The 72,089-nt window shown below is 41.6% G+C and overlaps 2 protein-coding genes across 2 annotated transcripts; both read left to right on the forward strand.

Moving 5' to 3' along the window:
* Nucleotides 1–2,261: 2,261 nt before the first annotated feature.
* Nucleotides 2,262–26,601, forward strand: LOC306921209 (uncharacterized protein; the record flags this gene model as incomplete). The annotated part of the gene is made up of 5 exons (XM_079498320.1): nucleotides 2,262–2,307; nucleotides 4,266–4,364; nucleotides 6,141–6,269; nucleotides 18,698–18,796; nucleotides 26,540–26,601. 5 exons carry the CDS (start codon nucleotides 2,262–2,264, stop codon nucleotides 26,599–26,601), a joined length of 435 nt encoding a protein of 144 aa, XP_079354446.1.
* Nucleotides 26,602–33,452: 6,851 nt separating this feature from the next.
* On the forward strand, nucleotides 33,453–42,429 carry LOC306921211 (uncharacterized protein; the record flags this gene model as incomplete). Its single annotated transcript, XM_079498322.1, has 4 exons — nucleotides 33,453–33,553; nucleotides 36,159–36,257; nucleotides 38,834–39,041; nucleotides 42,402–42,429. Exons 1-4 carry the CDS (start codon nucleotides 33,508–33,510, stop codon nucleotides 42,427–42,429), a joined length of 381 nt encoding a protein of 126 aa, XP_079354448.1. The 5' UTR covers nucleotides 33,453–33,507.
* Between the last annotated feature and the right edge of the window lie 29,660 nt (nucleotides 42,430–72,089).

Consider the following 72,089-nt stretch of genomic DNA (forward strand, 5'->3'; position numbering starts at 1 on the left):
GAGCGTGCGTGCCGGTGTGACAATTTAACTTGTTTCCAAGTTGTCTGGATCCCGACTGGTTTTGCGCGTTCACGAGCCGTCTTTCACAGATGTTGTTTCAGGAAGGGGCGGAGCTATTGTAGCGCCGGCCGCAGCTAGAAGAATATGCAAACCAAACGATCCCCGAGCCTACACTATCTTCTCCTTTTCAATAAAATCATTAAATACCCATCCGATTGTTTGTGGAATCTCACTTGTATGAAACAGTGACAACATGCACTTATACACAACACAACAGTTAGAATGATGAAAATAAAAAATAAATGAAAAGTGTGTGTGAGATTCAAACCATCTTCGCAATGAACCAAAAAATACTTGGGGGGCTGTGCTCTACCCATCACGCTATGATACACTGACAACTCCCGTAGGAAATGGTGTATTTGATCTTATATATGTGTCTGTCCAGGTGTTAACGTGACTCGTGTTTTTTTAATATAAGCGCTCCGTTGAACTGATCAATGACTGGCTGTAGAAACAAGTCAATGATGTTGGTAGTCACACCATGAAACAAACTCTTCTGTGAAGTCTGACAAATGCACAATAGCATATTACCGCTTATATTATTTGTTTGAAAACAGCGGAACACAGACAGTCACAACTTGACATGTTGCACTGCCTGCTAGACAACAGCAGGTGGTGCTGTTTTATGCTCTGCACATTGTACTCGGTTATTTGCACGAGATTTACAAATTAAAAGATTAATACGCTATTCTGCATTTGTCAGTCTCCACAGAAGAGTTTGTTTTTCATGGTGTGACTATACCAACATCATTGACTTGTTTCTACAGCTATTCATTGATCAGTTCAACGGAGTGCTTATATTTGTTAAAAAAACCAGAGTCACAACTCAACATGGCATGTTGTGACTATACTGTTCCCGAGTTCACACCTGGACAGACACACATAAGATCAAATAGATAGTTCCTACAGCAGTTTTCAGCTTATCATAGCGCGATGGGTAGAGCACAGCACCCCCGGTATTTTTGGTTCATTGCAAAGACGGTTCGAATCCCACTTCCCACACTGATATTTTCATTAATTTTTTTATTTTCATCATTCTAACTGTGTTTTATAAGTGCATGTTGTCACTGTTTCATACAAGTGAGATTCCACAAACAATCGGATGGGTATTTAATGATTTTATTGAAAAGAACAGGAGAAGACAGTGTAGGCTCGGGGATCGTTTGGTTTGCATATTCTTCTAGCTGCGGCCGGCGCTACAATAGCTCCGCCCCTTCCTGAAACAACATCTGTGAAAGACGGCTCGTGAACGCGCAAAACCAGTCGGGATCCAGACAACTTGGAAACAAGTTAAATTGTCACACCGGCCCACCTAGCCATAGCGAGGCCCATCTAGAATCGCATTTCTGGCTGCGCCTCTGACTAGGCCTATAGTAGCCTGTCGTTTTTCATGATTTTCATCGTTTTTTTAATCATCGAAAATCATGAAAAAAAACATGATAATCATGAAAAACGACATACTATAGTCAGTATAGTCTATAGTGTATAATTTTTAATGGTTTTCGACAACATACTATAGTATATAGTTTTTCATGATTTTGAAGATATCCCCCAAGAAACAAAAGACAAAACGAAAACCAAACACAAACATCACTTACGAACATTACTAAACTAAAATTACAAATGACTAACAAAGACAATAAACAAAACAAACATAAAACAACAACAAAACAAAAATACTCTGCCGAAATCAAGCATCACTTAACTCTGTTCACAACACACTTTACGTTTATTTGTCACTACTACGTGCCTGATCTCCTCGGCTGTTAATGTATGTAAGTTGTAACTGCTCCTAAACAATGTTCATCTGGTGCAGAATAGACAACGCTCCAACTGGTAACTTTAAACACCAGAGTTGGTCGTGTCCGTGTGTGAAGCAGCTGTGTCCGTGTGTGAAGCAGCTGTCAAGCTGTGTCAGTCTTCATAGGATGCATGGCTATAACTGACATTGCAGTGCAGTGGGTCCTTCACTTCAGTGGTGAAGCCAGGGCAGGAAGTTATACTGAGGCTCTGTGTATGAGTCTGGGGGAAGGAAAGCTAGGAGCCCGGTTGGACCTGGTGTGGTGAAGCTGGTGTTGGTCCACCTGTATAGAATTAAGAAACCTTCATCTCATGGAGTGTCCGTCCAACTATATGAGAAGAAACACAGAAGACTCCTGCTAGCCTTCATCTCACGGACTGTTCGTTAAGAGGCAGCAGCAATGAAGAGTGACATGTTGGTCCCAGTCATCAAGTCACACAGACATGGTACGTGTTTGTTTTCATTCTTTCCTCTCTTATGTCTCCTCTTTTGGAGTATACAGTACATGTGTGGGTTTAAGACAAATGGACATTAGGAAGAAACAGCTGCTGCTGCCCTTCCTCTGTGATTGATGGGCCAGGCTGTTCAAGCATTCAATGGTGGATGGGGCATGAGCTCTGCATCAAACATGGAGAGAATTCAGACTGAAAGTAACAAAATACAAAGGTTGAAAGTAACAAAATACATGTGCTCAAGTACTGCAGTACAGTTTTGACTTGTATTGTTTTACTAAACTATACGTTTTTGAAAACTTTAGATAGTTACTTTTCAGACTTTGATTATTATTTTTTAAACGTACATTAACCTCTTCAGCCCTATTTGTACTTCAGCCATTGTGAGCTTGTAGATCGGCTATTTTCATAATTAGTATATTTAGATGTCAATACATTTGTACTTGTGCTACGTTGCGTTGTTGTTAGCCCTGGTCCAGTGCATTATTTTCAATTATATCTAATAGGATATCGTATCAATATCGCAATAACATTTAAAAATGTTATATACCATAACATTGTATACAATATCACAAATATCTGCAAGAGCTTCTACACATTATGGATGAATCGACATACGTACACAACTAACATTAAGCAATAATTATTGTCTCCACCAGGCCGAAGGCATGGGGAGAGTATGTTTTGCACTCCGTCCGTCCGTCCGTCTGTCTGTGTGTCCTTCTGTCCGTGTGTCCATCTGTGAACAGTTAATCATTGGCACCGTTGGCATGATCGCAGCCAAACTCTGTTATAAATTGCCTGTTATAGCGCCACCAGGAGGCCGATTTTTGCAAAACACATTTTTTGACAGTAAACCTAGACTTAGTCCAAACATCACGAGAATTGGTACACAGTCTCTACAGCCATTAAACAAAACAGGTCTTTCAGATTTTTCGTACTCCATGCTGGCTTCCAAAGTTTGCAAAAAGTGCTCCGTTTGAACAAAATGCTGCTAATCATGAACACATTTTGACACTCAGCACTGTGATAGTTTGGCACTATGACAGCATCCTAAGGTTAGCAAGGAATATCACCTCTAATACTAGCCATGTTTTACATGGAGAGTATAGGTTGCTGCCTTCAGGAAGGAGATATGGTGTTCCAGCATACAATAAGGTCAGACTGAAGAGGTATTTTGTCCATCAGTCGACTCTGAGGCTTAATCAGGATTTTGGCCAGGACTAGACTGAGCTGTGGACATTGCTCTCTGCCCTTATGTTTCTATGTATGTAACTGTATTTTCTTTTTTTGTCCTGTGTTATGTCAAATGTTTGTAGGCTATATGTGTTGCATACAAGGCCAGTGGTCGCAAAACAAATTTCAGTGCAAACTGACAATAAAGTACTATATCCTATCATATCATATTTCCAGCGAGTGACGTTTTGATTTAGAATTCACTTGATTTAGAATTAGAATCATTGAGTTTGTGCTTGAAATGTACTGTAATTCTGCAAACTGTTAATAAATATTTCAATCAATCAATCAATCAATCAAAGTCTGTGCGACCCTGCCTGCTCAAACATGTGGTTTATGGCCCCGACCGGAGCGGCTTGAAGCGGCAGGCCGCCCTCACTCCGAAGCCGCTCAGACCCATTTTAAAACCCGCTCCACGATCAATTCAAAATCCCGCCGCTCCACCCCCCACTCCGCGCTGGTCCGAGGAAGTGCACCTGAAAGTGCAGCCCTGTCCGAGTGGAATAGTAAGACACGCTTTGATCTCGCCGCAAAGCGGCTGCCTATGGGCTATAGTTCCAAACAATGGAACTATCCCATTGAGATAGAATGAGCACTTCCACATTCCATTGTTACAGTCAACACTAGTGTCGCCACTCTCTTACTAGATTACTCTGAGCCCTGTCACAGTGTCACATCCATGTCATTATTAACCGTATTGTACTCTTTCATTCCAGACCAGTGTGTGGAGTCCAGCCTGAAGGTGAAGATGAGTTCTCCAGCAGCAGTCAGGACTGCTTCGATTAAACAGGAACCTGAACACCACTTTGACCTCCGTGAGTGTGATGCTCTCATTTGTTTTCTTTTTTTTTACTAAAATAATTTTATTCCACGATTTGTGTAACCCAGCCCTTTTTCACCCGGACCTTCTAGCTGTGATGCGACAGTGCTACCGACTGTGCCACCGACGCCGTTCCCTCAGAAAAAAATATCTTTGCTTGTTTCTGTTCTCTCTGTCAACTTACCAACTTTTCAGTGATGTTGTTCAGAACATCCTGCATCGGAGATGCATTCAAATCCAAAAGAACTCATTCACCTCACTAACCATGTGTCCAATTGACTCATCATATCTTTTACCCTGAAAATGCTGCGCTCAAAACCAACATGTCACTTAAAAAAAGTTCATGATAATTAAAGTGGAAAACATCAATCATTCAATTATTTGATGAACAATTTTTGGGCAGACACAAGTTGATTATAAATAACTATATGTTTATTAATATCATATATACCAGCTCAGTGGCCTTGTGGTTAGAGTATATCCACCCTGAGATTGGGAGGCTGGGCTATAGATTTCCCAGGCCAGATCATACAAAATCATACAGAACATATACAAATGGAACCCAATGTTTCCCTGCTTGGCACTCAGCATCAAGGGTAAGGGTTGGATTGGGGGCAAATCCATGATGTCAAGGGGGTGTACTTGTACACCAACTGTTTTATGTTACAACAGGAGATAGAATCCTGCCCTATAAAGGTGGTATTATTATTATTATTATTATTATTATCTATAAAAGCAGCGAAAAATGTCAGTCAGTCACTCTGTCTGTCCTTCTGTCCTTCTAGTTATTATTAATTTAGAAACTGATACTGTCATCTAAAGTAGTCATCTTAGTAACTAACGGGTGTAATAATGTATCTGTTCTGCTGTATGCTAGCCTAACATCCAAGGCTATAGGCTGCTAGGCTATACAAGAACAATATATGAATACCATCATACATGTGGTTTGTAGCAGCAGCTTTTGTTTTCTTTCTGGTTTATTTACATTCAACTAAAAGATGCAGTTAGAGTAGACGGTTGAACCTTTCAAAACAATACAGAGCCCTGTTACAGGGTGAAAGAATAGGTCATTTGCATAAAGAGTCATGACACAGTATACATTTGGATATACATTTTGAAATAATTGGCTTTAGTCAATCTTATTTTGGCTAATTCCCGTTAGGGTTGGTGGGTTGGTTGGTTGGTTGGTTGGTTGGTTGGTTGGTTGGTTAGTTACCACAGCGGTGCTTTATTTAATTTACAATTTAGTCTGTGAATACCCTACAATGGAGCAGAAGATGATCTGCTTGGCAGTTACACTAAAGTTAGAAATAAAATAAAACTACAGTATAGTGCCTTGCTTACATCATCACAATATAATGCAGTGTATGCGTGACCCCTGTATCGTGATTCGTGATGCATATCATATTCAAGTCAAGTTCTTGGCAATACTAATAATAATATTCTGTTGAATATTTGGTGCTTAGCTTTTTGCTTATATATTCCTCTGGCTGTCACACATGTGTGGCGTCAGTTGTTGATTGAGTGCCTAATGCCATGTCCATGTTATTATGGCTGTATTAACCAATGGGCACTCACGTGCCTCTGACACTGCCAATTATGTCATTGCAAAGCTGTGTGTCCTGTTGCTATATAATGAGTATGTTTGATGTTGTCCTTCATTCTTGCCCTGATGAAGACCTGTTAGGTCGAAACATGTTGGCAGTTGCCTTTTAATTCAATAAAGGCATTCCTCATTTTTTAACCTAATAATATTGTATTCTTATTCTAGACTTCCTGCAGCTCCCTGTCTGTAAAGAGGAGGAACCAGAGCCTCCACAGATCAAAGATGAACAGGAGGAGCTACTTCAAATACCAGAGGAGTCTGATGGATCAACGTTGACTTTACTAGCAGTGAAAAGTGATGATGATGATGATGAAAACAAATTTGAACACATCAAAACACAATCTGATTTAGAAGTCTCAGGAACGTCACAACAAACTAGTGATGACCAGCTTGTTTCTTCACACTGTTCTGAATCTGATACTGAAGACAGTGATGAGTGGGAGGAGACCAGGGAAGATCAGTCAGCTTTAAACACAGTGAAATCACACAAAAGAAAGACACAAATTGTGGAAGGGAAAAGATTGTCTTTGAGCCACAACCGCAAATCATCAAAACAAACTCCAGCCATTGGGAATCACACAGGGGCCAAAAGCTTTATTTGTACAGAGTGTGGCAAAGGCTTTAGTCAAATTGGTAGTCTGGAAATACATATGAGGAGTCATACAGGGGAAAGGCCCTTCAGTTGTAAAACATGTAACAAAAGCTTTCAGTCAAAGGGTAGTGTGAAAAGACACATGAGGTTGCATACAGGGGAAAAACCATTTAGTTGTACAGAGTGTGGCAATAGCTTTACTTGTAATAGCAGTCTGAAAAATCACATGAGGATTCATGCAAGGGAAAAGCCATTTAGTTGTGCAGAGTGTGGAAAAACATTTACGTTTGAAAGTAGTATGAAAAGGCACACAGAGATTCATTCACAGGAAAAACCCTTAAATAGGCCTACCTTTAGTTGTACAGTCTGTAGCAAAGGCTTTGCTCACAAGAGTAATGTCAAAAAACACATGCTGACTCATACAGGGGAAAGGCCCTTTAGTTGTGCAGTTTGTAGCAAAAGCTTTAATAAGAATGAGCATGTTGAACGACACATGACTATTCATACAGGGAAGCCCTTTAGTAGTTGTACAGTTTGTAACAAAAGCTTTTCTAGTTACTACCTGAAACAACACATGATGACTCATACTGGGGAAACCCCATTTTGTTGTACAGTGTGTGGCAGAGGCTTTAGAGACATGAGTAATCTGAAAAGTCACATGACGATTCATACAGGAGAAAAACCCTTCTGTTGTACAGTGTGTGGCAGAGGCTTTAGCCAAATGGGTCATCTGAAAATTCACATGATGATTCATACAGGAGAAAAACCCTTCTGTTGTACAGAATGTGGTGAAGGCTTTAGACTAATGACTAGTCTCAAACTGCACAACATGATCCATACAGCGGAAAAACCCTTCTGCTGCACAGTGTGTGGCAGAGGCTTTAGACAAAAGGGTAATCTGAAAAGTCACATGATGATTCATACATGAGAAAAACCCTTCTCTTGTACAGAATGTGGTAAAGGCTTTAGACAGATGGGTACTCTGAAACTGCACGAGCAGACTCATACAGGAGAATAGCCTTGTAATTGTTTTGATGTTTTGTGGCAGAGGCCAACACTCTGTGAAGTAATAGGGGAAAATCCCTTTATTTGTACAGTGTATGGCAGAGACTTTGGGAAAATTAATGATCTAAGAAAAACACAGTGAGGACTCATAATCGAGCAAACTCATCTGGAACAACACAAGGACACAGAGTAAGGAAAAGTATAGGAAAACTAATTCATCAATGTTTTCTTACTTGGAATTTGTTCGTAGATAAGGACATAATCTAGAGCATACTTAGGCACATTTGAGTAATTGGTTCATAAATTGGTATTTTTTGAACGATTTAAAGTATTAACTCTTTGAGAGTTTCAAGGATTTCTATATAGTTTGTGGACTTCTCTATGGCAGAATGGCGTTTTTGAATGATTTATTGAAAATTCTCTGTTGTGAATGTGTGACAACGAAAGACCTTCAGAGAAAGCTTGGCTTGTCTGCTTCCAGGAAAAAAATGAACTGAGTTGATAAAATGTTTAGTTTTTGTGTTGGAAGCCATTTAAAAGAGCCTGCATTTACACTGGGTAGTGTTTCTAGGACAACAAAAAAAGTTATGCCCGGTTGAAGTTTTATTTTCTAAATAACTTTTTTTCTGCTGGGCGTACATAGCCATGCAATATCTCATTTTAAAGGGTGAGTTGTCTAGTTCAATTAAAATAAAATAAAAAGTTTCTCACATGTACCACTGTAGATATTTTGCCATCTATAAATAGCATGGTCAGTCATGATCAATCTGACCTATCCAGCTAAAAGTCCCCCTAGCTCTGAAATGGAACATCATATAAACTCAATTCTTTTTTGGGGTAAAATTAGACATTCTAACGCACATTTTGATATATACCATGTTTACATAGTCTTACCAGTACCTTGTCTATTCATGCATGTATCTCAAAAACCTGTTGTGAAGAAACAGTTTTGATAAAAAACACATCCAAGGACATTGTTTTGATATGACTTTGTGCCCATGATATGTATCAAAATATAGACTTGAATGTATACTGTATTATAACAAAAAATTGGGTTCTTACCATCTACCGTTACAGAGTAAATCACAGTTGAAACTCGCTTAGTCAAACCATAAACCTCAGAATAGTGAACAAAATAGCCATGACAGGTCTAACTCATTGTAAAAGCGTATTTTATTTTTTATGACTACTAACATAATACAATTATAATAAATATTACAGAAAATAAATAGGCCTACATAAAAAGCAGTTGTCCCCAAACTCCCCAGTGTCCCCAAACCACTGCATTCCAGTTGTTCTTGACGGTGTGTGTGTGTGTAGGCTAAATTAAAAAAAAACAACAACTGAAATGAATGAATGCATCCGGTTCAGTGTCGGAGAACTCCATCGCAGTCTTGACTCTTCGTCTTCATCATCATCATCATCATCCTCCTCCTCATCTGATGCCAGTTCTAAATATATAAAAATAAAGCCAGCACCTTTGGTGCTGGCTAATGGCTGGGGGCCATCGTGGTGAGTCATTCTGGCGTCATGATCTGACTAGTAGTAGTAATTATCCAAGCATCTATTTGTAGCGATCATCTTATGATTTCTGATCACTATAGAAGGGCATTTTCTACAATAAGATTACCTCAAAACATTCCGGGTTGATCGTCTTCTTCAATGGTTTCCCGGTATAGCTCATCGGACGACGATGGGGAGACAATGAAAAAAGGAGGGAGGGAGCAGCGAGTCTCGCTGTAAGCACTGGACCAGGGCTACTCCGCCTGGAGAAGGCGACTGGGACGCGTATGGATCAATACTACTACCACAAAACTCGCTCAAATAAATAGTACTGCTTTCAACTTTTTCTGCTAGAAAATCGCTCGGGCGAGACGGCAAAACAGGCAAAACAATGAAAACTATGAAGACTCCCTCTGCCCCCACTGTTTACAGGGGGTGGGACCAGCTTCCAATGGCAACACGTACACGTGTGTCACGTGACACGGGTTTTCTGGGTAATGTAGTTGGAATATAAGCTCAGGAATTTAAACAGCGCTTCGGAGCATATTAATATGTTTAGATTAATCAAAAAAGAGAAAGACGCCAATTGGCGTCATTGCTCATTTACGGAATTCTGATGAAGACGCCAATTGGCGTCTTTGCTCTTCTAAGGGTTAAAGGGAAAATAATATTTTATCTGTTAATTCTCATTTTCTGTATAGAAATACTGTTTTCTATTATGTGATGTGCCGATGAGCAGATTGTTTTATATTATACTGCTTAGACTGATGATAGGTTTTTAGTTTACTGTACCTATGATCCTAGATTGCTATTTCTATGCATTTGATATTTTACCTATATTTCAATTGCTCTTGATTAAGACCATCTGCTAAATGCCTAAATTGTAAATTGTACTTTGTTTTGAAACCTTTAGAACTGTCACATTATCATAGCACAAATTGGATTTAGATTCAAAAGCTTTTTTTCGTTTGTGTTTGTAGAGTTGGTTTTGTAAAGAGATGTCCCTTTGTACCTAAATAAAGGTTTCACTATTATTGCTACTTTATTTGTGCTATATATTTAAAGCCTTTTTGATTATATATTTCTATATATCAGTGAATCCACACACACACACACACACACACACACACACACACACACACACACACACACACACACACACACACACTCAAAAGACACGTTCAAAGATAGGGGACTGCCCTTAAGTGAAGTCAGACCTCCCGTTAGTCCGACCTGTGCTGCGGTTTTACAAGTAGTTCCGGCCAATTGGTGGGAGGTAGCCTATTGAGGGCCACTCATTACAAATAAATTCATCCACAAATAACGTAATTTGTATTGTTGACCCATTTTTACCATTTAGTGCAACTTTCGTTCAACTATGACCCCTCTGTCACATGGACCTATTTTTTGTGCTGCTGCTGGCGTGGTGATAGTGGACACAAACAATAGTTCCATGTGACAAAGTTGAACAAATGTTGCTCTATGTCGTTGAAATATGTTAACAATACAAATGACGCTATAGTTTTGTGGATTCATATATTTGTAATGAGTGGCCCCCAGACCTCCACCAAGTGACCAGAACTACTTAATATTCACCAAAACCAGACCAGAACTCCCACCCCAGTTCTCAGGCAATTAATTAATTCATTAATGCCTTTGCAACCACTATGGCAAGTATTTCCTACAGCATTAAAGCCTTGATTTCTGCACACCAAAGGTGTATCAAGGTTTTCTTCAGAATATATATAATGCTTATTTACAATAATAATGACAATATGGCATATTAGCACTCAAACTAGAAATAGTGGTTCTCAATTTTTATTTTATTTGCAAGGACCCCTGTAACTCTGAGTGTTCAAATCACCAAGTGGACCCTTATTGGTCAATTTGATTCAATTTGAACTCTGCAGAGTTACAGACCTGTTATGGTAATTCAGGGCTTGGTCTTACTGTTTCTGGTAATATTATTGTCTATTAATTTGTATGTTCATTCTAAAAATGTTGATTCCATGTGTGGCGATATAATAACCCCTGCTTGCCTGACATTTACTCTTATATTGCACTTTGCAAGCTAGTAGTTCTATAAGTCACTCTGGAGAGGGCCTGCTAATTGAGCTAAACTGCATACTGTTCACAAAGGAATGACATTGATTTGAAAATGTTGTACTTTTTGACAAAACATCGTTCAAAACATCATTAGGACTCTCCGACATCGGGATCAGACCCAGAAATCTGCCATCGGTCGGGCTCTCCGCGTCTGGCAACAAGCCGCAACATGATTCCCGCTAGTGGCTGTTCATTTCTATGGAAGATAATATAAACATAATTACGATGTCATCAACTTCAATTGACAACTATTAACCCTTGCATTGTGTTAGAAACCTGCTGACACTTTTGGTGTTAGCAGTCAAATTTGACCTGTGATTCTGATTTCTCCCCCATCTACCAGACATGTTGTTATGCATTCATATCCATGTAAACACTATTAAAAATATTATTTTGCCATACCACAGATATTAGGGGCATTCAAAACGTGTGTACTGTACATTGGGGATTAGTGGAATTGAAACATAAGCGCATCACCAGAAGAGGAGGGCTGTGGGAGGATCAAATAGGCCATGATCATTCTATTGGGCAGCAGAGGGCGCTGTTTTTTTATTTTTTTGATGATGGGTTCCCAGATTGGTACAGAAGTGGCATCATGATGCCACTTCTGTAGCATACCACTTCTGTGGCATACATACAGTATGCCACTGTAATAACAAACTGCCATGCTGCTCCAATTTAAGATCAAGTACGTGGGATTCATCATTCTGCATACAGTACGTGGTTGATGTTGGATGTTAACATTTACTGCCAAAGACTCTCCCGACTTTGGTCTCCACTGCCAAAGACGACTTTAACAACTTTATTTTAAATTTGTATTGATTCAGTGCGATCGCTGTCCAGGCCACCATCTAGCGTGTCCGTTGCTAGGCGATCGCTAAACAGCAAATGGCCCGTCCTCGAAAAAGTTCCCCTCTGTTCACTTCAATGTCATGAAAATTATTAAAAAACAATTATTTTATCAAACCGGTGATGCTCATAACTAAAGTGTCGCTGGTCGCGGTTACAATATTCATGTATAATAATAATAATAATAATAACTAGAAAGCAGTTCCTGTAGAAACTGCGTGGGCTCGCTAAAAACGCAATGTATAAAGTTATAGCTGTGTCTGTGGGACCACCCACCAAGTCTGAACACTGGAAAAAAGTACAAAAAGTTAAAAAGTATAAAATTTAAAAAATAATAATAATATAAGCATAAATAACTGCATAAAGCGGAACATGTTGAAGTTTGAACTACATTTCTAGCATAAAGTATGTGGAAGTAGTATGATGCCCAAAAAGTGGCAGAATAAAGTAAGTAAAGTTATAACTGTGTCTACTAATGATTTGTAATGTATGAATAATGCTTTACAATGTATTCTTGATTAATTAAGAAAGGGTAAAAAAAAATGGAGCATAAATATAAAAGCATTAATGAGCTTAACAGAAATTGTATTAAATAGCATACTTTTACATGTAATAAAGGGTCAAATGGCATATAGGCCTATCTATAAAAGCACAATGATTATTGATAACGGTCTAAGATTGTAGAGACACCGGATGTAGAAAATGAATGGAAAGAACAGATAAGTGCCATTCTCAAATAAAACAATGTCCAAACGAACACCGGATGTAGAAATTGACTATATCTCTTGTCCCTTCCTAACATTTGAGTCTAGTTTTATGGTTGATTTTTTTTCTTTTTTTTCCTGGGAGATTTTTTGATTGTCCTAGGGAGAAAGAGCACAATCCTCACATGTCCTCTGTTAGCTCAGTTAGCTAGTGTGCTGGTCCAGTGAGCCGATTGTCTGTGGTACGATTCCCACATTTTCCCAAAAGTATACAGAGTGAGTGGGCAAGTGGTTTTTTTTGGTCCCTCCCCCCTGGGCAACAATTTGGCTAGTCAAAAGTACCCTTTTTAATTGCTTATTGTAGCCCTTCGGGCATACATTATGTGAATCCTTGCGGTGTATTTTGTAGAAAAAAAAGGTTCTGACTGGGTGACACAGGCTGGGTGTGGAGAGGAGTGTCGCTTTGGCCTAGGCGAGCCTTTGTAAAAGTAGTTTTGGATTCTACAGATAAAACACCACAGACCGAATTATGATAGTTCGTACTGTTCGGCCATAATCGTCCAACCAAAGTTAGTAGGAGGGGCCTATTTTACAAACATTGCCGCAAATCACGAATGGAATGTCCAATCCATCCCAAATTTGAATCACAGGTTGCGTGTGGTTCAATCAACCCAGAGCCAAAATCAATTACATTTTCATCCATAGGGGGCGCCACAAAAGCAACAAAATGTAACCGTTTGTTGTAGAAAATGATTTTTGGGGGTGTGGCTACACAATGACCAAAGAACATGCGTCTAAAGTGAATATTTTGGCCGGGACGACAATTTGTTTGGTAAATTTCCAAGGAAAGAATTTCAGTTTCCACCCTCTAGTCTACAAGGCCCGGCACTCTAAGCGGGCACTAATTAGGCCAAACGGCCTGCGATTGAACTGCGACTTCGGAAAAAACCTGTAACGTATTCGAATACGGTTTGAACCACGAGAAAGTCCAAAGTCGTGTGAGCTTGCTAAAGTTTAAATCACGTTTCTACGACAAACTATGCCTGAGTAATGAGGCTGCAAAAGTGAGGTTGATTTGGGATAAAATCCCATGCATTGTCTATGGGAGACGAGAATTATAAATAAAGTTAAATATCTAAAAAGGTATAAACTTTTTCAAAACAACGTTTTCACCAATGAAAATTCAAAGATAGATGAACATTTTAAAGTTTGAATGGAGTTTCAAAGTGAAAGTATGACGGAGTAATTAGAGCACAAAAAAGTCAACTGAAAAATGGGACCTTTCTTCCATCGACTCTCATTATAAAGAATGTAAAAAGTTTAAAAGTTTAAAAGTTAAAAAAAAGTATAAACAATTGTAAAAATAAAAATGTAAGCCTAAATAACTGCAAAGAGCTGAACAGTTTGAAGTTTGAACTAAATTTCTAGCATAAAGTGTGTGAAAGTAGTAGCAATTCGAAGAATGAAATCTGTGGATAACAATAGTGTGCTCGCTGAGGCGAGCCCACAATAATAATAATAACAATAACAATAACAACAATAACAAGAAAAAGTGCCCTTCTGGGCACAGGTCTCCACCAGGAGGATAGGACTGTGTGAGATGTTTGGCAAAATGTTTAGGAGTAATATAAACATGTTTGTTTTTTGCAACAGTTTTCTTCATTTTGTTGAGGAACACAAATCAACCTGTTGGTGGCGCTATAACAGGCCAATGTGAAAAGGGTGGGATATATTCCTCAGCCTAGTAAGAAAATGTGTGAAAGATTTCACGTAAATTGCATGCTGCGTTCATGATTTGAGGCTTTTGTTCAAAACGGGGCAATCTTGCAAACTGTGAAAGCCAATTATAGCCAATTAGGATGAAATATGAAATATCGGACAGATCCGACTTGAGCACATGACCATAGAGATACTGTGTAACGATTTGTGAGATTTTTGGACAGAATCTGGAGGAGTAATATAAAAAAATGTGTTTTACAAAAGTCGGTGGCGCTATAAAAGGCAGATGCGGAAGGTTTGTCCTTGGCCTCTAGGGAGTGTGCATGCAACGTTTCACGCAGATCGGTGCAGTTTTAGGTAAAAAATGTGAAAAGCGCCCAGGCGGTGGCGTAACCGTCTGGGCACCCGACTGGTAATCCAGTCGCAGTGTGCCGCGGGTTCGACTCCCGAGCCCGACACGGCCTTTACTGCATGTCTTCCCCCATCTCTCTCCCGTTTCCTGTCAGCCTACTGTCTGTCCCTTCAAAAATCAATAAAAGGCGTAAGCCGCAAAAAAATATCTTAAAAAAAAAAAAAAATGTGAAAAGCTGCCTCATGGTGGCGCTATAACAGGCCGTTCTGGAAAATGTGGGGCAGAGGTTCATCGTTGGCATCCAGGGAGTGTGTGTGCAAAGTTTGGCATCGACTGGGTTAACGGTGCCGGAGATTAGCTGGTAACGGACGGACGGAAGGACGGACACACACACACACACACACACACACACACACACGGACGGAGTGCAAAACATACTCTCTCCCCATGCCTTCGGCCTGGTGGAGACAATAATAAGTTACAATATTCATGCCTCGGGTGACTTATAAAAATATTGCGGCTAAAATAGACTTTCAGTTCAGGGGTTGTGAATTTGTCTCCTTCAAAATAAGAGCTAGCTCTGATAAGAGTTGGCAGCAGAAGAACAGGGGGCAAAATACATTTGGTAGTAAATGTTAAGAACTGTTTGGATGTATCCAGAGTTGACTTATATTATTATTATTATCATCATTATTATTATTGTATTTATCTATTTTGATTGTGCAACCTACGATTCAAGAGTTTTATGTTTTGTAAAAAAGACATTGCGGTTTGGACATCACTTAGTTATCTGGGTAGGCGTTCTGTAATGGGTTTTTTTATGCCTCTGGGGGCATACATATAAAAACTTAGATGCCTCATTGGTCGCTGCAGTTCATTGGAGCGACCTGTATTGCACTGAATCGCTGCGTGTCTTTTCCGGGACTCATCAATTCAATCCAAAGGAGCTTTATTGGCATGATAAAACAAACGTTTATACGTTGCCTCTGATTGGCTTACCGAACGTCCCCCTTGGCAAGCTTCCACGTGCATCACAGAAGCTTGCCTCCTTTCTATGTCTATGTCTGGAGGCACCAACTCTTTTTTTGTGCAAATCAGGAACTCGGTTCGGCTCCTCCTCTTTCCACTTACATTATGTGTTTAAGGCTGACCCAGAATGAGAGGTTCATTATAGGACATCACAAACCTCATGCATCACATGTGGGGACCTGGCAGAACTCCCAGCGTGTCTCTGAATCAGTGGTATAGCACCATGGACTCTTCTCACCGTCTGGATTACGGCAGTAGTTGTTATCAAGGCCTCTAACAAAAGAATATGTATTGATCAACGTGTGTCTATATTGTCTCCCACACAGCATGAAATGTATTGAAATCCTATATCTAACGATAACTAAATATTCTTTAGTTTTGGGTCTGAGAGGCTAATTCTCATAAAATGGTGGTCTGTGGCTCAAATGTCGAATAAATAATGGTCCTTGACATGAAAAGGGTTGAAAACCACTGCTGATAGAAGGCATTTGGCCGGGATTTCTTACTTGCATGGGTAGTTGTTGGGCGTGTTGGTGTGTTTGTGAGGTGTCTGGAACACACTGCCAGATCAGATTGCTAAAGAAAAAAACTAAATCTAGTTTCAAAAGACAATTGAAGACCCATCTATAAACCTAGATTGTAAAGTACAAGCTGCAGACAGACGGATATGATAACACAGTAGAACACACATTTATTGTGCATTTAATGTTCATCTGGTGCAGAATAGACAACGCTCCAACTGGTAACTTTAAACACCAGAGTTGGTCGTGTCCGTGTGTGAAGCAGCTGTGTCCGTGTGTGAAGCAGCTGTCAAGCTTTGTCAGTCTTCATAGGATGGCTATAACTGACATTGCAGTGCAGTGGGTCCTTCACTTCAGTGGTGAAGCCAGGGCAGGAAGTTATACTCAGGCTCTGTGTATGAGTCTGGGGGAAGGAAAGCTAGGAGCCCGGTTGGACCTGGTGTGGTGAAGCTGGTGTTGGTCCACCTGTATAGAATTAAGAAAACTTCATCTCATGGAGTGTCCGTCCAACTATATGAGAAGAAACACAGAAGACTTCTGCTAGCCTTCATCTCACGGACTGTTCGTTAAGAGGCAGCAGCAATGAAGAGTGACATGTTGGTCCCAGTCATCAAGTCACACAGACATGGTACGTGTTTGTTTTCATTCTTTCCTCTCTTATGTCTCCTCTGTTGGAGTATACAGTACATGTGTGGGTTTAAGACAAATGGACATTAGGAAGAAACAGCTGCTGCTGCCCTTCCTCTGTGATTGATGGGCCAGGCTGTTCAAGCATTCAATGGTGGATGGGGCATGAGCTCTGCATCAAACATGGAGAGAATTCAGACTGAAAGTAACAAAATACAAAGGTTGAAAGTAACAAAATACATGTGCTCAAGTACTGCAGTACAGTTTTGACTTGTATTGTTTTACTAAACTATACGTTTTTGAAAACTTTAGATAGTTACTTTTCAGACTTTGATTATTATTTTTGAAACGTACATTAACCTCTTCAGCCCTATTTGTACTTCAGCCATTGTGAGCTTGTAGATCGGCTATTTTCAAACAATGTTTACACATTCTGCATAATTAGTATATTTAGATGTCAATACATTTGTACTTGTGCTACGTTGCGTTGTTGTTGAAAATAATGCCCTGGTCCAGTGCATTATTTTCAATTATATAGGATATCGTATCGATATCGCAATAACATTTAAAAACGTTATATACCATTACCATTGTATACAATATCAAAAATATCTGCAAGAGCTTCTACACATTATGGATGAATCGACATACGTACACAACTAACATTAAGCAATAATTATTGTCTCCACCAGGCCGATGGCATGGGGAGAGTATGTTTTGCACTCCGTCCGTCTGTCTGTGTGTCCTTCTGTCCGTGTGTCCATCTGTGAACAGTTAATCATTGGCACCGTTGGCATGATCACAGCCAAACTCTGTTATAAAGTGCCTGTTATAGCGCCACCAGGAGGCCGATTTTTGCAAAACACATTTTTTGACAGTAAACCTAGACTTAGTCCAAACATCACGAGAATTGTGATGAACAAGTTGTGACTGCAACTTGTTCCTGTTCGCAGATGACTCAGCACTGCTGGTCACGGACAGGAACAAACTGCAGGTTGAAAAGACGCTCAGCTCTGAACTCGGTAGAATCTGCACCTGGCTCGCTGATAACAAACTATCCTTACACCTGGGAAAAACTGAATCCATTCTCTTCGGATCAAATAGTAATCTCAGCAAGGCAGATGGCTTCTTGGTTAGAGTGGGTGACAATATTATCACACGAAGATTACCTACCTAGGTTCCATCCTGGAGGCTAATTTTTCCGGAATTTTTCGTGAATCCCTGGACTCCTTCAAAACCGCTCTCAAAGGGCACCTACGGACCTGCAATTCGAAACTGGCCCCCGTAAAATCTGAATCCCACCCCCCCCCCCTTTTTTCCCCTCACTGTATATGTTTCTTTTCCCTTTTTACCTCCTTTATGATGAATTCCTGTTCTGTTCTTATATAGAAGTGTCTATCTGTACGTCTCTAAATGTTTTGATGAATTGAACATGGTGGACCCTCTTGTAAACAAGTGTAATGCTTAATTGGGTCGTCCACTCACAGTTAACAGTCTTTGTATTGAGTTTGTGCTTGAAATGTACTGTAATTATGGGCTATAGTTGGACTATTGGACTATGGACTATCCCATTGAGATAGAATGAGCACTTCCACATTCCATTGTTACAATGGGAGTCAACACTAGTGTCGCCACTCTCTTACTAGATTACTCTGAGCCCTGTCACAGTGTCACATCCATGTCATTATTAACCGTATTGTACTCTTTCATTCCAGACCAGTGCGTGGAGTCCAGCCTGAAGGTGAAGATGAGTTCTCCAGCAGCAGTCAGGACTGCTTCGATTAAACAGGAACCTGAACACCACTTTGACCTCCGTGAGTGTGATGCTCTCATTCTTTTTTCTTTTTTTTTACTAAAATAATTTTATTCCACGATTTGTGTAACCCAGCCATTTTTCACCCGGACCTTCTAGCTGTGATGCGACAGTGCTACCGACTGTGCCACCGACACCGTTCCCTCAGAAAAAAATATCTTTGCTTGTTTCTGTTCTCTCTGGTCAACTTACCAACTTTTCAGTGATGTTGTTCAGAACATCCTGCATCGGAGATGCATTAAAATCCAAAAGGAACTCATTCACCTCACTAACCATGTGTCCAATTGACTCATCATATCTTTTACCCTGAAAATGCTACGCTCAAAACCAACATGTCACTTAAAAAAAGTTCATGATAATTAAAGTGGAAAACATCAATCATTAAATTATTTGATGAACAATTTTTGGTTAGAGTATATCCACCCTGAGATTGGGAGGTTGGGCTATAGATTTCCCAGGCCAGATCATACAAAATCATACAGAACATATACAAATGGAACCCAATGTTTCCCTGCTTGGCACTCAGCATCAAGGGTTGGATTGGGGGTAAATCCATGATGTCAAGGGGGTGTACTTGTACACCAACTGTTTTATGTTACAACAGGAGATAGAATCCTCCCCTATAAAGGTGGTATTATTATTATTATTATTATTATTATTATTATTATTATTATTATTATTATTATTATTATTATTATTATCTATAAAAGCACCGAAAAATGTCAGTCAGTCACTCTGTCTGTCCTTCTGTCTGTAGCCTACACTTCCTTATATTAACCTGACTCCGCCAGATGGGGCAGTAGAGAGTACTCTCTACTGCCCCATCTGGCCAACATCATTTGCTGTTCATATATTCATAACGGGTAAGGACTAGTTATTATTCATTTAGAAACTGATACTGTCATCTAAAGTAGTCATCTTAGTTACTAACGGGTGTAATAATGTATCTGTTCTCATGCTGTATGCTAGCCTAACATCCAAGGCTATAGGCTAGGCTATACAAGAACAATATATGAATACCATCATACATGTAGTTTGTAGCAGCAGCTTTTGTTTTCTTTCTGGTTTATTTACATTCAACTAAAAGATGCAGTTAGAGTAGACGGTTGAACCTTTCAAAACAATACAGAGCCCTGTTACAGTGTGAAAGAATAGGTAATTTGCATAAAGAGTCATGACACAGTATACATTTGGCTTGTAGATCTGTTCTTTTTTTTGTCCAGTGAATACATTTTGAAATAATTGGCTTTAGTCAATCTTATTTTGGCTAATTCCCGTTAGGGTTGGTTGGTGGGTTGGTTGGTTGGTTGGTTGGTTGGTTAGTTACCACAGCGGTGCTTTATTTAATTTACAATTTAGTCTGTGAATACCCTACAATGGAGCAGAAGATGATCTGCTTGGCAGTTACACTAAAGTTAGAAATAAAATAAAACTACAGTATAGTGCCTTGCTTACATCATCACAATATAATGCAGTGTATGCGTGACCCCTGTATCGTGATTCGTGATGCATATCATATTCAAGTCAAGTTCTTGGCAATACTAATAATAATATTCTGTTGAATATTTGGTGCTTAGCTTTTTGCTTATATATTCCTCTGGCTGTCACACACATGTGTAGCGTCAGTTGTTGATTGAGTGCCTATATGGCATGTCCATGTTATTATGGCTGTATTAACCAATGGGCACTCACGTGCCTCTGACACTGCCAATTATGTCATTGCAAAGCTGTGTGTCCTGTTGCTATATAATGAGTATGTTTGATGTTGTCCTTCATTCTTGCCCTGATGAAGACCTGTTAGGTCGAAACATGTTGGCAGTTGCCTTTTAATTCAATAAAGGCGTTCCTCATTTTTTAACCTTGTGTGCCCGGATCCTTCTCTTTTTATCGCTAATAATATTGTATTCTTATTCTAGACTTCCTGCAGCTCCCTGTCTGTAAAGAGGAGGAACCAGAGCCTCCACAGATCAAAGATGAACAGGAGGAGCTACTTCAAATACCAGAGGAGTCTGATGGATCAACGTTGACTTTACTAGCAGTGAAAAGTGATGATGATGATGATGATGAAAACAAATTTGAACACATCAAAACACAATCTGATTTAGAAGTCTCAGGAACGTCACAACAAACTAGTGATGACCAGCTTGTTTCTTCACACTGTTCTGAATCTGATACTGAAGACAGTGATGAGTGGGAGGAGACCAGGGAAGATCAGTCAGCTTTAAACACAGTGAAATCACACAAAAGAAAGACACAAATTGTGGAAGGGAAAAGATTGTCTTTGAGCCACAACCACAAATCATCAAAACAAACTCCAGCCATTGGGAATCACACAGGGGCCAAAAGCTTTATTTGTACAGAGTGTGGCAAAGGCTTTAGTCAAATTGGTAGTCTGGAAATACATATGAGGAGTCATACAGGGGAAAGGCCCTTCAGTTGTAAAAAATGTAACAAAAGCTTTCAGTCAAAGGGTAGTGTGAAAAGACACATGAGGTTGCATACAGGGGAAAAACCATTTAGTTGTACAGAGTGTGGCAATAGCTTTACTTGTAATAGCAGTCTGAAAAATCACATGAGGATTCATGCAAGGGAAAAGCCATTTAGTTGTGCAGAGTGTGGAAAAACATTTACGTTTGAAAGTAGTATGAAAAGGCACACAGAGATTCATTCACAGGAAAAACCCTTAAATAGGCCTACCTTTAGTTGTACAGTCTGTAGCAAAGGCTTTGCTCACAAGAGTAATGTCAAAAAACACATGCTGACTCATACAGGGGAAAGGCCCTTTAGTTGTGCAGTTTGTAGCAAAAGCTTTAATAAGAATGAGCATGTTGAACGACACATGACAATTCATACAGGGAAGCCCTTTAGTAGTTGTACAGTTTGTAACAAAAGCTTCTTTTCTAGTTACTACCTGAAACAACACATGATGACTCATACTGGGGAAACCCCATTTTGTTGTACAGTGTGTGGCAGAGGCTTTAGAGACATGAGTAATCTGAAAAGTCACATGACGATTCATACAGGAGAAAAACCCTTCTGTTGTACAGTGTGTGGCAGAGGCTTTAGCCAAATGGGTAATCTGAAAAAACACATGATGATTCATACAGGAGAAAAACCCTTCTGTTGTACAGAATGTGGTGAAGGCTTTAGACTAATGACTAGTCTCAAACTGCACAACATGATCCATACAGCGGAAAAACCCTTCTGCTGCACAGTGTGTGGCAGAGGCTTTAGACAAAAGGGTAATCTGAAAAGTCACATGATGATTCATACAGGAGAAAAACCCTTCTCTTGTACAGAATGTGGTAAAGGCTTTAGACAGATGGGTACTCTGAAACTGCACGAGCAGACTCATACAGGAGAATAGCCTTTTAATTGTTTTGATTGTGGCAGAGGCCAACACTCTGTGAAGTAATAGGGGAAAATCCCTTTATTTGTACAGTGTATGGCAGAGACTTTGGGAAAATTAATGATCTAAGAAAAACACAGTGAGGACTCATAATCGAGCAAACTCATCTGGAACAACACAAGGACACAGAGTAAGGAAAAGTATAGGAAAACTAATTCATCAATGTTTTCTTACTTGGAATTTGTTCGTAGATAAGGACATAATCTAGAGCATACTTAGGCACATTTGAGTAATTGGTTCATAAATTGGTATTTTTTGACAGATTTAAAGTATTAAAGGGAAAATAATATTGTATCTGTTAATTCTCATTTTCTGTATAGAAATACTGTTTTCTATTATGTGATGTGCCGATGAGCAGATTGTTTTATATTATACTGCTTAGACCATAAATAAATAAATTTACTTACTAGACTGATGATAGGTTTTTAGTTTACTGTACCTATGATCCTAGATTGCTATTTCTATGCATTTGATATTTTACCTATATTTCAATTGCTCTTGATTAAGACCATCTGCTAAATGCCTAAATTGTAAATTGTACTTTGTTTTGAAACCTTTAGAACTGTCACATTATCATAGCACAAATTGGATTTAGATTCAAAAGCTTTTTTTCGTGTGTGTTTGTAGAGTTGGTTTTGTAAAGAGATGTCCCTTTGTACCTAAATAAAGGTTTCACTATTATTGCTACTTTATTTGTGCTATATATTTAAAGCCTTTTTGATTATATATTTCTATATATCAGTGAATCCACACACACACACACACACACACACACACACACTCAAAAGACACGTTCAAAGATAGGGGACTGACCTTAAGTGAAGTCAGACCTCCGACCTGTGCTGCGGTTTTACAAGTAGTTCCGGCCAATTGGTGGGAGGTAGCCTACTGAGGGCCACTCATTAAAAATAAATTCATCCACAAATAACGTAATTTGTATTGTTGACCCATTTTTACCATTTAGTGCAACTTTCGTTCAACTATGACCCCTCTGTCACATGGACCTATTTTTTGTGCTGCTGCTGGCGTGGTGATAGTGGACACAAACAATAGTTCCATGTGACAAAGTTGAACGAATGTTGCTCTATGTCGTTGAAATATGTTAACAATACAAATGACGCTATAGTTTTGTGGATTCATATATTTGTAATGAGTGGCCCCCAGACCTCCACCAAGTGACCAGAACTACTTAATATTCACCAAAACCAGACCAGAACTCCCACCCCGGTTCTCAGGCAATTAATTCATTAATGCCTTTGCAACCACTATATTTATGGCAAGTATTTCCTACAGCATTAAAGCCTTGATTTCTGCACACCAACTATCAAGGTTTTCTTCAGAATATATATAATGCTTATTTACAATAATAATGACAATATGGCATATTAGCACTCAAACTAGAAATAGTGGTTCTCAATTTTCATTTTGTTTGCAAGGACCCCTGTAACTCTGAGTGTTCAAATCACCAAGTGGACCCTTATTGGTCAATTTGATTCAATTTGAACTCTGCAGAGTTACAGACCTGTTATGGTAATTCAGGGCTTGGTCTTACTGTTTCTGGTAATATTATTGTCAATTCATTTGTATGTTCATTCTAAAAATGTTGATTCCACAAGCCGGTGTGGCGATAATAACCCCTGCTTGCCTGACATTTACTCTTATATTGCACTTTGCAAGCTAGTAGTTCTATAAGTCACTCTGGAGAGGGCCTGCTAATTGAGATAAACTGCATACTGTTCACAAAGGAATGACATTGATTTGAAAATGTTGTACTTTTTGACAAAACATCGTTCAAAACATCATTAGGACTCTCCGACATCGGGATCAGACCCAGAAATCTGCCATCGGTCGGGCTCTCCGCGTCTGGCAACAAGCCGCAACATGATTCCCGCTAGTGGCTGTTCATTTCTATGGAAGATAATATAAACATAATTACGATGTCATCAACTTCAATTGACAACTATTAACCCTTGCATTGTGTTAGAAACCTGCTGACACGTTTGGTGTTAGCAGTCTTTAATTTGACCTGTGATTCTGATTTCTCCCCCATCTACCAGACATGTTGTTATGCATTCATATCCATGTAAACACTATTTAAAATATAATTTTGCCATACCACAGTTATTAGGGGCATTCAAAACGTGTGTACTGTACATTGGGGATTAGTGGAATTGAAACATAAGTGCATCACCAGAAGAGGAGGGCTGTGGGAGGATCAAATGGGCCATGATCATTCTATTGGGCAGCAGAGGGCGCTGTTTTTTATTTTTTTGATGATGGGTTCCCAGATTGGTACAGAAGTGGCATCATGATGCTACATACTTATACTATGGTTAACTGCAGATAAACACCAGCATAGTGTTTAGGGGGCGTTACCTACAGTATGCCACTGTAATAACAAACTGCCATGCTGCTCCAATTTAAGATCAAGTACGTGGGATTCATCATTCTGCATACAGTACGTGGTTGATGTTGGATGTTAACATTTACTGCCAAAGACTCTCCCGACTTTGGTCTCCACTGCGAAAGACGACTTTAACAACTTTATTTTAAATTTGTATTGATTCAGTGCGATCGCTGTCCAGGCCACCATCTATAGCAGCGTGTCCGTTGCTAGGCGATCGCTAAACAGCAAATGGCCCGTCGGTGAAAAAGTTCCCCTCTGTTAACTTCAATGTCATGAAAATTTTAAACAATTCTTTTATCAAACCGGTGATGCTCATAACTAAAGTGTCGCTGGTCGCGGTTACAATATTCATGTATAATAATAATAATAATAATAATAATAATAATAATAATAATAACAATAATAACAATAACAACAATAACTAGAAAAATTGCCCTTCTGGGCACAGGTCTCCACCAGGAGGATAGGACTGTGTGAGATGTTTGGCAAAATGTTTAGGAGTAATATAAACTCCTAAACGTTTTTTGCAACAGTTTTCTTCATTTTGTTGAGGAACACAAATCAACCTGTTGGTGGCGCTATAACAGGCCAATGTGAAAAGGGTGGGATATATTCCTCAGCCTAGTAAGAAAATGTGTGAAAGATTTCACGTAAATTGCATGCTGCGTTCATGATTTGAGGCTTTTGTTCAAAACGGGGCAATCTTGCAAACTGTGAAAGCCAATTATAGCCAATTAGGATGAAATATGAAATATCGGACAGATCCGACTTGAGCACATGACCATAGAGATACTGTGTAACGATTTGTGAGATTTTTGGACAGAATCTGGAGGAGTAATATAAAAAAATGTGTTTTCCTCCTGGTGGCGCTATAAAAGGCAGATGCGGAAAATGCAGGTCAAAGGTTTGTCCTTGGCCTCTAGGGAGTGTGCATGCAACGTTTCACGCAGATCGGTGCAGTTTTAGGTAAAAAATGTGAAAAACTGCCTCATGGTGAAGCTATAACAGGCCGTTCTGGAAAATGTGGGGCAGAGGTTCATCGTTGGCATCCAGGGAGTGTGTGTGCAAAGTTTGGCATCGACTGGGTTAACGGTGCCGGAGATTAGCTGGTAACGGACACACACACACACACACACACACACACACACACACACACACACACACACACACACACACACACACACACACACGGACGGAGTGCAAAACATACTCTCTCCCCATGCCTTCGGCCTGAACATACTCTCTCCCCATGCCTTCAGCCTGGTGGAGAAAATAATAAGTTACAATATTCATGCCTCGGGTGACTTATACAAATATTGCGGCTAAAATAGACTTCCGGTTCAGGGGTTGTGAATTTGTCTCCTTCAAAATAAGAGCAAGCTCTGATAAGAGTTGGCAGCAGAAGAACAGGGGGCAAAATACATTTGGTAGTAAATGTTAAGAACCCTTTGGATGTATCCAGAGTTGACTTATATTATTATTATTATCATCATCATTATTATTATTATTGTATTTATCTATTTTGATTGTGCAACCTACGATTCAAGAGTTTTGTAAAAAAGACATTGCGGTTTGGACATCACTTAGTTATCTGGGTAGGCGTTCTGTAATGGGTTTTTTTATTCCTCTGTGGGCATACATATAAAAACTTAGATGCCTCATTGGTCGCTGCAGTTCATTGGAGCGACCTGTATTGCACTGAATCGCTGCCACTCAAGTGATTACTGGCCAATCACAGCTTGTCTTTTCCGGGACTCATCAATTCAATCCAAAGGAGCTTTATTGGCATGATAAAACAAGCGTTTATACGTTGCCTCTGATTGGCTTACCGAACGTCCCCCTTGGCAAGCTTCCACGTGCATCACAGAAGCTTGCCTCCTTTCTATGTCTATGTCTGGAGGCACCAACTCTTTTTTTGTGCAAATCAGGAACTCGGTTTGGCTCCTCCTCTTTCCACTTCCATTATGTGTTTAAGGCTGACCCAGAATGAGAGGTTCATTATAGGACATCACAAACCTCATGCATCACATGTGGGGACCTGGCAGAACTCCCAGCGTGTCTCTGAATCAGTGGTATAGCACCATGGACTCTTCTCACCGTCTGGATTACGGCAGTAGTTGTTATCCAGGCCTCTAACAAAAAAATATGTATTGATCAACGTTTGTCTATTGTCTCCCCACACAGCATGAAATGTATTGAAATCCTATATCTAACGATAACTAAATATTCTTTAGTTTTGGGTCTGAGAGGCTAAGGGCAGTATTATGCGTGTCTTAAGTACCAGGTCTTATTACTTAACTTAACACTTAGGCTATCATTTATTGAAAAATTAGGATCTAATTCACGCCAGCATTTTTTTAATTTTAGCTCTTATTTTGAAAAGCCGCCATTTCCGGTCCATGAGCAGTATGTCTTAACCTAGGAAACTACATGGAGCGGACAGGCCTTGTTTACCATCTGAAGCCAGACCGGAGCTCTGCAGAGCTCCAGATCATCATATCTGTGCCGTCAAAGAAACGCTGTTTTGACCAAAATGCCATCTGGGACAAGGAATAGGAGATACAGGCGATTGAAAGAAATGGATAGAATGGATTATTATTGCGACGACGATTTCAGATGGGCGATCCAGTGCTGTGCTAACAACACAGCTAGCTAACCGGCTAACGTGAGTAGCATTATGGCTCGAGCAATCGAACACGCCATAAAAGCGCAATTGCCGTAGGCCGTCGCCAATGGCGTTAAGCGTCAGTATCAAAATTAGGCTTCAATTGACTTTAATCGTCGGCAATGGCGCGGAAACGGTTAAGACCTGGAGGCGTGATCAATGCCATTTGGCTATTCTGAGTGGCCAAACAGCATTGACCACGCCTCCAGGTCTTAAGTTAAGTCATAAGACCTGGTACTTAAGACACGCATAATACTGCCCTAATTCTCATAAAATGGTGGTCTGTGGCTCAAATGTCGAATAAATAATGGTCCTTGACATGAAAAAGGTTGAAAACCACTGCTGATAGAAGGCATTTGGCCGGGATTTCTTACTTGCATGGGTAGTTGTTGGGCGTGTGGGTGTGCTTGTGAGGTGTCTGGGCGGACAAGCTCTGGCAGGTTTTATCAGAGGTCGTACTTGCAACCGTCCCCCGATAGTTACTGCCGTCACCAGTGTAGCAAGGCAGCGCTGAGATGATGGTAGGTGGACAGGACAGGAAGAAGTAGATGGATGGAGAGAGTAAACACAAGGACCACTGAGAAAAAGAAGGTCCCTGGTCCATGCCCATTGCCAAAGTCAAAGTGTCCCCAAAGTGTCCCCAAGAAACCCTAAATGCTCCCTGGGTGCTGTATTAATAGCACAAGAGGTTGCTATCAAAGTCCCTAAACCCCAGAACAGGTTATATGAATTGCACAGTGCTGTATAGAGCAATGGTTGCATGGAACACACTGCCAGATCAGATTGCTAAAGAAAAAAACTAAATCTAGTTTCAAAAGACAATTGCAGACCCATCTATAAACCTAGATTGTAAAGTACAAGCTGCAGACAGACGGATATGATAACACAGTAGAACACACATTTATTGTGCATTTAAACATATGCAGGAACGCGGGTGCACACACACACACACACACACACACACACGCATGTGCGCACACACAATAATATGGTCTTTGTGGACCCCAGGAAGACTATAGCTGTTGTTATGCACAAGCTAATGATCCAAATCCTAATAAACTCAATAAATGTATGTGTTAGTTTCTTAAATTATTTCACAATAGAAAACGGGCTCATGTGTTTGACCATGCATTTGCAGATGTATCTTGTTTAGTGATGGGAGATTAATCGCCAAACACATCGGTATCGGCCGATTCTAGTTTTTAGATTAATCGGCATCGGTTCGATTAATCAATCAGACCGATTAATTAATCGATCCGATTAATCGGTCTATCTTTACAGATAAACAAGCCCAAAGTAACAGCTTGAACAGATCTACAAGCTCGCAATAATAAATATGAAGGTATTCAAATTCAATCTGATTTGCCTAAGCCTGCAGTGCAAAATTATTATAATTTTTTAATACAGAATGAGATCATATCGACATCGGTAATCGGCTGTAACACCAATTAATACTTTCAGAGTCCTTGCCGTTGATTAATGCCAATTGAAGCCTAATTTTGATACTAACGCTTAACGCCATTGCCGTTGATTAATGGCAATTGCGCTTTTATAGTGCATTCGATCGATCGAGCCATAATGCTACTTACGCTAGCCGGTTAGCTAGCTATGTTGTTAGCACAGCACTGGAGGGAGGCTTACTATGGTCCGACGGAGCATTGTTTCGACATGCGTCCGCACCTCGGACTAGCGCCTGCTCCCATGCTTGCGGTTATGGTTAGGTTAGGGTTTGAGGTGGGTTGTCGTTTTTCGGACCAATGACTAGTCGGACCAAACACATGCACCCAGCACTGGATCGTCCATCATAGATCGTCGTCGCCATAATAATCCAATCTATCCGTTTCTTTCAATTGCCTGTATCTCCCATTCCTTGTCCCAGATGGCATTTTGGTCAAAACAGAGTTTCTTTGACTGCACAGAGCCGACGATGTGGAGCTCTCCAGTGCCCCGGTTTGGATTCACATTGTAAACAAGGCCTGTCTCGGCTCCGTTGAGCGTCCTAGGATAAGCTACTTCCGGTAGACTGGAACTGTGGCTTTTCAAAATAAGAGCTTGACTAGAAAAAATGCTGGCGTGAATTAGATCCTAATTTTTCAATAAATGCTAGCGCTGAAAGGGTTAATTATATCGGATATCGATATCGGCCAAAATGTCTCATCGGCACATCCCTTTCTTGTTATTACTTGATCTCTTGGGCTGGGAAGTGGGGCTCATAATGCGTATTTGATAGTCTTCTGTCCTGTTTAACTTTTTTTTTTACAGGCTATTATTGTTAATTATTTTTCTGCCATCTACAAACATTATTAGAAATAATCTAATAATAGTAAATCTAGTAATCTAGAAATGTCAAATGTCACTGTGAAGAATGATGCTACTTGTACCACTATCTGTACTCTGTAGTGCTTCCACTTGCTATGTATTTTCTTCAAATGTGATATTATGATGTATTATTTTGATATTTCTGGGAAATTCACAATTATTGTTTATTAAGTTGTTTTTAATTTAAAAAACGAGGGTTTTGATGAGGAATTTCCTATCACCCATCCACTCAAATTCGGTCACCAAAAGGACATTTTAAATATACTGTCTTTCTACTCTTAAGCTCGCACCAATGGTGTGATAACAACAGGGCCTGTCCAAACACAATGCCTTCCTTTCACCTGTGACCCTCTCTATGTCCTGTCCCCCTTCCCCCTCTCAATTCAATTCAAAGGGCTTTATTGGCATGAGAAAACATACGTTTACATGCCAAAGCTCTCTCTCTCTTTGCCATCCTGTTTCTCTCTCTCTCTCTCTCTCTCTCTCTCTCTCTCTCTCTCTTCCTCTGACCAATATGGGTGGAATTTAAGCAAGCTATACTGTATATAAGCTCCATGCTCTGTTCTGATTTTTATGCTACTTTGATACGTGCTTGTTCATGTGCCAAACGAACATCCGTGTGCACGTTAAATAAACCTCATCAAGACAGTATTTTGCTCACCTCCTTATTCCTCACTCGTTTGTGTTCAGTATAAAATAGCCACATCACTTGTCAAACAACCTCAGCAATGGTATTCAGTATCAGTATATACCATGATCTATGTTATGATATTAGCCCATGCAAAGTACATCTTAGTCTATGTACTTAAACTTGAGATACAGTGTACTTGATATGTATTGTGTACTGCCTGTACTGTAGCATACTTTATAGATAGGCTACGAGAGACATCTCGGCGGCAGTAGGCACGTTCTTCTGTCTCATATCTTATTGTCACGTCATTATGATCCAGCACTATATATGTTTCCTGTTTGTGTAATAAACTTTGTGAACCTTAGCGTGATACTGTCTCGTGTCTCGTTAATTTGTTCTCCCGGGTACCCGCCGCCGCAGTCGTCGTACCAAAGGAATACTTCAACTGGATTGTCACACACCACCCAGCCTGCACACACTATACCTGTCTGTCAAAACCAGACGAGGGTCCAGTACTAAGAGATTACAACAATTGGTGTTCAGCAGTGAGATGCCAGCAAGATTATGTTTTATTCTTTCTAGAGAATAAGTGCCTCTCCTCTTGCCTGGTAATTTCCATGTTAGGTTTAATGCAAGGTTTATCTTAGTTAAACCATGTCTTTTTTGTTCCCACATTTTTTTACGCTTCCAAATTTCACTGATATAGACCCTGTTAGTGTTTGTTTTAAAGGGACTGATACAGTTTTAGTTGACTTGACAGAGTTTAGAGTTCAAGACTGCTTTGTGTTTCAAGCAGCGAATATGGTTAAAGTCCATATTTAAGCCTGACGATTGGTTCGTTAGCAGGACAGAATTATTATGTTGTATACATACACTGCTTCTTGGATAGCTGGCAGTGCCCTAGTGATGTCTCCCATGCTAGTTGAAAGCCGAACGAGAGCTTCCGTTCGCTCAACAGCTGGAGTCCTCCCTGTTGTTTTTATTGAGCCTGTGGATGGGTCTTTTTTTCCCACAGCATACTTTACTGTACCTTTTTGTCTCACTCTGGTCAAAGTCAAAGTCACTGCTAGATTTCGGTGCCCACTATGGTATCATTTTTCAAGGGCTGGTGTGTGAAGAGATACCGTTGAATATTCCTGCTGGTTGTCTGTTTTGTGTTTTGTGTTGTAAGTGCTTCATATTCCTTGAGTTGGAAATGGGCACTGGTGAAGTATTCCTTTGGTACGACGACTGCGGCGGCGGGTACCCGGGAGAACAAATTAACGAGACACGAGACAGTATCACGCTAAGGTTCACAAAGTTTATTACACAAACAGGAAACATATATAGTGCTGGATCATAATGACGTGACAATAAGATATGAGACAGAAGAACGTGCCTACTGCAGCAAGGCTGACCTTGCTGCCGCCGAGATGTCTCTCGTAGCCTATCTATAAAGTATGCTACAGTACAGGCAGTACACAATACATATCAAGTACACTGTATCTCAAGTTTAAGTACATAGACTAAGATGTACTGTGCATGGGCTAATATCATAACAAGCTACACCATTGGAAAGTAGAATGACATGATTTTATTATCGGCCTTGCTCTCTGCCCTTATGTTTCTATGTATGTAACTGTATTTTCTTTTTTTGTCCTGTGTTATGTCAAATGTGTGTAGGCTATATGTGTTGCATACAAGGCCAGCGGTCGCAAAACAATTTTCAGTGCAAACTGACAATAAAGTACTATATCATATCATATTTCCAGCGAGTGACGTTTTGATTTAGAATTCACTTGATTTAGAATTAGAATGTGAGTATGTGAGTGGAGTAAAGGGGGGAAAGCCGTTCCTCGCTCCAGAGCCTAGGCCTGTTGTCTCGCTCGCTCATTCGTTCATGTTGATTCCCCCCGCTCTGTCACTCATCTTCATTTGCACACCGGTCGTCTGCGTGCCGCTCAGACCTGTCCGCTCAGCAAAAATAACAAAAAAAAACATCAAAGTATTTTCTGCGCGTCCGAAACACGGAGCAAACACGCAGCATGTGTCTGTGTCTTCCCCCCTCCCAGTGAGCTGTGGCATTCCACAAGGAAGCATACTAGGGCCTTTAGCCTGGGTTTGATTCCCGATCGGGGAAAACGGGAAATGTGGTTCACTTAGTGTCAAAGAACCTCAGCAATGGAATGCAGTATATACCAAGAGATACAGCATGAATGAACACATCTTAGGACATGACAATGACATGATTTGTTTAACACTTCCTTCCTTCATGACTAGGTCCTCAAAGCCAACCCGAGAGAAAATAGGCCAGGCTTCACTTGGCAAAAACGACATACTATAGTTCATGGTTTTCGACGACATACAAATCATGAAAAATGATTGTCGTTTTGTCGTTTTTCATGATCATGAAAAACGACATACTATAGTATGTCGTCGAAAACCATCAGAAACAACATTGGCCTACTAGGCCTATAGTAGCCTGTTGTTTTTCATGATTTTCATCGTTTTTTTTAATCATCGAAAATCATGAAAAAAAACATGATAATCATGAAAAACGACATACTATAGTCAGTATAGTCTATAGTGTATCATTTTTAATGGTTTTCGACAACATACTATAGTATATAGTTTTTCATGATTTTGACGATATCCCCCAAGAAACAAAAGACAAAACGAAAACCAAACACAAACATCACTTACGAACATTACTAAACTAAAATTACAAATGACTAACAAAGACAATAAACAAAACAAACATAAAACAACAACAAAACAAAAATACTCTGCCGAAATCAAGCATCACTTAACTCTGTTCACAACACACTTTACGTTTATTTGTCACTACTACGTGCCTGATCTCCTCGGCTGTTAATGTATGTAAGTTGTAACTGCTCCTAAACAATGTTCATCTGGTGCAGAATAGACAACGCTCCAACTGGTAACTTTAAACACCAGAGTTGGTCGTGTCAGTGTGTGAAGCAGCTGTGTCCGTGTGTGAAGCAGCTGTCAAGCTGTGTCAGTCTTCATAGGATGGCTATAACTGACATTGCAGTGCAGTGGGTCCTTCACTTCAGTGGTGAAGCCAGGGCAGGAATTTATACTCAGGCTCTGTGTATGAGTCTGGGGGAAGGAAAGCTAGGAGCCTGGTTGGACCTGGTGTGGTGAAGCTGGTGTTGGTCCACCTGTATAGAATTAAGAAACCTTCATCTTATGGAGTGTCCGTCCAACTATATGAGAAGAAACACAGAAGACTCCTGCTAGCCTTCATCTCACGGACTGTTCGTTAAGAAGCAGCAGCAATGAAGAGTGCCATGTTGGTCCCAGTCATCAAGTCACACAGACATGGTACGTGTTTGTTTTCATTCTTTGATTTGATTACCAGATTGTGTTCTTATTGTGTTTCACAGTCCTCTCTTATGTCTCCTCTGTTGGAGTATACAGTACATGTGTGGGTTTAAGACAAATGGACATTAGGAAGAAACAGCTGCTGCTGCCCTTCCTCTGTGATTGATGGGCCAGGCTGTTCAAGCATTCAATGGTGGATGGGGCATGAGCTCTGCATCAAACATGGAGAGAGTTCAGACTGAAAGTAACAAAATACAAAGGTTGAAAGTAACAAAATACATGTGCTCAAGTACTGCAGTACAGTTTTGACATGTATTGTTTTACTAAACTATACGCCCTATTTGTACTTCAGCCATTGTGAGCTTGTAGATCGGCTATTTTCATAATTAGTATATTTAGATGTCAATACATTTGTACTTGTGCTACGTTGCGTTGTTGTTAGCCCTGGTCCAGTGCATTATTTTCAATTATATCTAATAGGATATCGTATCAATATCGCAATAACATTTAAAAATGTTATATACCATACCATTGTATACAATATCACAAATATCTGCAAGAGCTTCTACACATTATGGATGAATCGACATACGTACACAACTAACATTAAGCAATAATTATTGTCTCCACCAGGCCGAAGGCATGGGGAGAGTATGTTTTGCACTCCGTCCGTCTGTGTGTCCTTCTGTCCGTGTGTCCATCTGTGAACAGTTAATCATTGGCACCGTTGGCATGATTGCAGCCAAACTCTGTTATAAAGTGCCTGTTATAGCGCCACCAGGAGGCCGATTTTTGCAAAACACATTTTTTGACAGTAAACCTAGACTTAGTCCAAACATCACGAGAATTGGTACACAGTCTCTATAGCCATTAAACAAAACAGGTCTTTCAGATTTTTCGTACTCCATGCTGATTGGCTAAGATTGGCTTCCAAAGTTTGCAAAATGTGCTCCGTTTGAACAAAATGCTGCTAATCATGAACACATTTTTGACACTCAGCACTATGATAGTTTGGCACTATGACAGCATCCTAAGGTTAGCAAGGAATATCACCTCTAATAGTAGCCATGTTTTACATGGAGAGTATAGGTTGCTGCCTTCAGGAAGGAGATATGGATGTTCCAGCATACAATAAGGTCAGACTGAAGAGGTATTTTGTCCATCAGTCGACTCTGAGGCTTAATCAGGATTTTGGCCAGGACTATAGACTGAGCTGTGGACATTGCTCTCTGCCCTTATGTTTCTATGTATGTAACTGTATTTTCTTTTTTTGTCCTGTGTTATGTCAAATGTTTGTAGGCTATATGTGTTGCATACAAGGCCAGTGGTCGCAAAACAAATTTCAGTGCAAACTGACAAAGTACTATATCCTATCATATCATATTTCCAGCGAGTGACGTTTTGATTTAGAATTCACTTGATTTAGAATTAGAATGTGAGTATGTGAGTGGAGTAAAGGGGGGAAAGCCGTTCCTCGCTCCAGAGCCTAGGCCTGTTGTCTCGCTCGCTCATTCGTTCATGTTGATTCCCCCCGCTCCGTCACTCATCTTCATTTGCACACCGGTCGTCTGCGTGCCGCTCAGACCTGTCCGCTCAGCAAAAAGAACAAAAAAAACCATCAAAGTATTTTCACGCAGCATGTGTCTGTGTCTTCCCCCCTCCCAGTGAGCTGTGGCGTTCCACAAGGAAGCATAGGGCCTTTACTGTTCCTAATATATGTAAACGACATGACATCAGCTTGTGACTGCAACTTGTTCCTGTTCGCAGATGACTCAGCACTGCTGGTCTCGGACAGGAACAAACTGCAGGTTGAAAAGACCCTCAGCTCTGAACTCGGTAGAATCTACACCTGGCTCGCTGATAACAAACTATCCTAACACCTGGGAAAAACTGAATCCATTCTCTTCGGATCAAATAGTAATCTCAGCAAGGCAGATGGCTTCTTGGTTAGAGTGGGTGACAATATTATCACACTAGGTTCCATCCTGGAGGCTAATTTTTCGTGAATCCCTGGACTCCTTCAAAGCCGCTCTCAAAGGGCACCTACGGACGGCTGCAATTCGAAACTGGCCCCCGTAAAATCTGAATCCCCCCCCACCACCCCCCCCTTTTTTCCCCTCACTGTATATGTTTCTTTTCCCTTTTTACCTCCTTTATGATGAATTCCTGTTCTGTTCTTTGACTATATAAAAGTGTCTATCTGTACGTCTCTAAATGTTTTGATGAATTGAACACGGCTTGAAGCGGCAGGCCGCCCTCACTCCGAAGCCGCTCAGACCCATTTTAAAACCCGCTCCACGATCAATTCAAAATCTTGCCGTTCCACCCCCCACTCCGCACTGGTCCGAGTCTCCAGAGGAAGTGCACCTGAAAGTGCAGCCCTGTCCGAGTGGAATAGTAAGACACGCTTTGATCTCGCCGCAAAGCGGCTGCCTATGGGCTATAGTTCCAAACATTGGAACTATCCCATTGAGATAGAATGAGCACTTCCACATTCCATTGTTACAATGGGAGTCAACACTAGTGTCGCCACTCTCTTACTCTGAGCCCTGTCACAGTGTCACATCCATGTCATTATTAACCGTATTGTACTCTTTCATTCCAGACCAGTGCGTGGAGTCCAGCCTGAAGGTGAAGATGAGTTCTCCAGCAGCAGTCAGGACTGCTTCGATTAAACAGGAACCTGAACACCACTTTGACCTCCGTGAGTGTGATGCTCTCATTCTTTTTTTCTTTTGTTTTTACTAAAATAATTTTATTCCATGATTTGTGTAACCCAGCCATTTTTCACCCGGACCTTCTAGCTGTGAGGCGACAGTGCTACCGACTGTGCCACCGACGCCGTTCCCTCAGAAAAAAATATCTTTGCTTGTTTCTGTTCTCTCTGTCAACTTACCAACTTTTCAGTGATGTTGTTCAGAACATCCTGCATCGGAGATGCATTAAAATCCAAAAGGAACTCATTCACCTCACTAACCATGTGTCCAATTGACTCATCATATCTTTTACCCTGAAAATGCTACGCTCAAAACCAACATGTCACTTAAAAAAAGTTCATGATAATTAAAGTGGAAAACATCAATCATTCAATTATTTGATGAACAATTTTTGGGCAGACACAAGTTGATTATAAATAACTATATGTTTATTAATATCATATATACCAGCTCAGTGGCCTTGTGGTTAGAGTATATCCACCCTGAGATTGGGAGGCTGGGCTATAGATTTCCCAGGCCAGATCATACAAAATCATACAGAACATATACAAATGGAACCCAATGTTTCCCTGCTTGGCACTCAGCATCAAGGGTTGGATTGGGGGCAAATCCATGATGTCAAGGGGGTGTACTTGTACACCAACTGTTTTATGTTACAACAGGAGATAGAATCCTGCCCTATAAAGGTGGTATTATTATTATTATTATTATTATCTATAAAAGCACCGAAAAATGTCAGTCAGTCACTCTGTCTGTCCTTCTGTCTGTAGCCTACACTTCCTTATATTAACCTGACTCCGCCAGATGGGGCAGTAGAGAGTACTCTCTACTGCCCCATCTGGCCAACATAATTTGCTTTTCATATATTCAGAACGGGTAAGGACTAGTTATTATTAATTTAGAAACTGATACTGTCATCTAAAGTAGTCATCTTAGTAACTAACGGGTGTAATAATGTATCTGTTCTGCTGTATGCTAGCCTAACATCCAAGGCTATAGAGCGTCGCAGTCCCGCCTCCTACCCTGGACCAAGGACTGTCTAAGAAGGACGAGACGCGAAGACAACATGGCGTCGTACGGGCGACGCCATGTTGCTCCATGGAAGGAAAGAAACATGCGCAATGGGCTATATGCAGCCAACACTTCCGCGTTCAGCTTCCTTGGTCTCAACTGCGCATGTTTCTTTCCTTCCATGGAGCACCATAAGCAACATGGCGTCGCCCGTACGGTATTCGCGACTCATCCTCTTTAGACAGTCCTTGCCCTGGACCAGGAAATGAAACCCAATGCATTATTCTCATAGACATTTCTTAAAGTATTTATTTAAAGACGGTTACGCCGCGGACAAAGCCAACTCGAGTCGTGACAACTCATGACAACACAAACAATATTTTGGACCAAACAAATAATTACAAAGAAGAAAAACAACAAAAAACGTGTTGTAACCTGCCGTTTTTTTCTTCTTTCTAATTATTTGTTTGGTCCAAAATATTGTTTGTGTTGTCATGAGCTGTCACGACTCGAGTTGGCTTTGTCCGCGGCGTAACCGTCTTTAAATAAATACTTTAAGAAATGTCTATGAGAATAATGCATTGGGTTTCATTTCCTGGTCCAGGGTAGGAGGCGGGACTGCGACGCTCTATAGGCTGCTAGGCTATACAAGAACAATATATGAATACCATCATACATGTAGTTTGTAGCAGCAGCTTTTGTTTTCTTTCTGGTTTATTTACATTCAACTAAAAGATGCAGTTAGAGTAGACGGTTGAACCTTTCAAAACAATACAGAGCCCTGTTACAGGGTGAAAGAATAGGTCATTTGCATAAAGAGTCATGACACGGTATACATTTGGCTTGTAGATCTGTTCTTTTTTTTGTCCAGTGAATACATTTTGAAATAATTGGCTTTAGTCAATCTTATTTTGGCTAATTCCCGTTAGGGTTGGTGGGTTGGTTGGTTGGTTGGTTGGTTGGTTAGTTACCACAGCGGTGCTTTATTTAATTTAGTCTGTGAATACCCTACAATGGAGCAGAAGATGATCTGCTTGGCAGTTACACTAAAGTTAGAAATAAAATAAAACTACAGTATAGTGCCTTGCTTACATCATCACAATATAATGCAGTGTATGCGTGACCCCTGTATTGTGATTCGTGATGCATATCATATTCAAGTCAAGTTCTTGGCAATACTAATAATAATATTCTGTTGAATATTTGGTGCTTAGCTTTTTGCTTATATATTCCTCTGGCTGTCACACACATGTGTGGCGTCAGTTGTTGATTGAGTGCCTAATGGCATGTCCATGTTATTATGGCTGTATTAACCAATGGGCACTCACGTGCCTCTGACACTGCCAATTATGTCATTGCAAAGCTGTGTGTCCTGTTGCTATATAATGAGTATGTTTGATGTTGTCCTTCATTCTTGCCCTGATGAAGACCTGTTAGGTCGAAACATGTTGGCAGTTGCCTTTTAATTCAATAAAGGCGTTCCTAATTTGTTAACCTTGTGTGCCCGGATCCTTCTCTTTTTATCACTAATAATATTGTATTCTTATTCTAGACTTCCTGCAGCTCCCTGTCTGTAAAGAGGAGGAACCAGAGCCTCCACAGATCAAAGATGAACAGGAGGAGCTACTTCAAATACCAGAGGAGTCTGATGGATCAACGTTGACTTTACTAGCAGTGAAAAGTGATGATGATGATGATGATGATGATGAAAACAAATTTGAACACATCAAAACACAATCTGATTTAGAAGTCTCAGGAACGTCACAACAAACTAGTGATGACCAGCTTGTTACTTCACACTGTTCTGAATCTGATACTGAAGACAGTGATGAGTGGGAGGAGACCAGGGAAGATCAGTCAGCTTTAAACACAGTGAAATCACACAAAAGAAAGACACAAATTGTGGAAGGGAAAAGATTGTCTTTGAGCCACAACCGCAAATCATCAAAACAAACTCCAGCCATTGGGAATCACACAGGGGCCAAAAGCTTTATTTGTACAGAGTGTGGCAAAGGCTTTAGTCAAATTGGTAGGCTGGAAATACATATGAGGAGTCATACAGGGGAAAGGCCCTTCAGTTGTAAAACATGTAACAAAAGCTTTAAGTCAAAGAGTAGTGTGAAAAGACACATGGGGATGCATACAGGGGAAAAACCATTTAGTTGTACAGAGTGTGGCAATAGCTTTACTTGTAATAGCAGTCTGAAAAATCACATGAGGATTCATGCAAGGGAAACGCCATTTAGTTGTGCAGAGTGTGGAAAAACATTTACGTTTGAAAGTAGTATGAAAAGGCACACAGAGATTCATTCACAGGAAAAACCCTTAAATAGGCCTACCTTTAGTTGTACAGTCTGTAGCAAAGGCTTTGCTAACAAGAGTAATGTCAAAAAACACATGTTGACTCATACAGGGGAAAGGCCCTTTAGTTGTGCAGTTTGTAGCAAAAGCTTTAGTATGTACTACCAAGTTGAACGACACATGACAATTCATACAGGGAACCCCTTTAGTTGTACAGTTTGTAACAAAAGCTTGTCTAGGTACTACCTGAAACAACACATGATGACTCATACTGGGGAAACCCCATTTTGTTGCACAGTGTGTGGCAGAGGCTTTAGACAAAAGGGTAATCTGAAAAGTCACATGATGATTCATACAGGAGAAAAACCCTTCTCTTGTACAGAATGTGGTAAAGGCTTTAGACAGATGGGTACTCTGAAACTGCACGAGCAGACTCATACAGGAGAATAGCCTTGTAATTGTTTTGATTGTGGCAGAGGCCGACATTTGGTTCATAAATTGGTATTTTTTGACAGATTTAAAGTATTAAAGGGAAAATAATATGTTATCTGTTAATTCTCATTTTCTGTATAGAAATACTGTTTTCTATTATGTGATGTGCCGATGAGCAGATTGTTTTATATTATACTGCTTAGACTGATGATAGGTTTTTAGTTTACTGTACCTATGATCCTAGATTGCTATTTCTATGCATTTGATATTTTACCTATATTTCAATTGCTCTTGATTAAGACCATCTGCTAAATGCCTAAATTGTAAATTGTACTTTGTTTTGAAACCTTTAGAACTGTCACATTATCATAGCACAAATTGGATTTAGATTCAAAAGCTTTTTTTCGTGTGTGTTTGTAGAGTTGGTTTTGTAAAGAGATGTCCCTTTGTACCTAAATAAAGGTTTCACTATTATTGCTACTTTATTTGTGCTATATATTTAAAGCCTTTTTGATTATATATTTCTATATATCAGTGAATCCACACACACACACACACACACACACACACACACACACTCAAAAGACACGTTCAAAGATAGGGGACTGCCCTTAAGTGAAGTCAGACCTCCCGTTAGTCCGACCTGTGTTGCGGTTTTACAAGTAGTTCCGGCCAATTGGTGGGAGGTAGCCTATTGAGGGCCACTCATTACAAATAAATTCATCCACAAATAACGTAATTTGTATTGTTGACCCATTTTTACCATTTAGTGCAACTTTCGTTCAACTATGACCCCTCTGTCACATGGACCTATTTTTTGTGCTGCTGCTGGCGTGGTGATAGTGGACACAAACAATAGTTCCATGTGACAAAGTTGAACAAATGTTGCTCTATGTCGTTGAAATATGTTAACAATACAAATGACGCTATAGTTTTGTGGATTCATATATTTGTAATGAGTGGCCCCCAGACCTCCACCAAGTGACCAGAACTACTTAATATTCACCAAAACCAGACCAGAACTCCCACCCCAGTTCTCAGGCAATTAATTAATTCATTAATGCCTTTGCAACCACTATGGCAAGTATTTCCTGCAGCATTAAAGCCTTGATTTCTGCACACCAAAGGTGTATCAAGGTTTTCTTCAGAATATATATAATGCTTATTTACAATAATAATGACAATATGGCATATTAGCACTCAAACTAGAAATAGTGGTTCTCAATTTTTATTTTATTTGCAAGGACCCCTGTAACTCTGAGTGTTCAAATCACCAAGTGGACCCTTATTGGTCAATTTGATTCAATTTGAACTCTGCAGAGTTACAGACCTGTTATGGTAATTCAGGGCTTGGTCTTACTGTTTCTGGTAATATTATTGTCTATTAATTTGTATGTTCATTCTAAAAATGTTGATTCCATGTGTGGCGATATAATAACCCCTGCTTGCCTGACATTTACTCTTATATTGCACTTTGCAAGCTAGTAGTTCTATAAGTCACTCTGGAGAGGGCCTGCTAATTGAGCTAAACTGCATACTGTTCACAAAGGAATGACATTGATTTGAAAATGTTGTACTTTTTGACAAAACATCGTTCAAAACATCATTAGGACTCTCCGACATCGGGATCAGACCCAGAAATCTGCCATCGGTCGGGCTCTCCGCGTCTGGCAACAAGCCGCAACATGATTCCCGCTAGTGGCTGTTCATTTCTATGGAAGATAATATAAACATAATTACGATGTCATCAACTTCAATTGACAACTATTAACCCTTGCATTGTGTTAGAAACCTGCTGACACGTTTGGTGTTAGCAGTCTTTAATTTGACCTGTGATTCTGATTTCTCCCCCATCTACCAGACATGTTGTTATGCATTCATATCCATGTAAACACTATTTAAAATATTATTTTGCCATACCACAGTTATTAGGGGCATTCAAAACGTGTGTACTGTACATTGGGGATTAGTGGAATTGAAACATAAGTGCATCACCAGAAGAGGAGGGCTGTGGGAGGATCAAATGGGCCATGATCATTCTGTTATTCACATTCTATTGGGCAGCAGAGGGCGCTGTTTTTTATTTTTTTGATGATGGGTTCCCAGATTGGTACAGAAGTGGCATCATGATGCTACATACTTATACTATGGTTAACTGCAGATAAACACCAGCATAGTGTTTAGGGGGCGTTACCTACAGTATGCCACTGTAATAACAAACTGCCATGCTGCTCCAATTTAAGATCAAGTACGTGGGATTCATCATTCTGCATACAGTACGTGGTTGATGTTGGATGTTAACATTTACTGCCAAAGACTCTCCCGACTTTGGTCTCCACTGCCAAAGACGACTTTAACAACTTTATTTTAAATTTGTATTGATTCAGTGCGATCGCTGTCCAGGCCACCATCTAGCGTGTCCGTTGCTAGGCGATCGCTAAACAGCAAATGACCCGTCGGTGAAAAAGTTCCCCTCTGTTCACTTCAATGTCATGAACATTTAAAACATTTTTTTTATCAAAACGGTGATGCTCATAACTAAAGTGTCGCTGGCCGCGGTTACAATATTCATGTATAATAATAATAATAATAATAATAACAATAACAATAACAATAACAATAACAATAACAACAATATTAATAAGTTACAATATTCATGCCTCGGGTGACTTATAAAAAGATTGCGGCTAAAATAGACTTCCGGTTCAGGGGTTGTGAATTTGTCTCCTTCAAAATAAGAGCAAGCTCTGATAAGAGTTGGCAGCAGAAGAACAGGGGGCAAAATACATTTGGTAGTAAATGTTAAGAACTGTTTGGATGTATCCAGAGTTGACTTATATTATTATTATTATTATCATCATCATTATTATTATTGTATTTATCTATTTTGATTGTGCAACCTACGATTCAAGAGTTTTATGTTTTGTAAAAAAGACATTGCGGACATCACTTAGTTATCTGGGTAGGCGTTCTGTAATGGGTTTTTTATGCCTCTGGGGGCATACATATAAAAACTTAGATGCCTCATTGGTCGCTGCAGTTCATTGGAGCGACCTGTATTGCACTGAATCGCTGCCACTCAAGTGATTACTGGCCAATCACAGCATGTCTTTTCCGGGACTCATCAATTAAATCCAAAGGAGCTTTATTGGCATGCTAAAACAAACGTTTATACGTTGCCTCTGATTGGCTTACCGAACGTCCCCCTTGGCAAGCTTCCACGTGCATCACAGAAGCTTGCCTCCTTTCTATGTCTATGTCTGGAGGCACCAACTCTTTTTTTGTGCAAATCAGGAACTCGGTTTGGCTCCTCCTCTTTCCACTTCCATTATGTGTTTAAGGCTGACCCAGAATGAGAGGTTCATTATAGGACATCACAAACCTCATGCATCACATGTGGGGACCTGGCAGAACTCCCAGCGTGTCTCTGAATCAGTGGTATAGCACCATGGACTCTTCTCACCGTCTGGATTACGGCAGTAGTTGTTATCCAGGTCTCTAACAAAAGAATATGTATTGATCAACGTTTGTCTATTGTCTCCCACACAGCATGAAATGTATTGAAATCCTATATCTAACGATAACTAAATATTCTTTAGTTTTGGGTCTGAGAGGCTAATTCTCATAAAATGGTGGTCTGTGGCTCAAATGTCGAATAAATAATGGTCCTTGACATGAAAAAGGTTGAAAACCACTGCTGATAGAAGGCATTTGGCCGGGATTTCTTACTTGCATGGGTAGTTGTTGGGCGTGTTGGTGTGTTTGTGAGGTGTCTGGGTGGACCAGCTCTGGCAGGTTTTACCAGAGGTCGTACTTGCAACCGTCCCCCGATAGTTACTGCCGTCACCAGTGTAGCAAGGCAGGGCTGAGATGATGGTAGGTGGACAGGACAGGAAGAAGTAGATGGATGGAGAGAGTAAACACAAGGACCACTGAGAAAAAGAAGGTCCCTGGTCCATGCCCAAGTCAAAGTGTCCCACTTGTCCCCAAGAAACCCTAACTGCTCCCTTGGTGCTGTATTAATAGCACAAGAGGTTGCTATCAAAGTCCCTAAAGCCAGAACAGGTTATATGAATTGCACAGTGCTGTATAGAGCAATGGTTGCATGGAACACACTGCCAGATCAGATTGCTAAAGAAAAAAACTAAATCTAGTTTCAAAAGACAATTGAAGACCCATCTATAAACCTAGATTGTAAAGTACAAGCTGCAGACAGACGGATATGATAATAACACAGTAGAACACACATTTATTGTGCATTTAAACATATGCAGGAACGCGGTAAGTAATCAATAAAATCATTGACATGAACTTAAGTGGTCAAAGCTACCTGGACCGGGAGCAACTTCACATGTGGAGACCGGGCAGTACTCCCAGCGTGTCTCTGAGTCAGTGGTGTAGCACCATGGACTCTTCTCACCGTCTGGATTACGGCAGAAGTTGTTGTCCAGGTCTCTGACAAAAATTATGTATATATAGGTAGGTACAGACAGACAGACAGACAGACAGACAGACAGACAGACAGACAGACAGACAGATAAAAAGATAGATATAGATATTTGGGCATTCTTACTTGAGTGGGTGCTTTTCGGGGGTGTTGACATGGTTGTGAGGTGACTGGGCTGACCAAACCTGACAGGTTTTCCCAGATATCGTCCAGGCAACCTCCCCCCGGTAGTTTCTGCCGTCGACAGTGTAGCAGGTCACCTCTGGGACGATAGGTGGACAGGACAGGAATAAGTAGATGGATGGGGAGAGTAAACACAAGGACCACAGAGGAATAGAAGGTCCCTGGTCCATGTCAAAGTGTCCCCACTTATCCCCAAGAAACCCTAACTGCTCCCTGGGTGCTGTATATTAATAGCATTAATCCATCATTCAATATAGAGATGAGCAAGATGAAATCATCAAAATGTTGATGATTTCAGTATAGAGGGTATGCGCGTGACATCATCAGCAAAACCAGAAGTTATGCAGGAATGCCTACTGAGTGGCAAAAAACTACTTTCTGGCCTTGACAGCCCACACATCCAAACAGAAAAGTCCTATCTGATTGCATTAAACAACATTAAACAATGTTAAACTCACTTTGCCTGTTGCTTTGCCACTCGATTTGCCACTCGATGTGCCATTCACTTTAAGCATGCGCATACCCTCTATTGTGCCATAAAGGGCACTACTGCACATAAGAATGACATGGGACAAACTACTTCTGTGTGCAAGCCCAGCTCATTTAACCAGAAACATGTCATGAGGTAGAGCAACCATCATGATTTCTAGCATGTCATGAGGTCTTTAAGTGATCAAAGTTACCTGGCCCTGCAGGAGCTTCATCACATTTGGGGACCTGGCAATACTCCCAGCGTTTCTGTGAGTCAGTGGTGTAGCACCATGGCATCCTCTCATTGTCTGGATTACGGCAGTAGTTGCTGTCCAGGCCTCTGACAAAAATGTGCAGGTACAGTAGATAGGTACAGTAGGCGCGTAGTGGTTAGACCGACCGACAGACAGATGACTAGATAGATGAATACATGTTGTAGTGTGTAGATATATATTAGGCTGGTTGTTCTTACTTGAGTGGGTGGTTTCCGGGAGTACGAGTGTGTTTGTGAGGTGTCTGGGCGGACCAGCTCTGGCAGGTTTTCCCAGACATCGTCCTGGCAACCTCCCCCCGATAGTTTCTGCCACTGCAAGCATAGCAGGTCAGCTCTGAGACGATGGTAGGTGGACAGGACAGGAAGAAAGTAGATGGATGGGGAGAGTCAACACAAAGACCAGTTTTGGGGGGAGAAACAGAAGGAGAAACAGAAGGTCCCTGCTGGTCCGTACCATGTGTCAAAGTGTCCCTGAGCAAGAAACCCTGAACAATCCCTGGGAGCTGTATTAGCTTAATAGTGTTTACTGCTCCTAATAATTAGCATAGGTAAACACAGAGGACAAATTTAAAATAATTATATGCAAATATACAGTAACAAAAATACCCCAAAGGAATGGAGACCAAATTAGTGTGGGCTCACTAAGGCAACCCCACTAATGTTGCATTCTTTTTGAGATAATATGTAACTTATGTAGGCCTATGTAACTTTGAGATATGTAAATATTTGTTCTCACAAATCCGCTGAATGCTAAGATGTAATCATCTGAGCAATAAAATACTTTTTGAGTTAAGACCATTTGAACAGACCTATGGTCCTCCTCACTCTAAGGTCATGTTACGTTTCTGCCCGAAAGGAGAATACAATGAGGAAAAATACAAATAAAGCAATCAATAAATCATTGTCATGAACTTGAATAAGTGGTCAAAGCTACCTAGACCGGGAGCATCATTACATCTGGGGACTGGGCAGTACTCCCAACGTGAATCTGAGTCAGTGGTGTAGCACCATGGCATCCTCTCACCGTCTGGATTACGGCAGTAGTTGTTGTTGTCCAGGCCTCTGACAAAAATAAATAAGTAGGGACAGTATAGTACACAGACAGACAGACAGACAGACAGACAGACAGACAGATGGCTAGGTAGCCAGATGGATATACTATAGATAGATATTTGGCTGGGTGTTCTTACTTGAGCGGGTGGTTTTTGGGTGTACGGGTGTGTTTGTGAGGTGTCTGGGACGACCAGTTCTGACAGGTTTTGCCAGAGAAGGTCATGGCAACCGTGCCCCGAAAGTTTCTGCCGTCGCCAGTGTAGCAAGGCAGCTCTGGGATGAGGGTAGGTAGGTGGACAGGACAGGAAGAAGTAGATGGATGGATGGATGGATGGATGGATGGATGGATGGATGGATGGATGGATGGATGGAGAGATAGTGTAAACACAGGAACCAGTGTTTTTTGGTAGAGAGGCCCTCTAGGAAACAAATTGTCCCCGTTTTCCAGCCCTGTTTCAAAGTGTCCCTGAACAAGCATAGTTTGAATGGTAAAATGTCATTAGCTAGAGTTGAGCCAGATTGAATCATCAAACTGTTTATACATAATTATTCGTAAAGTCTCTACACCCATATCTTTACACTAAAAATATATTCTTCAATAGGTTCACACAAATCACAAATAAAACAAATGGATGATCCACTCTTTGTTCATTTGAACATACATTCCTCTCAAATGATATTTCTACTGAGCATTTTCTTTATATTTGCTTTCAGCAAGCCTGCATAGTTTCTGCAGGTTTTCTAGTTTATTACAATTGTCCATCATACAAATCTGTCTGTTTTATTTTATTTTCCCTTTTCTATTGTTTTATCTTAAGTAACCATGGGCAGACAGACATCATTACAAACCCACCGTAGATGTGTTGAATCCCCCGAATGTCATCTCTTGGCAGCTGGAAGTTTGCAGTGTCCTTCCACTGGTAGGAGGGAAACATGATGGACTTCAAGCTGCTGGAGTGATCCAGACCCAGGCTGTGGCCCAGTTCATGGACCGCTACCAGGAACAGATGAATGGAACCTGGATGGGTGGATGGATGGATGGGTGGATGGATGGATGGATGGGTGGATGGATGGATGGATGGATGGATGGATGGATGGATGGATGGGTGGATGGATGGATGGGTGGATGGATGGGTGGATGGATGGGTGGGTGGATGGGTGGATGGATGGATGGGTGGATGGATGGGTGGATGGATGGATGAAGAAAGACAAAGCGGACGTGGGACAAAAGAACATGGAGTGGAAAGATTTGAGGGATGGACAGAAAGATAAGTTACGTTACTCTAATGTTCTGCACCCAAAGCATACATCAGTCCGGTTGTCTTCATTTACTTCATTTGATAATGGGATTTTCGTTTCCACAGTGCTAAAAATGCTCAGATCGACTTAAGGGGGTACATTTTAGAGCCACTAGGAGGCACTGTTTGGTGTGAGGATCATGTGACGACAATGTGCAGAGACTTTTAATTATGATGTATTATTATGATGTAATAATAATAATACATTATGATACATTATGATGTCTGACTGGGCTGTGGCCAATAAGTTAGCCTTAAAATGAAGCCATGTTTGGGTCGGGAGGCAGTTTTAAATAAATTACCAGTATATGAATTAATGAATTATATCCACCCAGCGTCTGTAAAGCAATTGTAACTCTGTTCGGAAACGCGCTATACAAATAAATTCATCATCAGTGTCATTTAGCACAGTTGTGCTCACTGATATCATGCTATACTCTCAATTCATGTCGAGTTGAAAGTGCTTGTTAATTATTTAGTCATCTCTACAAAACTGCCTGTCCAGATGTCACCACCTTGCAGGTCCTGGTTGATGATGGTCCATGACTCGGCTCCGTCAAAGTGTGCATCACCTGCTATTGGACCCGCAGCGTCGTTGGGGTAGAAGGCGTGAGCCAGGACCCCTCCTGGCCCATCGAACGCATAAGGGTCACCGTGGGAACCTGCCTCGAAGAAGATCATTATGTCAGCCTCATTTCGGCGTCCATTTGTTATGTCCTTGTGCGGGATTTCCTCAAAGGTCAACGGGCTGGCCTTCTCCCAGACATTGAAGGCCCTCCGGATGGTTTCGTACGTTTGACTTTCTCCAATCTTAGGTATGTAGTTCTGGATACTAGAGACAGGGGAAGAGGGAAAGAGAGAGAAACTAAGAATAAAAAGTTGTCCAACTGGAGTGTTATATCCCTAGACCCCACAGTAACCCCACAGAAACACATCAAAACTTAAACCAACATGCATGTTTGGGTTGGTCAAGATGAACTGTTGAAAATGTTGTGGTGGGCACATAAAAAGTAGAAAGTGCATGCACATCCATTATTCCCTAGATCTTGCTTATTGCAAATACATTGGTCAAATAGATGTTCAGGAATATACATTCTTAAGTACAGCACTCAATCATCAATTTATCATCAATCATCATATAATTCCATGTTGTTGTTAATTCTACATACTGTAGACAATCTACAGAATGGCATTAACAGAAGTTATCTTATAATTTACAATTTAGGCATTTAGCAGACGCTCTTAATCCAGAGCGATTTAGCAAGAGCAACACATGTTAATACAAGACATTCATAAAAATAGTCATCAAGAATCATAAATTAGCTAAGAACCAAACATCCGTCTATCTATACAATGAAACTAGTATACACTATAGAATGCTATCTAAATTACATCATTTTAGCCTTTGCATACTCCTGCAAGGTCGTCGAGGCTAGGGCAAGTGCAGGCTACGAGTCTGAGTGAGGTTTCAGACCACGGCGGACGATTGGGAGTGAGTCTGCAGTTCTGATTGCAATGGGAAGTTCATTCCATAGAATAGCTTCTTACCTGTAAGTGAGGTGATTCTTGTCCCACTTGTGTCCGGACGGTGCGTAGCGCTTCTGCCTCATGTTTGATTTAGACACGTCGTCATTATCAGGGACGCCACAGCGAGGTTGATTCATGGCTCTGAGGGAAGGGGAGAGGAGAGGACACAGAGATATTACAGAAAATGAATACTGCAGTCTGCAGTGGGTCGGCACAACTGTTTAGAGTTTAGTGATGTGCCCTGGTGTAATCCCCTAAAGTCATCATTTCTTTATGTGGTTTGGTACATACATGGGAATGTTTCCAGTAAATATCAGTGATATAAATTATATGAATATAAATTACCATCTGCATCTTTCTCTAACAAAGGTTTCAAGTATTATTGACAATAGGAGGAGCTAACGCACGTGATGGTTTGCTGGTCCATCTCTCCAGTGACCTCCAGGTTGTAGAACCTCTGCATTTCACTGATGGCATCGGTCAGCATCTCAGCCGTAAACAAGGTAGAAAACTCTGCACTGGCCTTGGGCAGGTAGCCATACTGACTCAGCCATTTCTGGAGACACAAATTAGTGTGTGTCTTACTGTAGCTCTATTTCGTTCAATTTGAGTTGCAGTTAAAATTATAATCATAATCACACACACGCGTGTGCGCGCGCACACACACACACACACACACACACACACACACACACACACACACACACACACACACACACACACACACACACACCATCCTTTTTCACACTGCAATGTCGATGAGGACACTTATCTATACATTTCTAATTCTACTAGTAGCCTCCATTATGACAAGGTATACCTACCGTACACAACCCGGACCCCCCAAATAAAGGGGCTATGGAAGGAACACAGTTTGATATTGTTTGAGGCGGTGTGATCAATTTCATCACAAATGTTTCTTTGTTTTTTTACCGTAGAGTTGGCTTCCTGTGAGGCACACGTCCCGAATATGCAGAGCCACAGCACTGCAAGGAAGAACCGTCTGCAGAACACACTGTCCCACGAGGAGCTCATTTTCCAATGCAGTTACAGAGTTGTCTTCAAGTCCTTGATGCAACAAAAGGACATGTAGTCTCTGTTAGTTATTAGCCTCTATTAAATACACACAGAGGTGGGAGGAGGAGAGGGGGGTGTAACGGTGAAGTAAACATGACATGTCCCCATTTTGTTTCATGTCCAAACAGCAGTGAGGTCGCTGACCACTTGAGCAAAGCCTCACACTAGACACTTGCTCTCTCTCTCTCACACACACACACACACACGCACGCGCACGCACACGCACACACGCACACACACACACACACACACACACACACACACACACACACACACACACAGTCCTGAAAGGCTGTTTAGCCACTTAAACCATTACTGCATGGGAGTCCCCCAGGTGTCTGTACTATGTCCCCTCCTTTTTTCCTCCTCTAAACCAAATCTCCTTTCACCAGTTGCGAGCTTGTAGATCTGTTACTTTCAAACAAATGTTGGGAAGCAATGGGATAATATCTTGAGACTGTACACTCCATGGATAGCGTTGAGGGTTTTCAAAACAATGCAATATACTTTTTTCTTCTTTTCTTCTTCTTTTATTTTTATTTTTTTACGTTTGATCATAGGGAAGTCTGGCTTCCCGCACAGACCTCAAAATTACCTGATAGCTGTTCAAACCAAATCGTCAACTTTAATGTAAAATGTAGACTTTTGAATTTTGACCATATAGTGCTTAAAGAGTAAAGAAAAATGTAGCCGATAGAGTGTGTGTGCATGCGTGCGTGCGTGCGTGCGTGCGTGCGTGCGTGCGTGCGTGCGCGCGCGTGCGCACGTCTCTCTCTCTCTCTCTGGGCATTGGGTTGGAGGGAACGTGTCAGACAGTAGACTGTGATAGTTGGTGAAAGTATATGAGAGCTCCGGCATACACAGGATCAGGCAGCAGGATGAAGACGGTACTGTGGATGAGTGTGGCCTCTCTGCTTCTTTCTTCCCTAACCATGGCGATGGATGGTAAGTAGATCTAATGCACCACATTCTGACATAGCCTGACATCAATACCATTTTGGGGTTTCTGATCCGGTCTGGAATGGAAATTACTTTACGTCATCAGTCGGCCGGAACCCACGTCCAGAACCTCCGGTGATGTGAACCCCCAAAATTATTCCCTGTTTGAAATGTGTTGAGTTAATCTAACTCGTAGCGCGACTAGTAGGGGTGTAACGATATACACTGACACCACGGCGCGTAAACAGCGCCTCAAACTGTGATTTCCGCTCGTTCACTGCAATGCAATTTGCGGCATTTTCAAAACAATATTGAGCAGAGTAGCGATTATCAAACATATTTGCAATGCCATACGTTGAAAGATCTGTTGCCCGTGGACAAGGCACGCTACCTCCGCAAGTTAGATAGCATCGGCATAGATGTTTGTCCGTATGTGATTAAGGATTGGACCAAGTTGCATTGGCAGCCATAGAAAATTCCGGATGTGACGTTTTTGGGCGTTCCTGTCTAGCGTGGTGTCAGTGTATAGTAACTGCATCGAAAAAAATGAAATGAAAACAGCAACATTGACTATGTATCGTATTGTATCGTTTTCAATGCAAATAATCGGTATCGAATCGTTTTGCTATGCAAATAATCAATACTACATTTTTGTACTTGGTATTTAGCATTTTTTTTAAGAAAAAAGAAAAAGAGGGGTTTATTTACTTAGTTTAAAATAATGTCAATGTATTTTAAATAGTTACTGTATCGATTTCAAATCATTGAATCGTATCGCCATAATGAACCAATATCGTCCATGTATCGTATCATCAATCATGTATCGTGATATGTATCGCATCGCTGTTAAAATGTATCGTTACACCTCTAGCGACCATCGTGACTAAACTAATTGATTCGCATTCTGTGGGGAACAAAAATAATGCAACGCCACCTGGAACACACCACCGGAACACGATTGTTGTTTTGTTTCTTTGTTTGTTTTTTGAGGGGCCTCCAATACATGGCTTTTGAAGATTACGTTATATAAATGGTAAATGGTGCATTTATATAGCGCCTTTATCCACGGCGCTTTACATAGATTGTGCATTACATTCACCCATTCACACACATTCATACACCGATTGCAGCGGAAGCCATGCAAGGTACCAACCAGCACATCGGGAGCAATTTGGGGTTCAGTGTCTTGCCCAAGGACACTTCGACATGTAGACAGAAGGAGCCGGGATTCGAACCACCGACCCATGGATCATTGGACGAGCCATCTCTTGAGCCACAGTCGTTATATGGCAGCCCAGTCTACGGGATTTTTAATTTTTGTTTACAGCACCTTGAGTTATGACACAAATTGTTTGCCAGCCAAGTGTATGGACTTTAATAGGGCAGTAAAAAGTCCATATTCTTGGCTGCCACCTCGTCATGTACTGTAGCAGCCAAATACGGACCCCCCTGTGACTTACAAAAGCAAAAAAGGTGGCCCTCTCTTCACACAAGTGTGATTTCTTTCTCTAAAACGGATCACACGGCTCAGTTTTAGAACGAATACCAGGCTTTCCTCCGCAGTGAGGCAACGTTGAAGCACTGGGCCCTAGTGGTAAGAGGAAGGACTGCAGGCGTACCAGTGGATTCATGACCGGGAAACCCTGTGCAGCTGGGCTTTAACATTGAGCGCTCGGTTGCACTTCCGCATTGGATCACCAAAATTTGGTGGTCCAATGCGGAAGTAGACGTTTTGAGGCGGTCCTTCCGGGTGCTTCAAAACGCCACTGAGCAACTTCCACTGACATGAATAGCGGAGGGGGCGGAGCTTCGCGCCAGATCAGTCTCTATCCTTCTCTATACTCTATGGTCCCGACCCACAGGTTGAGAACCACTGCTACTGTCACTTCTCCCACCCTTGTTACGCCGATGTAGTTTAATCAATTATCTGACCTTTGACATGTCTCTTGTTTCTCAGGCTCATATGGAATAACAAGACTTCCATGCTATGGGCGTAATTCCACTACAGAATGGTTGGACATGGGAATCAAACCCTACAATCTGACCATGTTCTTCTCTTCAAGTCGACCTGAAAGCCAGAGGATACAAGTGTCTGAAAATGGAGTGGTGAGTAAAAGATCAGCTTTTTTCAGATTAAGTTCTGATTGGAAAAGATTGTCTTTCAAACCTTTGCGGGATAATTCAGGGGCCCAGCCCTCCTACATTGTTGTTGCATCATGTGCACAACCTACATTTATGACAGTCCATATCCTAATATAATAATAATAATTATTAGACTGATCCACAGGGGCCTTGCTCAGGGGCACATTGAATGTATACATATGTATGTATGTATGTATGTATGTATGTATGTATGTATGTATGTATGTATGTATGTATGTATGTATGTATGTATGTATGTATCATACATACATACATACATACATACATACATAATGTATGTATGTATGTATGTATGTATGTATGTATGTATGTATGTATGTATGTATGTATGTATTAACTGACATGTTTGTGTTGTCCCCCCTGCAGGTGTTGGACCCACACCACGCGTTCTATGATCATACATTCGTCGTACGCGACGTGACGGAGCAAGACGACGGAAAGTATTCTGTCCTGTTGGACGGCGTCATGACGGCTGTCCTGATACTGAAGGTCAGAGGTGAGCTTGCTAGACGCTTCAATCCAGGGGTATTAAAGTTGACTGAAAACTAACAGAATAACAAAAATCACACCCGTCACCCGTGTGAAGTGAGAGGCGCTCTTATCATCATACATCATCCCATTTCGGCCAATCACAATTTGTGTCCTCACTTTTGTCTTCAATGTTTGTGTTTACACAAACACTCAAAAATGGTCATTGTCAATGGCATTCAATGTTTGTGTTAGGAACTTAGGACAATGTTTGTTTTTACACCCTAAATCTGGACATAGGAGGGGCTAAAAACTAGAATAATGCAAACTAGAAAAGTGTGGTTGCCACAGTCGCTTACATAGGCCCCTCCCCTTGAATAATTTGTCTTTTGACCCTTTGCTACAACCTCTGTCCAATTTTCCTTGACTCCTTGATTCTCTTGAAAAGTAATTTGAAAATTATTATAACGCTTGAATAGTTTGGTCCTCTGCCCCTGCAATGGAATGTATGTCTTTATAAACGATTGTAAAACATAGATTGGTTACGTAACCAACAACAGCCAATTAGCTACTACAAACGTTATGCAAAGCTCGGCCAATCACAGCGGAAGTTAGGTAGGTTACTCCAGAAGAATAATAAAGTTTGACAATAACTATAGTCTGGTTGGGCAACCACACTAATAAAAGAAACACATTTGTGTGAAGTGAGGGGCACAAGATGTATTTATTTTGTCCATATGGCGTCTTGCGTCGTCATGCCTTACACCAAAATTAAAGTAGGCTACATAGACATGGCTGATTTACGTAAGTGCTCTAAACAAACATTAAAAAACCCATAGACTTTCCTGCCATATGACTTAATCTTCAAAATCTTCAAATAATAAAGTACAAAAATGTGTTAACTGAAATAGTTTTTGGAAAAATAGCCGATGCACACCTCAAAGGTAGGTGACAGGTGGTGCATATAGGACAACAAGTGCATAATTTGTTTCATGGCCATACAGCAGTGAGCTGAGGTCGCTGACCACTTGAGCACTCATCCATCCACCCACACACATGCACACCATCTAGCAAAAGGCTGTGCAGCCTTACCCTACTAACCCTACATACTTTGTTACTGGGAGTTCCCCAGGTGTCTGTACTATGCTGCCCCCCCTACGTTTTCTTCCAAATAGCCGATCTACAAGCTCACAACAAGTTGTTGTGAACCCCCCCGTCCACATATAGAATGATCTGCTCAATCCATTAAGATTCTTAAGTCCCTATAGTTAAAACTCACCCTTTTTCTATCAGAATATCAGAATGATCTCAAAGGTTATGTTTCTTCTATGCTATGTTTCTTGTTTTTCTGCTTTAATGTAATTGCCATGTTTCACTTTGGTCAACTATGGTTTTGTGAAATGTGTTATATAAATAAAGACTGATTTGATTTATCAATAGGCCTATACTCCATGAATAGTCTGTTGAGGTTTTCCAACATTAACGTTTCGGTCGTTGTCTGTCCTGATTGTCTGTCCTATATGTTGAAATAAAAGGCTTTTTTATTATTATTATTATCATCATTACTTGCGCAAGCTGACCGTGCAGGTATGTTTTCCGTGAATCGTGATGAAGATTATGTACCAATGCCAGGGTATAATTGGTTGACGATGGTGACGTAATGATGATACGTTTCAGTGTCAAGTACATACGCATCAAACCACCCAGCCGATCACATTATACGTACCAACCACTCAGAAAACTACATATACATACATATAGACATGTACACATATATGGACATATGAGCATATGACGTGATGAATATATGTACCAATGCCAGGGTATAGTTGACGGTGACGTAACGATGATTTTACCATACTTAAAAATACTACTTTTTTTCCTTCAGAAGCAAGGTACCAAGCAAATAGGTAAATCTAATAATTCAATATGTGAGACTAAGATTTGAAAGTTTATAGCGGTCTACAGCACTTGCAGGCTCTGCTTGCGCACTAGTAGGCCATTTATGGCCTTATGGCCTACTTGTGTGCAACAAGCAAGTAGGCACTCGACAGAATGCAGTTCTAGTTATTATTTTTGCAAGTTCCTGACAGCCCAAGCATCTTTGTTGTCATTATCCAACCTAGATCAATCCCCTTCTAAACCTAAATAAAAATGGAAACTATAGGCTTTACACACAAACGACAACTGAAAATGTTACAACTGTGTGTGTGTGTGTGTGTGTGTGTGTGGGTGGGTGTGTGTACACGTATGCGTGCGGGTGTGGGTGTGTAGATTGTGCAACTCAAGTGAACGTACTGTATGGAAACACCTACAACTTCTCACTGAGCACACCTTCTCGCCATGCGCACACCCTGGAATTCACCCCTCAATTCTACTCCGATGAGCCGCCGGTGCTACTGTGGAATCGCACTAGCGACCCGCAAGCCGTCGGGGGACGCAGGGGAAGGCTGGTGGACGGCGAGTGGATGATAGAGCGCCTCACGCAGGAGCACGATGGCTACTACACCATAAGGGACAAGAACCGGGAACGTGCTCACAGAACAAAGATGATAGTCGCAGGTTAGGATTCCATTAGCAAATAAAGGTCCTGTTTTGTGATGAATTTACTTCATGTCAAGGACCCCCAAATTAATATGTGTTTGGATAACTGCAAATATTTGGTCCCCCACGCACACGCACGCACATACACACACGCGCACACACACACACGCACACACACACACACGCAAGATTTGTGTTGTAAAATTGTTTCAACAATATTCAAAATTGTTTTTAAGATGCAAATTAATCGTACAAAATAAATGCTCCTGGCTTGTAAGGAACTTGATCCTTTGATATTCTGTTTCATGACTTTATTTGACTTTATTTCACAGTGAAATTAGTTATATTAATGTATAATCTCTATACCATCTCGTACACAGCGCCACGCCTATATTTTCACAAATTGAATGGCGAGGATTTCAACCTCACCCTTGAAATGGACCCTGCGCTGTTGGACATGAGCTACACCCATTTCAGCCATCATACGCCCCGAGGCCCAGAGGTGCCACTGATGGAGAGAGGCAGGATGGCGTCTGGATGGGAGCGGGCGTTTGCGGGCAGGATCTCGAGGATCACGGCGCCCGGCCTGCTGCAGCTCAGGATCAACGACGTCCAGCTGTCTGACGCCGGTCTCTTTAAGATCAGAGACCAGCAGGGCCACCTGGCTCTGGAGGTGGAGCTGGACATAGTACCAGGTGAGTGATGCCGCTACACACTGGCTTTAGCTCTGGTCCACTTCCGCGTTACGCCTTTACAGTCGCGCAAATGTATCCTAACCTAATATACATCAAAATCATAAGCATATCTAACTTGCTGCTTAGCAGAAATTTATATAAAAATAATTGTAAAGATATTTTAAAATATATTTTCGTGAACGGAAATGCCAGCTTCCTTACTCGGATTTTGGGAGGTGTAGTTCCAGACTGTTTATACCAGAGATTTATATCAGAGATTGTGGAATAGTTGCCTGGCAAACAAGATAAAAGTTCTCCTTAATGCTGTTACATCAGCCGTTGGCTGCACAACCCCGGTATTGCAGACTCTCGTCTCTAACAAACGTGAAAAATATGCTTTCGATATTCATCAAAACAACGACGGTTTTAAGATATTGAACCAGGAGGTATACAGTATATATAAATATATATATCCTGTGTGCAGTGAGGGCCGCTCTTATCATCATATGTCATCATACATCATCTCATTCTCAACCAATGGCACATCTCCCACCCAATCACGCCGGCCAATCACAATTTGCATCCTCACTTTTGTGAGGATGCAAAAGACAAAAGACAAACATTGATGTTTGTGTTTACACACTTTTGTCTTCAATGTTTGTGTTTACACAAACACTCAAAGCTGGGCATAGGAGGGGCTAGCGCCCCTCAAAAATCTTCTCAAAAAGGTTTGAGAACTGCTGCACTAAGCCACCCCAAAGTGGTGGTATGTGGTATGCTTCAGACAATCACATATGTTTACTGTAGTAACTACAGGCATCTATAAAATAAGGACTGATTTTTGTCCTAGTCACTGTTGATATACTACCTCTTGATAATGTCTCATATTTGTTCACTTTTGTTTGTTTTTGCAGAGTTCACACAGAACCCTGATGGAGTTGACCTTTATACCGTCTCCTGATGCAATCCCCTACCAACACCCCCCCCCCCCCCCCCCCTCTCTCTCTCTCTCTCGATCCAGTGTGCAATCCAAAATGTCTGAATAGTATAGAAATCATACAATTGCTCATTCCCTGTGAATGTGAGCAGAAAACAGAAGAAACAAAGGACATTCTCTCCTGTAGTTCGACAGTTAATTAAGCAACCAATGTACTGGTAGGGTCCTCTGTTGAAAACGTGAAACCCATGTATTTTTTTTCCCTCCTCAGCTCTGCAGGTTCAATCGACACACCATACAACAGGTAAACAAATGTGCAACTTAAAATGATAGGTATTGCCTCAAATGTTTGAGTCTCAACTCAGGTTGCTGGAAGGAACCAACCAATGACGATGAAACTCTCTCTCTCTCTCTCTCTCTCTCTCTCTCTCTCTCTCCGCAGAGCCTAGGTTGCATGGGTCTGCAGAGTCAGTGAGGTTGGTGAATGGGACCAGTGAGTGTTCAGGCAGAGTGGAGGTGAAGTCTCATCAGTCGTGGGTCTCAGTGTGTGAAGGTGACTTTGACCAGCAGGATGCAGAGGTGGCCTGTAGGCAGCTTGGCTGTGGGGCACCTTCAGTCCTCCAGGGGGTGTTCTATGGAGAAGTAAATGCTTCAATGTGGACCAAAGAGTTCCAGTGTGAAGGCAGTGAGTCTGTTCTCCTGGACTGTGGAACCTCAAACTCAACTAGAAACACCTGCTCAAATGACACGACTGTTGGACTCACCTGCTCAGGTAAAAGACAAACTACACTTTAGGTTTGGATTGATCTCTGTGTGTGTGTGTGTGTGTGTGTGTGTGTGTGTGTGTGTGTGTGTGTGTGTGTGTGTGTGTGTGTGTGTGTGTGTGTGTGTGTGTGTGTGTGTGTGTGTGTGTGTGTGTGTGTGTGTGTGTGTGTGATAGAGAGAGTTTACCTCTCCCTTCAAGGACCTCCCAACCAATCAACTTCAAACTTGTGAGTGTTGTGAATGATATTGCACCAAGGGAACCACATTCCAAACAGTCATTGCCCCTCTATCTTATCTATAAAAGCACAATCTGTCTGCCTGTCTATAATACTAATACATAATGTAGTAGTATAATAACACATACAATTTATATACAGGGTTAGAGGGTTATAGAAGAATACCACTCATTTTCAACATTGAACTATGTCATTAATATACCTTAGAGTTGTACTTCCACGCATGGACTTTGGCCAGGGCGTGAAGTGGGGAACTTATGTTTCCCAGAAGGCCTCTCTACCAAAACAGTGATCCTTGTATTCTCTGTTCTCTGCTCCTTCCTATCCTCAGAATCAGAGCCACCTACCATCGCCCCGGAGCTGACCTGTTACACTGGCGACGGCAGGAACTATCGGGGAGAGGTTGCTAGGACGTTCTCTGGCAAAACCTGTCAGAGATGGTCAGCCCAGAGACCTCACAAACACACCCGTACGCCCGGAAACCACCCAAACAAGTAAGAGCACCCAGGCAAATATCTACAGTATCTATCTATCTATCCATCGATCCATCCATCGATCCATACAGTAGATTCTATACAGTAGATTCTATACAGTAGATTCTATACAGTAGATTCATCGATCTAGCTGTCTGTCTGTCTGTCTGTCTGTCTGTCTGTCTGTCTGTCTGTCTGTCTGTCTGTCTGTTTACATACTAATTTATATACATACATATTTTTGTCAGAGGCCTGAACAACAACTACTGCCGTAATCCAGACAATGAGAGGATGCCATGGTGCTACACCACTAACTCACAGAAACGATGGGAGTACTGCCAGATCCCCACATGTGATGTTGCTTCTGGGCAAGGTAGCTTTGACCACTTAAATTCATGACAATGATTGATTTTATTGATTAGGGATTAGGGGGACCGCTGGGAGTACTGCCAGGTCCCCAGATGTGATGTTGCTTCCGGGCCAGGTAGCTGTGTACACTTAAATGACAATAATTGTATTGATTACTTTTAGGAAATTTCTTCTGAGGATGAATAATAAGTGACTCACTGTTTGTAGAGAAAGTGGCCATGAGTTTAGCTTGATGTCGATGTTCACTGTTCACGAAGTTTACTGTGCTGCGTGAGCATCAGTCGTAGTAGTTCCTGACACCAGAAACTAGTCATTCACCTACTTATTCACTTGAGTCAATATAATTGTAAGGCAAAAAGAAAATCTACAAGCTCACAGCTTTGGCCTCATGTAGTAGCATAGTTCAACATAGAGCTTAGAAGTTGTCTCTGACCCTTTCCCTGTCTTTGTTACTGTATATTTGCACACACGGCACAAAAATTGTCTTTTGCATTCATAAGTTCCTATAACTATTAGAGCAGTGAATAGTATTAGGCTAATACAGCATCCAAGTCTAGTGGTTTCTTACTCAGGGACACTTTGACACAGAGCGTGGATCGGAAACCTTAATTCTGTTTGAGGCTTCTCTACCAGAAACACTGCAGGTCTTTGTGTTGACTCTCTCCATCCATCTATACTTCATGTCCTGTCCACCTACCATCGTCCCAGAGCTGACCTGCTACACTGGTGATGGCATGAACTATCGGGGGGAGATTGCCAGGACGACCTCTGGGAAAACCTGCCAGAGATGGTCCGCCCAGAGACCTCACAAACACGACATTACGCACGAAAACAACCCGCATGAGTAAGAAGACCCAGCCATATATCGATCTAGAATATATCTGTCTGTGTGTCTGTCTTTCTGTCTGTATGTCTACTACCTACCTACTGTACCTACCTACATATTTTGTCAGAGGCCTGGACAACAACTACTGCCGTAATCCAGATGGTGAGATGATGCCATGGTGCTACACCACTGACTCACAGACACGATGGGAGTACTGCCCAGTACCCAGATGCAATGTTTCTCCCGGGCCAGGTAGCTTCGATCACTTATGTTTAGTATGATGATTTTATGTATTACTATCTTAGGGAATTTCTGCTGAGACTGAATAAGAACCCCTCGTCTCTCTGTGACTCACTGTACTGTTTGTTTGCAGAGAAACTGACCATGAGTTTAGCAAGATATGTTCCCAAGCTTACAGTTTACTGTTCTGTTACTGAGCATCAGTAGTAGCAGTATCCCTACCTCAGAGAAAGTAAAAAAAACACATATTGGTTGCATTGAAACACAGTTTCCTGACAAGCGGCTTCCACTTCCACTTTCCAACTACACATCAGAAACTAATTTAGTCATTCACCTACTTATTGTAAGTCAATATAGTCCTGTGGAAAATAGCATTAGCAAATCAACAAGCTCACAGTTTTTGGCCTCATGCAGCAACACTCTCTTAAATCCTGTCCTGTCCACCTACCATCATACCAGAGCTGACCTGCTACACTGGTGACGGCAGAAACTATCGGGGGGAGGTTGCCTTGACAACGTCTGGGAAAACCTGTCAGAGATGGTTGGCCCAGAGACCTCACAAACACACCCGCACGCCCGAAAACCACCTGCACAGGTAAGAAGAGCCAGCCAAACATCTACAATATATCTGTCTGTCTTTCTGTCTGTATATGTCTGTCTACTATACCCACTGTACCTACAGTACCTACATATTTTGTCAGAGGCCTGGACAACAACTTCTGCCGTAATCCAGACAATGAGATGATGCCATGGTGCTACACCACTACAGAGACACGCTGGGAGTACTGCCCAGTCCCCAGATGCAATGTTGCTCCCGGGCCAGGTAGCTTCGATCACTTACCTTTAGTATAATGATTGTATGTATTACTATCAGGGAATTTCTGCTGAGAATGAATAAGAACCCCTCATCTCACTGTGATTTACTGTACTGTTTGTTTGCAGAGAAACTGACCATGAGTTTAGCTAGATGTTTCCAAGCTTACAGTTTACCGTTTTTTTACCATTACTGAGCGTCAGTAGTAGCAATGATTGTGACAATAGGGTTAATATAATTGGAGGAAATAAATAAATGATTAAAAAAAATCTGAAAAAATAGGTCTGATATGGTATGGATGCGTGGATTATAGGCATATACATGAATAAAATGGTGGCAGTATAAGTAACTAACTCTCTCTCTCTCTCTCTCTCTGCAGAGCCTAGGTTGGTGCATGGGTCTGCAGAGTCAGTGAGGTTGGTGAATGGGACCAGTGAGTGTTCAGGCAGAGTGGAGGTGAAGTCTCATCAGTCGTGGGTCTCAGTGTGTGAAGGTGACTTTGACCAGCAGGATGCAGAGGTGGCCTGTAGGCAGCTTGGCTGTGGGGCACCTTCAGTCCTCCAGGGGGTGTTCTATGGAGAAGTGAATGCTTCAATGTGGACCAAAGAGTTCCAGTGTGAAGGCAGTGAGTCTGTTCTCCTGGACTGTGGAACCTCAAACTCAACTAGAAACACCTGCTCAAATGACACGACTGTTGGACTCACCTGCTCAGGTAAAAGACAAACTACACTTTAGGTTTGGATTGATCTGTGTGTGTGTGTGTGTGTGTGTGTGTGTGTGTGTGTGTGTGTGTGTGTGTGTGTGTGTGTGTGTGTGTGTGTGTGTGTGTGTGTGTGTGTGTGTGTGTGTGTGTGTGTGTGTGTGTGTGTGTGTACGCTACGCCTCTGACTGTCCCTGCGGTGTGATATGTCTTGTTGCACGTTGACCCACGTTGACCCTAGTGATTCAATGCATGGAATTCAATGGCCCAAACCACACCAAAGGGTCGAGACGGTTTTAGCGTTAACTCCTTGCAACCGTTTGGACCCAAGGAGTTGCATGGTGACCCTTTGGTGTGGTTAGGGCTTTACTGACATAAATTAGACGGCTTTATTCAAATCCCAAGCATATCGTGTAAATCTTCATGAATTGAGTATGAAGGACCCCAGTGAAAACAATCCCATCGGCTTTCTTGGGTTTAAATTCTCTTATACCTTGTATAGAGGGTATGCGCGTGATCATCATCATACACGGAAGTTATGCGGGAACGTCTACTGAGTGGCAAAAAACTACTTTGATACACTTTGGTACATGGTTATAGTTGTGACTGAAATATTTGGTAGATCTGAAGGATTTGTGTCTTGTCTCTCTGTGTCTTCCCTCCAGTTACTGTCTCTATGCCAAAGATATGGGTATCGGAGAATGTTATCCTGGGGAAGCCCTTCAAGGTTCTCTGTCACTCCGAGAGAGGCAGCCTGCCTATACACTACAGCCTATTACGGGGCTATGATGAGCTGAACAAGACCGTCACTGTCCAGCAGCCGGGTGAACCAGCCCAGTTCACTATCACCATCCACCAACCTAAGGATATAGTCCTATATATGTGTGATGCAAGAAACAACCCAATGAGGGAAGCCTTTCTCAGCAAAAGACTCGTAGCCACTGTTATAGGTGAATGCAGCCTTATTTCAGATATGACGAGTATAAATTAGGCTTAAGGTCATAGAGTTGTCAGATAATAATTTAAGTCTACAGGCAATGGTACACAACGCCTTTTATTTCTTCAGAATTTTCGCATGCAATTAAATTTTTTTAAATGGATGTTGCAGACAAAGCATTTAATTAATCACACAAGATGGATGGATATGATTTTATTTTGGAATTAATCGCACAAGATGGATGGATGTTTTTGTTTTGTACAACAAAATTATCTAATTGTCGAGACGTCACATAGTAGCGGTGCACTTCATCCGGTTTGATCTGTTCTCGTCTCCTCAGTGCCGTTGTCGGAGCCGTGGCTCACCGTCGTCCCTGACCTGGCCAACATCGCAGAGGGGGATCGTCTCTCCCTGATTTGCAGCGTCAAAGGCACGCCGCCTATCACCTTTAAGTGGTATCGCCATGGCAACCCGCAGACGTTGTTCAGTAACATCACGAACCTGAACATCTACGACTACCAGGTGCCCGGGGTGGGCAGCCAGCACAGCGGAAACTACTACTGCGAGGCTTCCAACAATGCTAATAAAGTCCGCAGCCACACGGTTACTATAGAAGGTGAGAGTCATGCGTGTTCATACATGTGTCACCTACTTATTCACTTGAGTCAATATAATTGTAAGGCAAAAAGAAAATCTACAAGCTCACAGCTTTGGCCTCATGTAGTAGCATAGTTCAACATAGAGCTTAGAAGTTGTCTCTGACCCTTTCCCTGTCTTTGTTACTGTATATTTGCACATATAGCATCCAAGTCTAGTGGTTTCTTACTCAGGGACACTTTGACACAGAGCGTGGATCTGAAACCTTAATTCTGTTTGAGGTTTCTCTACCAGAAACACTGCAGGTCTTTGTGTTGACTCTCTCCATCCATCTATACTTCATGTCCTGTCCACCTACCATCGTCCCAGAGCTGACCTGCTACACTGGTGATGGCATGAACTATCGGGGGGAGATTGCCAGGACGACCTCTGGGAAAACCTGCCAGAGATGGTCCGCCCAGAGACCTCACAAACACGACATTACGCACGAAAACAACCCGCATGAGTAAGAAGACCCAGCCATATATCGATCTAGAATATATCTGTCTGTGTGTCTGTCTTTCTGTCTGTATGTCTACTACCTACCTACTGTACCTACCTACATATTTTGTCAGAGGCCTGGACAACAACTACTGCCGTAATCCAGATGGTGAGATGATGCCATGGTGCTACACCACTGACTCACAGACACGATGGGAGTACTGCCCAGTACCCAGATGCAATGTTTCTCCCGGGCCAGGTAGCTTCGATCACTTATGTTTAGTATGATGATTTTATGTATTACTATCTTAGGGAATTTCTGCTGAGAATGAATAAGAACCCCTCGTCTCTCTGTGACTCACTGTACTGTTTGTTTGCAGAGAAACTGACCATGAGTTTAGCAAGATATGTTCCCAAGCTTACAGTTTACTGTTCTGTTACTGAGCATCAGTAGTAGCAGTATCCCTACCTCAGAGAAAGTAAAAAAAACACATATTGGTTGCATTGAAACACAGTTTCCTGACAAGCGGCTTCCACTTCCACTTTCCAACTACACATCAGAAACTAATTTAGTCATTCACCTACTTATTGTAAGTCAATATAGTCCTGTGGAAAATAGCATTAGCAAATCAACAAGCTCACAGTTTTTGGCCTCATGCAGCAACACTCTCTTAAATCCTGTCCTGTCCACCTACCATCATACCAGAGCTGACCTGCTACACTGGTGACGGCAGAAACTATCGGGGGGAGGTTGCCTTGACAACGTCTGGGAAAACCTGTCAGAGATGGTTGGCCCAGAGACCTCACAAACACACCCGCACGCCCGAAAACCACCTGCACAGGTAAGAAGAGCCAGCCAAACATCTACAATATATCTGTCTGTCTTTCTGTCTGTATATGTCTGTCTACTATACCCACTGTACCTACAGTACCTACATATTTTGTCAGAGGCCTGGACAACAACTTCTGCCGTAATCCAGACAATGAGATGATGCCATGGTGCTACACCACTACAGAGACACGCTGGGAGTACTGCCCAGTCCCCAGATGCAATGTTGCTCCCGGGCCAGGTAGCTTCGATCACTTACCTTTAGTATAATGATTGTATGTATTACTATCAGGGAATTTCTGCTGAGAATGAATAAGAACCCCTCATCTCACTGTGATTTACTGTACTGTTTGTTTGCAGAGAAACTGACCATGAGTTTAGCTAGATGTTTCCAAGCTTACAGTTTATCGTTTTTTTACCATTACTGAGCGTCAGTAGTAGCAATGAATGTGACAATAGGGTTAATATAATTGGAGGAAATAAATAAATGATTAAAAAAAATCTGAAAAAACAGGTCTGATATGGTATGGATGCGTGGATTATAGGCATATACATGAATAAAATGGTAGCAGTATAAGTAACTAACTCTCTCTCTCTCTCTCTCTCTCTGCAGAGCCTAGGTTGGTGCATGGGTCTGCAGAGTCAGTGAGGTTGGTGAATGGGACCAGTGAGTGTTCAGGCAGAGTGGAGGTGAAGTCTCATCAGTCGTGGGTCTCAGTGTGTGAAGGTGACTTGGACCAGCAGGATGCAGAGGTGGCCTGTAGGCAGCTTGGCTGTGGGGCACCTTCAGTCCTCCAGGGGGTGTTCTATGGAGAAGTGAATGCTTCAATGTGGACCAAAGAGTTCCAGTGTGAAGGCAGTGAGTCTGTTCTCCTGGACTGTGGAACCTCAAACTCAACTAGAAACACCTGCTCAAATGACACGACTGTTGGACTCACCTGCTCAGGTAAAAGACAAACTACACTTTAGGTTTGGATTGATCTGTGTGTGTGTGTGTGTGTGTGTGTGTGTGTGTGTGTGTGTGTGTGTGTGTGTGTGTGTGTGTGTGTGTGTGTGTGTGTGTGTGTGTGTGTGTGTGTGTGTGTGTGTGTGTACGCTACGCCTCTGACTGTCCCTGCGGTGTGATATGTCTTGTTGCACGTTGACCCACGTTGACCCTAGTGATTCAATGCATGGAATTCAATGGCCCAAACCACACCAAAGGGTCGAGACGGTTTTAGCGTTAACTCCTTGCAACCGTTTGGACCCAAGGAGTTGCATGGTGACCCTTTGGTGTGGTTAGGGCTTTACTGACATAAATTAGACGGCTTTATTCAAATCCCAAGCATATCGTGTAAATCTTCATGAATTGAGTATGAAGGACCCCAGTGAAAACAATCCCATCGGCTTTCTTGGGTTTAAATTCTCTTATACCTTGTATAGAGGGTATGCGCGTGATCATCATCATACACGGAAGTTATGCGGGAACGTCTACTGAGTGGCAAAAAACTACTTTGATACACTTTGGTACATGGTTATAGTTGTGACTGAAATATTTGGTAGATCTGAAGGATTTGTGTCTTGTCTCTCTGTGTCTTCCCTCCAGTTACTGTCTCTATGCCAAAGATATGGGTATCGGAGAATGTTATCCTGGGGAAGCCCTTCAAGGTTCTCTGTCACTCCGAGAGAGGCAGCCTGCCTATACACTACAGCCTATTACGGGGCTATGATGAGCTGAACAAGACCGTCACTGTCCAGCAGCCGGGTGAACCAGCCCAGTTCACTATCACCATCCACCAACCTAAGGATATAGTCCTATATATGTGTGATGCAAGAAACAACCCAATGAGGGAAGCCTTTCTCAGCAAAAGACTCGTAGCCACTGTTATAGGTGAATGCAGCCTTATTTCAGATATGACGAGTATAAATTAGGCTTAAGGTCATAGAGTTGTCAGATAATAACTTAAGTCTACAGGCAATGGTACACAACGCATTTTATTTCTTCAGAATTTTCGCATGCAATTAATTTTTTTTAAATGGATGTTGCAGACAAAGCATTTAATTAATCACACAAGATGGATGGATATGATTTTATTTTGGAATTAATCGCACAAGATGGATGGATGTTTTTGTTTTGTACAACAAAATTATCTAATTGTCGAGACGTCACATAGTAGCGGTGCACTTCATCCGGTTTGATCTGTTCTCGTCTCCTCAGTGCCGTTGTCGGAGCCGTGGCTCACCGTCGTCCCTGACCTGGCCAACATCGCAGAGGGGGATCGTCTCTCCCTGATTTGCAGCGTCAAAGGCACGCCGCCTATCACCTTTAAGTGGTATCGCCATGGCAACCCGCAGACGTTGTTCAGTAACATCACGAACCTGAACATCTACGACTACCAGGTGCCCGGGGTGGGCAGCCAGCACAGCGGAAACTACTACTGCGAGGCTTCCAACAATGCTAATAAAGTCCGCAGCCACACGGTTACTATAGAAGGTGAGAGTCATGCGTGTTCATACATGTGTCCACCAGGCCTAATATACAGTATGCAAGTGGAGGGTGGGCAGGCCGCAGTAACAGTAACAGCACTGATGGCAAAATGGTGTTCAGGTGGGTCTAAATTTCTCTAGAAATGCTGGCTACCCAATCTGAAATGATAAATGGTACAGATATTTTATGATACTTTTTATATTGTCTAAAAAATATATTCCCCCTTACTTTTGATTGGGTGGGATAGACTCACGTTTGGGTGGGCTCTGCCCACCCCCCTCCCCAACCCCACCAGTGTGTGTGTGTGTGTGTGTGTGTGTGTGTGTGTGTGTGTGTGTGTGTGTGTGTGTGAGAGAGAGAGATAGAGAGAGTTTACCTCTCCCTTCAAGGACCTCCCGACCAATCAACTTCAAACTTGTGAGTGTTGTGAATGATATTGCACCAAGGGAACCACATTCCAAACAGTCATTGCCCCTCTATCTTATCTATAAAAGCACAATCTGTCTGCCTGTCTATAATACTAATACATAATGTAGTAGTATAATAACACATACAATTTATATACAGGGTTAGAGGGTTATAGAAGAATACCACTCATTTTCAACATTGAACTATGTCATTAATATACCTTAGAGTTGTACTTCCACGCATGGACTGTGGCCAGGGCGTGAAGTGGGGAACTTATGTTTCCCAGAAGGCCTCTCTACCAAAACAGTGATCCTTGTATTCTCTGTTCTCTGCTCCTTCCTATCCTCAGAATCAGAGCCACCTACCATCGCCCCGGAGCTGACCTGTTACACTGGCGACGGCAGGAACTATCGGGGAGAGGTTGCTAGGACGTTCTCTGGCAAAACCTGTCAGAGATGGTCAGCCCAGAGACCTCACAAACACACCCGTACGCCCGGAAACCACCCAAACAAGTAAGAGCACCCAGGCAAATATCTACAGTATCTATCTATCTATCTATCCATCGATCCATCCATCGATCCATCCATCGATCCATACAGTAGATTCTATACAGTATAGATTCTATACAGTAGATTCTATACAGTAGATTCATCGATCTAGCAGTCTGCCTGCCTGTCTGTCTGTCTGTCTGTCTGTCTGTCTGTCTGTCTGTCTGTCTGTCTGTCTGTTTACATACTAATTTATATACATACATATTTTTGTCAGAGGCCTGAACAACAACTACTGCCGTAATCCAGACAATGAGAGGATGCCATGGTGCTACACCACTAACTCACAGCAACGCTGGGAGTACTGCCAGATCCCCACATGTGATGTTGCTTCTGGGCAAGGTAGCTTTGACCACTTAAGTTCATGACAATGATTGATTTTATTGATTAGGGATTAGGGGGACCTTCTTTTCCCTAGAGGGCCTCTTTACTAACACACTGGTCCTTGTGTGTACTCTCTCCATCCATCTACTTCTTTCTGTCCTGTCCATCTGCCATCGTGCCAGAGATGACCTGCTACAATGGCGACGGCAGAAATTATCGGGGGGAGGTTGCCAGGACGATCTCTGGAAGAACCTGCCAAAGCTGGTCGGCCCAGACACCTCACAATCACGTGCGCACACACGACAACTACCAATGTAGGTAAGAACACGAACACCAAGCCAAAAATCTACACAAGCATGTGCGCACAACCACTACCCATGCAGGTAAAAACACGAACACCCTGCCAAAAATGTACAGAAACACGTGCGCATGCAAATATAGATAGTAAAATATATCTATCTGCGTTCTCGTGGCACAGTGGTAAAAGGCCTGATCACCACCGCAGTGGCTGCGGGTTTGAATCAACAGTGATGCATCCAACTTTGTCGAGCGTCTATACCAGTGGTTTTCAACCAACGTCCATTATTTATCCAGAATTTGAGCCACGGACCACCATTTGATGAGATTTAGCCCCTCAGACAGATACAAAACTTAAATATGTTGTTGTCGTTGCCTGGATAGGATTTTGTCCAAAATTCCATGATGTATTGATGCTGGTACCATTAACTAACAATGATTCTACATTGTCAAGTTGTGTAGACTTCTTGTAAAGTAAAGCAGATGTTTTAACAATAATGAAACTCTTGAGAGGGTAAATTAACCAAACAGATCCATTTGATTTCATTTTACACTCTCAATAGTTAAAGATCTATAAGGGTCCCTTTGGTTACCAACCAACTCTCCATCATTTAGCTGGGGACCACCTGGAACCGCCTCAAGGACCACTGGTGGTCCCCGGACTGGTTGAGAACCACTAGTATATACGAACACAATTGGCCCGTGTTCGGGCGAAGGGAAGTCAGGTGGGGAGGAAGATAATTATGATTGCACATATTCCTACGGGATGCGGTGGCACCTGTTGGGCATGAAGAGTAGAACGAAGGCTCTACGTCCTCCCGGTGGGGGCTCCTCACTGGCAGGAGAGTCAGTAAGATACAACAGCAGTGACAACTCACAAATGTGTGGGGATTCATCAACTGGCATAACGACTAAATTGTATACTGTATCTATCTACATACTGCCTACCTACATATTTTGTCAGAGGCCTGGACGACAACTACTGCCGTAATCCAGACAATGAGACGATGCCATGGTGCTACACCACTGACTCACAGAAACGCTGGGAGTACTGCCCGGTCCCCAGATGTGCTGTTGCTTCCGGGCCAGGTATCTTATCTTTGATCACTTAAGTTCATGACAATTAATGTATTGATTACTTTTAGGGAATTTGTGCTGAGGACGAATGACAAACTCTCTGTGACTTCTCACTGTACTGTACATTTTGCTAATAGTTAATAGCCTGTCTGTCTGGAGCCCACCAACAAGATTAAAGGCCTTATCCCCCGGAACTATACAGACCTATATTCCTGTTAGAGCTCTTAGGTCTGCTGACAAGCTGTTGCTACTCAATACCAGGGTAAAATGTATAGTGTGCCTACATTTTACCCTGCACCTTTGCAGCTGCTGCCCACAGGCTCTGGAATAGTCTGCCCCCTTGCAATCAGATCAGCGCAGTCCATTGAAGTTTTTAAATCCCAGCCAATCCACTTTTTTACCCTTACTTTTAATAATTTGTGACCATGTTTAATGTTTATTAATGATTTGTTCTCATGTTCTAGCTGGGCAATCTCTGGTTGTATGTAAAGTCTGAGAAAGTATAGACACACACGGTCATCTCTGCTTGCATCTTTAATTATTAGAATTGGAATAGAGTTTCTAGCAAAATAACTATAAACACAGCACCCGGGGAGCAGTTAGGGGTTAAGTTTCTTTCTCAGGGATACATCGATGGGCCCAGGACGATAACTGTGCGGTGTGGAACTTCTGTTTCCCAGATGACCTCTCTACCAAAACATTGATCCTTGTCTTCCCTCTCTCAATCCATCTACTTCTTACTGTCCTCAGCATCAGAGCCACCTCCCATCGTCCCAGAGCTGACCTGCTTCACTTGCGAGGGCGTAAATTATCGGGGGGAGGTTGCCAGCACGATCTCTGGTAAAACCTGCCAGAGCTGGTCGGCCCAGAGTCCTCACAAACACGATCGAACACCCGAAAACCACCCACACAAGTAAGAACACAGATCCAAACATGATCTGAATAAGTAAGCTATGGTGCTACACCACTGACTCACAGAAACGTTGGGAGTACTGCATGCCAGGTCCCCAGATGTGATGTTGTAGCTGTGTACACTTAAATGACAATAATTGTATTGATTACTTTTAGTATCTAGCTAGCCATGTCTGTCTGTCTGTCTGTCTGTCTGTCTGTCTGTCTGTCTGTCTGTCTGTCTGTCTGTCTGTCTGTCTGTCTGTCTGTCTGTCTGTCTGCCTGCCTGCCTGCCTGCCTGCCTGCCTGCCTACATTTTGAGGGGCTAGCGCCTCCTATGCACAGCTTTGTGTGTTTGTATGTTTGTAGCACAGAATGTGATGATTTGATTGGCTGATGTATGATGATGTATGAAGATAAGAGCTACCCTCAATTCACACAAGTGTGATTTTTTTGTCAGAGGCCTGGACAACAACTACTGCCGTAATCCAGACAATGAGAGGAAGCCATGGTGCTACACCACTGACTCACAGAAACGCTGGGAGTACTGCCAGGTCCCCAGATGTGATGTTGCTTCAGGGCCAGGTAGCTGTGTACACTTAAATGACAATAATTGCATTGATTACTTTTAGGAAATTTCTTCTGAGGATGAATAATAAGTGACTCACTGTTTGTAGAGAAAGTGGCCATGAGTTTAGCTTGATGTCGATGTTCACTGTTCACGAAGTTTACTGTTCTGCGT

The sequence above is a fragment of the Electrona antarctica genome (genome assembly GCF_951216825.1).
Source record: "Electrona antarctica genome assembly, chromosome: 4".
Classification (NCBI taxonomy): domain Eukaryota; kingdom Metazoa; phylum Chordata; class Actinopteri; order Myctophiformes; family Myctophidae; genus Electrona; species Electrona antarctica.